General features: G+C 35.2%; 2 protein-coding genes across 2 annotated transcripts; both read right to left on the bottom strand.

Moving 5' to 3' along the window:
• Nucleotides 1-6,732: 6,732 nt before the first annotated feature.
• LOC109505056 (disease resistance protein RPP13-like) lies at nucleotides 6,733-7,164 on the bottom strand. Its single transcript, XM_019846958.1, has one exon. The coding sequence runs from the start codon at nucleotides 7,162-7,164 to the stop codon at nucleotides 6,733-6,735; it is 432 nt and encodes a 143-aa protein (XP_019702517.1).
• A 46,757-nt stretch (nucleotides 7,165-53,921) lies between these two features.
• On the bottom strand, nucleotides 53,922-60,277 carry LOC105034324 (probable ubiquitin-conjugating enzyme E2 16). Its single transcript, XM_019846955.3, has 6 exons — nucleotides 60,122-60,277; nucleotides 59,879-59,982; nucleotides 59,651-59,753; nucleotides 59,509-59,572; nucleotides 54,446-54,534; nucleotides 53,922-54,361 (listed from the first exon to the last, which is right to left on the bottom strand). The coding sequence occupies exons 1-6, from the start codon at nucleotides 60,149-60,151 to the stop codon at nucleotides 54,266-54,268; spliced, it is 486 nt and encodes a 161-aa protein (XP_019702514.1). The 5' UTR covers nucleotides 60,152-60,277; the 3' UTR covers nucleotides 53,922-54,265.
• Between the last annotated feature and the right edge of the window lie 11,812 nt (nucleotides 60,278-72,089).

Genomic DNA, 72,089 nt, shown 5'->3' with positions numbered 1-72,089 from the left:
GTTTAAAATGCTAGCCTTAAGATTCATCTTTTTCTTAGAACCCTTCTTGCCTTTTTTTATGGAGATCTTATCTATAAGAAGAACTTGAGCCTTTTCACCCTTGAAATGGCTCTCTGCTATTTTAAGCATATTCAGCAGTTTAGGTAGGCTAATATTCAGTTTGTTCATATGGAAGTTAATAACAAACTATGAGAAAGAATCGAAGAGTAACTGCAGGATCAAATTCTGACTAAGCTCATCATCCATGGCGAAACTTAATATTCCAGACGAGTGATCAGATCAATCATCTTAAGAACATGAGTTTGCACGGACGTGCTTTCACTTATCCTGGTATGGAACAACTGTTTAGATATCTCATATCTAACAGTTTGATTTTGTTCTCTATATAACTCTTTTAGATTAAGGAGTATAGAAAGAACATCCATGCGTTCATGCTGCCTTTGAAGCTCATTGTTTATGGAGGCAAGCATAATATATTTGATAGTTACATTGTCATCCTTCTATATTTTATATGTAGCTCTTTCCTACTCGAATGCATCTTCTTCGATCATACCAGATGCAGGGGTATCCAGTATATAGGAGACTTTCTTATGTGTGAGAATTATTCTCAAATTTCTCAATCAGTCCACATAATTTGGTCCGATCAATTTATTTGTATCTAATATGCTCGTAGTGATAGTGAGGATACCATTATGCAGTTAATCTATAATAATAAGAATACTGTATAAGCGGACAACTCATGATGATATGAACAACTAGATAAGAACTTTTATCTAATTGTGTCTTCCATTATTTTAACGAATTTCATAGCCCTCAAATATAAAAATGAAAAATATCATCATGTTTCTAAGTGGGGTTGAGATCTCTATTCTTCACAAACACCTTATGGATAGCACAACAAGCATTCATGAGTTCAAGAGTAGGTAACTCTTTATCACTTATACTTCATATAATTTTCAACATTTTTGTTATCTCTAGATCACTCATAGTCTTGTAGATAGCATAACAAACTATAGTGCTTTAGTTAAGTTAACCTTTCATTCCCATATGGTCATACTCAAACAATGCTGCCCTTGTGGATAGTACAATAAGGCAACACTATTCAAATATGTCATAAGCATCAGTATATACTTAATCAACATCATATCAATTTCTATAGTAAACCTTGTGGATAGCATAACAAGCTCACTAAGATCTTGACATACTTTATCGACTAAGCATAAAGAAAAATTTTTATAGTGTCTACATTACTAATCAATCTAAATATGAAACTCAATTAGATCAGATTAGTCAGGTAAGTAGGTGGAAGGCTCCTCGTAACTTTTCTTAGACACCAACATAGTTAGCTAGGCCAGCATACGGACTTAATTAGAAAACTACCTATAACACTTATCTAGACACCAATTGATTAAATAAATTCGATATTTGATTTGTAAGTGAATCTCGACACTACAACTTAATTTAATTTTTTATAGAGGGTCTTAGACTGGTCTCAGCACATCCTAACTTCTACATAATATGTAAGATACATATTACATTTCATGCTATACAACATACTTTTCAAGTTATAATATTATTCATATTATCATCCAAAAAATGATTACTATAATCACAAAGGGTGTACAAATAATTTTGACTTAACATATAACAAGTTCTGTCAACTTACAAAATCCTAATCGAATTAGGCATGTAAATACAATACACCCTTAATCAAAATATTTTAAGCATCAAACAACCATGAACCATTAAATTTCATATTATAGTAATTTTTAAATTTAATAACTAAAATTAAAATTTATGGTTCAAATAAAGTCAAAAATAATTTTTGATTTTAAGATCGAAGCTAGAAATTGATACAACATATTGGCATTATATGAATCAGATCAAATTTATACTATAACTTAGGTACTTGTTTGATCAAATCTAATAAGGATGGCTCTGATACCATTGTTAAGTTTCAGTTACGTAGTGAAATATAAATTTTAAAAAATTTTAACATGCATATTGAAAGCTTTAACAATTAAAACTATCCAACCGAAACTCAAATCCTAGAATCACCTTGTAGATGTCGAATAAATCAAAATCAAGCATGCAAAGAGTTAGAAACTTATGCTTTGTAAAATGAATAATATGGTAAGAAGGTGATCTCTATGAGACTCTAAAGTAAAAGTTTTTCAGTGATGATCCACACAGAAGATAATCAAGGTCCTTCCCAACCGATGTAGCACCATAGCCTTTACTTCACAAGAATACTATCAGCTTCCTTCTCGAGGAATGGTCGCACCAACACCCATTTGCCTTCGATTCCTTCATTAGGACCACGCCAAGAGAATTCTCTCCAAAAATCTCACAAGTTAGGATTTGATTTTGAATTCCAACATATGAAAAAATCAAACCCTAGGACAAGCACACCACACTCGCCTTTTCTCATCTCTCTTCTTTCTATCTTTTTCCACTCAATTTTTTTATCTTTTTTTTCAGATTTTTTCTGACCTTTTTCTCTCTTATCACATGCCTAAATCTCTAATTTTTTTTCAGCCCTTATCCCATAAGGGGCATCTCATTTAAATAGGAAATGAAGAGATGGCAAGGAGTCCCAAGGGGTGCCAACTCTTGGCGCTCCACTTCCTCACATGGAGAATTAATTTTTTGATGAAATAAATGATGTAAAAGAGCCTTCATATAGAAGGACTCCTCCTCTTCTATGCCCATAATTTTCATATTAAATTAGCATGTGATAATTTAAGGAAACTGGTGGAATAAGAAGAGATGGTTAAGAGACTCAAAGAAGAAGGACTCTCCATCTTCTTTAATGCTAAAAAAGGGTGGGCGGCATTTATTTTTTGGCGTGGACAACCTGATGACGTAGAGGAATCCTTCCTCACTTGAAATACTTTCAAGTTAGGTAGAAAACTAATTAATTTAGATCTAATTCATTTAGGTCAAAAGCGACAAGTTTGATTTAGCTCAAACACTTTGAACTTTACTTAATTGAGAACTTGGATTAATACAATGTGCTAGCATATCAAATTAACCTCTAAAATTTATATTAAATTTTAATTAAATCAGATTAAGATCAAATTCTAAAGTATGTGACTCATTGAGTTTCAAATCTAACCAGCAGTGAACTCAGGCTCTTGACCTATCCTAATCTGATTAGATTAGGTCAGCCTAATTGTACCAATTAACTAGGACTCTTTCTAATTAATTTTTAAATTAAAATTTTTTAATTATTATGAGTTCATAAGTTAAGATTGATGTCTAGCAATATGTCTGACTATCCGAAAGAGATAAAATTTGATAAAAATATCAAAAATATCCTTCAGTGATAAGTTACCATGCAATTCAATTTTTCAGTCATACAATACCCCAGATGATCTATGGGCATGAAATTATATCAAGTCTAATTACTTATCTAAATATATTTTAATCAGAAGGTGATGATTCAGTTGATGATACATTAGAAATCTCTTTCTAATTATCATCCTGCTTTGGTCATAGACTTCCAGAATCATCTACCTATGAGATCACATAGGATGTTTGCTTCCTTTATTTGGAGTGACTGATCCCTTATTGACCACTCACAATCTCCATGCACACTTCATCATATCCAGAACATCCCACATAAGGATCGAAGAATCAAGTTAGGAAGTGAACTAAAATACAAATTTATGTACACAAGGTACCATGGTGATCTCAGATCACAAGATCACTTGCATAACTTTCAGTAGAAAAAAATTAGCTGACATATAAATAAGACTCCATCAGATGTTATCTCGTAGGTCAATTTAGTGAACTCATTCTCTAATGAGCACCCATATCTTTGTATTAATGTTGCCACATAAGTGGTTGTGAGATCAACCATCCTCACCGCTGAGCATACATAGGATGTGCCAGCCTTATCGATATCATTGATCTCCAACTCAATGAACCAATGACTAAAAATATTTTAGATCAGAACTATTAAGGATTTAGATCTCCCTGGCATGATCTCATCACAGCCCTAAAACTATTGTCGAGATCTATAAAATTCATTATAATCTTAAATAATAATAAGATGCCGCATATAATAAATTGAAATATCTATTTTATTAATTAACAATATCAAGTACATGAGTTTGAAAGATAAAATACAGAAAAATACCCCATCGCATCCTATATGCGATTGGCTTGTAGGACATAATTCTTTTAGGAATATGCTCGTGCAAAGAGGATTTCTTAGAATAGGAGGAAGCAAAAAAATCCAACTATCATCCACCAAGCATTGGGGATGAGTTGGACAGAATAAAGCTGATACCACCCTAACAATTCGGCAAAGACTTCAAAAATCGAAAGCTATAGGCCAGCCCTGAAAGCCTCCTCATATAAGACTCCTCTATTCTCTTGAGAGGAAGTTATCCTGATAAAGAGGCCGGGTGCTTTGAGAACTATGCTATCTGAGATCTCGATCTCCCTCTAGATCCGCCCAAGGTCATCTTTTTTTAGGATAGACTTAATGGTATCCAGAGTATAAAGAACCTAGATGCCTTTGTGGTGGAATCCTCAAAAGCTTGAGCAGGAGATCCAGATCAATGGGTTCCTATCATATTGATTTTTTTAGAAAAAAAGCTACGGAGATGAATGCAAAAAAGGATCAAGGAAAAGAAAGACAACAAAGAAGACAAATCCACCAAAAATCACAGGCCAAGGAAGGAAGAAGATGACGATGACTACCATAGTGCTCTTCTACTTGGCAAGATCAACTCCATATCTACAAGCAAAAGGCAAGATGAGCGGCGCTTGCCTTTCCTGTGCTATTTATAGCACTACTCAATGATAATGGCAATTCAAATGAATGGACTGATTGGCTTACGCATGTTAGCACCTAGTTGGATACTGAAATGCCATCTGGATCGGCACTATTGAAGCATCCAATCATCGCGCCTGAAAACCCATATGTGACAATGCCCTTTCGGAAAGTGGAGGTGAGCGCACGTCTTTCATAAATGCACCCATTTGACTATCGTTTTGTGGCCCTTTGAGGTATAGCTCAGGCAGTGTATGACATCAAAACTTTCTTTATCATCCAGCACTCCAATCGAAGCATCAAAATCAAACTTGCTACAGTCTAGGATATGCCTCGGCATTGCCTCATTTCTAAGACCCTTATCAGCACCAGCCTTGGAGAGTGAAAGCCCGAAGTCTTAGTGTCTATCTTGGCCACAAATGCTATGGTGAATGCAAGAACTCTCTCTACTTCTTTCGTTCGAACCAAAAAGTTGCCTCAACCTCAAAAGTGGGAGGCAAGTGATGCATCCTAAGATGGACTATCTACTGTGATATCGGAGACCCAATGGTAGCCCAACATGTATCCTTGATAGAAGTGATGGAGCAATTGTCCTGCCTTTACTATCTGATCTTTTATGATCGTGCTGGAAGAGTTCCAAAGTTTTCTATTCATAAGACGACAAGCAGCTTATGTGCTCACTATTCTATTTCCTCCTCCATTAAGTGAGATTCATGATCTCAACAACTCTTGAACATGCAAGCTATTATTTTCTAACAGCCAGAGCATGTCTCTATCACTACTCTCCGACAAATGGTGCATGTCTAGGTATCCACCTTTGTCTATGTAACTCTACTCTCTAGGATCTTCCAATTAAGTAAGCACTTACTTCACATGCCTTCTCCTAGAGACTAATTCCATACAAACTGAAATCTGATTCGTCCATAAAACTCTGAGCTCTTTTTACTCCACCTCTGAGATCTCCATTCTCTACATGGCACCCTCTATTTTTCATTCTCCACCAATTCTTTATACTTCATACTCGACAGAATTTTTAAACTCCATCAAAAGCTCAGGTCTCTTCTGTTTGCTTTCGCAGGAGATTAACTTAGGCATCAGAGGATTCATCAACAAAGAACACCCCAGCATGAGAACTTTCCTATCTTGGATGGTTTTACAAGATCCAATCAAGGGATCAACAAAGAATCTAGCACCAACATCCGACTTGAAAGATCTCAACCAATTATCCTATGACCGTTACTCTCTCCTAGCTCCAGCTCAGTAGCCTAAGCTATCTTGACTCCCTTGAAGCAACAAGAGTTTCCTTAAGCATGCATCATCTAGGTCAAGTACTCTCTGTAGCCTAAGACTCTTTAATAGTGATATTGGAGGTTTTGCTTGTGCCAAACATGAAAAAATGAATGAAATTTTAGCTTACCTCTCTTGCTAACCCAAGTGAAGTTCTACTGAAAGGAGACTCGACGTGCCCTGTTTGGAATCTCCAACTTCTGATCATCACAAACTACAAAAATTTCTCCTTTTTAGAAATGAAGATGGCAAGCTGGTGAAGAAGATCATGAATTTGACATGCTTTCACCCGTTGGCTACTACTCACGATTGAAACTTGAATCATACTTTCTATTGATGAGCTCCATGAGATACTTCTCAGCAACATCTTCCATCCTTTCTCCTCTATCTTTTTTGATGAACCCTTCTGCTGCCCAAAGTCAAATCAACTTATTTCGAGGAATGTCCTCATCGCATGGGAAATAAAGCATAATAGAAAGCAAGACTTGAGGGTGCAAGGCATATCCTTGTAACTTAACAACAAGGCACGCTGAACTCCAGTGTTGTCACAGTTGAAGTCCTTATAGATATGATCAAGAACATGCCTCCACTCGAGTAGTGATTTTTCTTTTCTCGACATCATGCACTCCAACAGTCACAACAACTAAGGGCAATCCATCCTATTTCCTAACAATTTCTTGTGCAACCTCCTTCACCTCTTTCGGACATGGTTCACCTTTGCATTTCCTAACAATTTCTTGTGCAACCTCCTTCACCTCTTTCGGACATGGTTCACCTTCTGTGAAAGCCTTCTTGCAAAACAATGCCCATGACTCCTTGGAGGACAGAAGATGAAGCCAATGAACATAGCTTTTGGCATCAACAACCGAAGAAGCCACCCCATGATTATGGGTAGTAATGACAACTCGATTTCCATGACCATTTCTTGGCAACGTGAGCCTAATTGCATCCCACAAAATTGCATTCCACACGTCATTGAACACACTCAAAAATTTCAATTCCTGGAGGTCGCTCAAGAACATCTCTTGCAGTTGTTTCTCGCTCAGTGAGTTCACTTTGGTGGATGGAATCGTCATCAACCCTTTGGCCATCTCAGAAAATAGATCGCACAATTGGATGGATTGAGATGCATGGAGCCACGCTGAATGATAAAAGCTTATAAATTTTCTTGATGAGTATGGTCTTGCCCACACCCCCTATTTCGACTAAAGATATGACACTGAGACCACATCCTCCAGCCAACACCCACCCGACCAATATCTCCAGGTCTATCTCCATTCCTACTGTATCTCCACCATAAACCAAAGGATGAAGAAACGAGCCGGCCGTATCCATCTATAGCTTGACTCATCAGGATTCAGATTCCCTCATGGGATTATATATTCTAACCTCCTTTGAGAGATGTCGCCAAATTTAGCCCTGATACCTATTATCTTAGAACCAATGTCATGCTGAGATTTTAAATGGAGAATGAAGTAAGCACACGAACATACCCTCCTAGAATTGAAGATCTCGATGATGTCCTCTGCATCATACATCATGTCTCATATCTGATCAACCAACATCATGCTTGCGCAATCCTTGCCGGCCCTTGTATTGGTGTCACGCAGGAATGATTGCATGCTACAAAGCTTATCCCAAAGCCAGTCCATGTTGCGGCCCACCATCGACAGAAATTTGCCTTCGTCTGCAATCAGAGGCTAGATCTTGTAGTATCAGAGACAAGATGGTTTCTGCCATTGATTTCTTCTTCTTCTTCTTCCCCTACTACTACTACTAATGGCTGATATGAAAATTCCCCAAAGCCGCCTCTTAGATGACTGAGGATGGATGTGACGGCCCAACCCATGCCAGAATCCCAGCCAAAGCCCATGTAACAAAGCCCACAAAAAAAAAAAAAAAAAAAAAACAGAGGAGAAGACTCCCGAAAGGAGTCTTCTTCCTCCTCTCGCCGGCTCCTAATCAGAGTCGGAGACGAGCTCCCTCCAGCTCTATTTAAGGAGGAGATCCCTCCTCTCTCCTTTCCACCGAAAATCTTAAGCTCAAACGGCGGCAATCGCCGGAAAAATTCCGCAGAAGACCGTCCCTGTGTCGTCCAATTTTTCATCGAAAAGCTTCGCCGGCGACGGAGGTAAGCCTCCTCTCCTTCTCTCTCCTCTCCCTTCCTTCCCGTGCCGATGTGCACGCTCGCCGGCGACCGAAATCGCCGGATTTTGTTGCGAAAGTAACCTTCATTTTTGCCGTTTCTCTTTGATTCCGACGCAGGTGGTCACCGCCGACCACCGGGTTTGGCCTCCTCTTGCCGTCGGGTCGCCTCTCCTCCTGCCGATGGCCGCCCCATGTGGGTTGCACCGTCGACCGGCCAGCCAATGAGGGGACCTCAAGGTCCCCTGTTTCAGCCCAAAAGAAACCCACGGGAAAGAAGAAAAGAAGAAGAAGAAGAAGGAGGAAAAGAAAAAGAAAAAGAAAAGAAGAAGAAGGAAAAGAAAAGAAAAAGAAGAAAAAGAAAAAAAAAGGAAAAGGAAAAGGAAAAGAAAAAAAAAGAAAGAAGAAAAATAAAATAATAATAATATAATAATAATAAATAGATTTTCTCTCCTCTCTCTTTCGTGAAGAAAAAGGAAAAAAAAAAGAGAAAGAAAGAAAAGAAGAAAGAAAAAATAAAATTAATTAATAAATAATGAGATAAATAATAAAATATGAGAAAGAGATTTTCTCTCTCTTCCCTCTCTCCCTTCAGCCTGAACTAGTATTTTCTCTCTCTAGAATTGAACTTTCTCTCTCTACTTATTCTGCGGACGAAGGAACCAAAGGCACACCAGCGGACGAAGCATATTCTGCGCCGCTACCATCTCATCCGGGAGATCGTGGATCGAGGTGACGTCGATCTTCAGAAGATCGACGGGAAGGAGAACCTGGCCGACCCATTCACTAAAGCCATTGCGGTGAAGGAGTTCAATGACTACAAGTCGAAGATGGGTATTAGATACTGCACCGATAGGCTTTAGGCCAAGTGGGAGATTGTTGGGAATAGTGTCCCAAAGCCAATCGTCAGCCTGTTGATGGTTGTGCTCCTTTTGTATTAGTACATGAATTATAAATAAATAAAAATTATTTTGATATTTTTTCATCACAAATGTTTCATCTTCTAATAAACTCCTGTGTTGTGGTGAAGTCCTTAGGACTATTTAGACTCGACAAAGGAGGATTTGTCGCTTAGTCCTTAAACATGTTCGCGACCAAATGATACGTTGTTACCAAGGACGACAATATTTATCGAGCATAGGTCGTTGTGTGCCATATGGGTTGGTTGTCCTCATAACCAAAGAGTGTGGAGACACTGGTATGGCATACAGGTGAGATGTAATGGTACATCTGCACTGAACGTGACCAACTCCGGAGCTATTTCTGTGTCAAGATTTGCTCCGATGGGATATGGGTATAAATGTCCCTCCGACCTGAGACCGCCACGGTGACTTGCAAGCAACTCACTGCACTTAGGCACTGGACTACCTGAATTTCTAATTCAGTGACGGAAGGTTGCTGGGTGTAGTCAAGTACTTGACTTGTCGGTGCGTGTGTCAAGATGGGATTGACCACTCCAGTTTAGGAGCTGTGTACAGTCGTGTTTCAATTTAGCAAAATCTTGGCCAGGGTAGTCCTAGTGAGGAGTCACAGGACTAATTGAGTTGAGCACGATTCGGATGATATCATCAGGATTGACAGTTTAACTCTGAGTCATCCTAAACACAGGGGTCAAAAGGGATGAATTATACGGTAACCATATTCACGTAGGTTCTGAATGTTGCGATTGCGATTATTCGACCTATCCGTCGTCGGGTATCATTGCTAGATGGTCACTTCGATTAGTACAGAAATTGGTTCCTGTGCTACCGGCTTAGGTTCGAACCTGCGGGGTCACACACATTAGAGGTTCCTTTCTGATCTGATGGCTGATTATGAGTCTTATCTATCTGGGACTCTATGATTGAGAATTAGGATTCTCTAATCATGAGTTCACACATTTTGGGTACCGGGATCAAAATTTTGAATTTCAAATTTTGAATTTGAAATTTGAACTCTTTGATCAGGGTTTCATATCGATGGTCTCTGATGCCTGATTGCCCATCGAATTTGGACTCAATATTTATGAGAGGTTTAATTAGTGATTTAATCACTAATTAACTCAATTTGATTGAGTAATTATTTTTGGATCAAGTCCAATTGAATTGGATTCAGTTTGGATTGACCCGATTAGGTTAAATGTTGACCTAATCGCTAAGGTGGTTTAGTCCCTGATTTGATCAGGGGTTAGATTTAGTTAATTCCTGATTTGATTAGGATTTTATTAAGCCTAATTAAGCCTAATTATGTTGGGTTTAATTTGGTCTAATTGTGCTCAACCTATTTTAAACTAGGTTGGCTCAATTTGAATCAAACCACCTTGTTTTAAATTCCCTGCGTCACCCAACTTCCTTGCACCCATTTGAATTCACGAGAAGAAACTTCTCGTGAAATTTTTCTCACGCAAAACCCTTCCCCACGTCCTCATTTATGCGCCATATGGATGGATAAAATAATTAGTTAGCCATTCAAATTCAAAGCATGTTTGAATTTGAATGGATAACTTATCACTTGCCCTTTCATCCTTATCCATTTTGTGCGCCACATTACTTACACGAGAAAAGTTTCTGTGAAACTTTTTTCACACACAAAGAGCCACGCCCCTTCTCTTCTCACGCCCAAAAGGATAGGGATAAGTTGGTTTTTGTTTGAATTCAAATTTGATTTGAATTCAAATGTGTAACCTCTTGTCTTTATCCTCTCACGCGGATAAGACACGTTCGACGTTGTTTTAAAAAGAGGAGAAAGATGGGACGTGGTAGAAAAATTAGGAGAGAAACTTTGGGGCATAAGGAAGGCTTCTACGCAAGGTGAAGGTCCAAAACCTTCCGAGAGAAAAAGAAAGAAAAGAGAGAAAATTGGGCGCAGGGTTTTTGGTGTGTACCCTAGGGTTTCTACCTAGGGTTCGGGAAGTGAGATTGGTGTGCCACGAGTGTCGTGAGTCCACCAAATTTTAGAGAGAGATCCATCAGCCTCTCAAGCAACTGTGCAAATGATCCAGAGCATCCGAGAAGTCGGCACACATCGATCGAAGGAGTTCGATCAACATCTGCCATCAAAAGGGTGAAATCACGAACTAGCATTCGTGAGGAGCTGATCAGACGGGAGCTTCGTGTGGACGATCCGCAGAGGCCAGACAGTTGGGTGGCTGCGACGTGATGATCAGAGCCCTCCGATGGTGATCAGATTGCGGTGATCGACTACCCGCAAAAGGTGATGTGTTCTGAACACAGTACTGTAAAATGTTTACTGATTCAAATTTGAATTTCAAATTTAAATGCATGCTGTTGTATCATATTTAGATCCTAGTGTAGGTTAATTATATTAATTAATGAGATTAATTAATAATTCCACTGTAAAATAGTAATTTTGAAAAAGTTTTAAAATTACCATTTTGCCTCTGCACTAAATTTTCGCTTCAATTGGTATCAGAGCAGGTTCTAGAATATGATATACATATGCATGCGTAGATTAAGGTGTAATCTATAAGTTTAAATTTGAAATTCAAAATTCAAAATTCAAAATTCAAAAAAATTTGAAATTTGAAATTTGTTAGAAGTTTCAAATTTGAAATTCAAAATTTGAAATTTGAAATTTGGTTGAAATCTCAAATTTGAAATTTGAAATTTAAAATTCGAAATTTGAAATTCAAAATTCAAAATTTGAAATTTGAAATTTGGTTGAAATCTCAAATTTGAAATTTGAAATTCGAAATTTGAAATTTGAAATTCAAAATTCAAAATTTAAAATTCAAAGATTGAAAATTCGAAATTTAAATTTGGTTGAAATCTCAAATTTGAAATTTAAAATTTGAAATTTGAAATTTAAAATTTGAAATTCAAAATTTAAATTTTAAAATTTGTATATTTAGCTATACATGATCCAAGTAGCAAGTAATCTAATTGGGTTGGTTGCCATGGCCGTCCGGTCATAGGAGAAAAGTAGGGTTTAAAGGCCCTCTCTTCCCATTCGATGGGGTCTCCTATGGCGGTAGGGGTGTCGATGCAATTATATCCCATGCCGATGAAGCAGCGAAAGGACTTAATTAAGAAATTTATCATGAATGTGTTAGATTAGATCTAAAAGAAAATTTATGATTTATTTTGAGTTATTTTCTGTTATGAAATGAGCAATAGAATTGCTGTTTATGAAATGTGCTGACCCATTTATGAAATGAGTTAACACATTTGGTGAACAAAAAATAAAATCTTTCAAATTTGAAAATTATTTTCGAAATGCCAAACCCTGACCCATCAGCCCAAGTACTTAATTAAAAGAATTAAGTGTTGTCTAGTAGGTCTAGAATTGTGAATTAAGACCTAAGACAATTGCATAAACTTTTGGGTCAATGGGTTAGATGAATTAGGTCCATAATTGGGTTAGACCTAAGGTTAGTTTAAAAAATGGACGAATTGGAGTAATTGATCAAATCTAATCAAAAGTTGAATTAGATTAGGTCAAGGATACTCTAGACTCAACTTCAATAGTTGTAGTTGAATGGGTCCATGTCTTTAACTAGACCAAGATGGACTTAATTCATGGCTACGCGGTGGAGCTCTATTTACTAAGTTGATCAAAATTAAAACTAATGAACCGGTTGGTGTCTAAGGTAAGTTCGGCAGTTTTGACCAGTGGTTCTTAAGCGGGAGCTACTTGCATTGATTCGATCATTGATGAGTTAATGGCAAGTCCCCACCACTGATCTCACTTACCTGGCCAATCTGGTAAGTTAGATTTTGATTAGATCACTTGGTGATTAGAGCTCACCCATGTCATTAGGTAAATCAGTATGACTGATTTAGGTGCTCCTAATGCCAGCTTTAATTAAATCCTTTTTAATCTGACTTGGTGAAGTCAGTGGGAGGATTGAAATTGGCTGGATGATTTCTTCTCTACTATTCTTTAATAAAATCCTCAAAATTATTAGGTCCCTAAAATGATTAAGTTATAATGATAACTAAGTCATAGCCTCCCATTAAGTGAATGATAATGAGTCCATTAGTTCAATGATCATTGGAGGCCCAAAGGCCTGGTGCTCATTGGCTAATGAAATTATTATTCATAATATGATAATTTGATTGAATCTTTCTGATGGTGGTTACGTTGGCCGGCCAAAGTCGGGCCTGATCATTTATTGGTCCGATTCACTAAATTAAGTCATGTTAATGGTTGGACCTAACCAGATCTTTTCAGTGGAGGCCAAAGCCTACTGATTAGGTTCTGGGGCAAAATAAATTACTAGAAGTTGTTTAGAGAAACAACTGGTTAAGAACCTACCCATAGATGCACATGGGTTGACCAACCAAAGTTGGGCTCGTGTGTAGTCTGTGTGGATTCTAGTACCCATTAAGGAATTAAAGTAATTTCTCGAATTGGAGGATGAGGCTACCAGTTCGTAAAAATATTGGGAAAAACTTTAGACTAAAGTCCAAGTCTTTAGTATTAATTTATGTACTAATAGAGGTCTCATTTTTCTTTAAGCAGCTATGGCCACTACCCTGTCGCTCCGGTCATTATTAGATAATGACAAGCTCATGGGACCCAATTTCGATAGCTGGTATCGAAAATTGAAAATCGTCCTTGAGCATGAACGGATCCTTTATGTAGTAACGGATCCAGCACCTGAGGAGCCAGCTCCGAACGCTAGTAAAGCAATCCGAGACACTTACTTGAAGTGGCTCAATGACCGCACCACCGTTCGATGTATTATGCTGGCAGCAATGAATGACGAGTTCAGCCGAAGGTTTGAGAACGCCCAGCCACAGGAGATGCTTCAAATGTTGAACGACTCTTTTGGCACGCCTGACGACGTTGAAAGGCACAAAACTAGTTGTGCTATTTTCAATGCTCGGATGAGGGATGGGGCCTCAGTCACTGATCATGTACTGTATATGATCAAGATGATTGAGCGCCTAAACAAATTGGGCTTTCCTCTGCACGAGCAGCTCGGTAAGGATGCGATCCTTAATTCCTTGCCCAAGTCCTTCCTCCCATTCCTTACTCATTTTTGAATGACAAAGCTGCAGTAAACTACCACGGATTGTTGGGGTTGCTGCAGAACTTTGAGAAGGATCACCAACTCCATAAGGAGTCGGTGAATGTAGTGGGAGGGTCTTCTTCTCGTCGTCAACCCTTTGGAAAGGGGAAGAAGAACAAGAAGAAGAAAAATAAGAAGGTGCAATCTCATGCTGGGACAGTAGCACGGGGTCAGACCAAGAAGCGCAAGCATGACCAGAGCCAGGCGGAGTGCTTCTTTTGCAAGAAGCACGGGCATTGGAAGAGGAACTGTCCTCAATACATTGCCTCCCTGGACCCGAACAGGCCAAAGAAGAAGCAAGGTAATTATATGATAACTCCTTGCAACTTTTCGATTTGTGATACTACTGCCTGGGTATTGGATACCGGAAGCCCTTATCATATTTGTAATTCGATGCAGGGTCTGCAGGTCAGTAGGAGATTTGATGAAGGCGAGAGGTTCCTGAATGTTGGAGATGGAAGCAAAGTTCCAGTTCTAGCTTTAGGAATCATGAGTCTTGTAATCAATTCTCGTAATGTAATTCTGAGTGAATGTCACTATTGTCCAAGTTTTTTATTAAATATTATTTCTGTAGGCCTTTTGGCCATGTACGGTTATGATTTTTTAATAAAAAAAATATTTGCAATATCATTTTGAATGGTGTTACAATATTTGTTGGACAATTAAATAATGGAATTTACTTACTATCACAGCCTGTTAATGTGGTTCAAAAATTTGGTAAACGCTCTAGAATAGATAATGTGTCAGAAGTCTACCTTTGGCACTGTAGGCTAGGTCATATCAATAAGAACAGGATAAACAGGTTGGCTCAAGAAGGAATTCTTGAAGTTAGTGATTGTGAATCACTTCCAACCTGTGAGTCCTGTCTTCTTGGAAAGATGACCAAGTCACCTTTTACTGGAAAAGGTGAGCGAGCCAGTGAACTCTTAGGTCTGGTACATTCTGATGTATGTGGACCCATGAGCTCAAGTGCAAGAGGTGAATTTTTCTACTTCATAACCTTCACAGACGACCTATCTAGGTATGGGTATGTCTATTTAATGAAGCATAAGTCGGAATCATTTGAAATGTTCAAACTATTCCGAAATGAGGTAGAAAAACAAACTGGAAAGTGTATTAAAACTCTTCGATCTGATCGAGGAGGTGAATACCTTTCCAATGAGTTTCTGACGTATCTAGGGGAGAATGGGATTCTCTCTCAGTGGACTCCTCCTGGAACACCACAGCATAATGGTGTGTCTGAAAGGAGGAATCGGACCCTGTTAGACATGGTTCGATCCATGATGGGGTTTGCTGGTCTGCCGATCTCCCTCTGGGGATATGCGCTCGAATCGGCTTGTTACCTTCTAAATAGAGTTTCGAGTAAGTTTGTAGCCAAAACGCCATATGAGATATGGATAGGACGTAAGCCAGTACTCTCGCACCTTAGGGTTTGGGGGTGTCCGGCTTATGTTAAACGTTTAATTACAGACAAGCTTGGACCTAGGTCTGACAAGTGTAATTTTATAGGGTACCCAAAAGAGACCAAAGGGTATTATTTCTACCTTGCTGATGAGCAAAAGGTGTTTGTCAGCCTTAAGGCAATCTTTTTAGAAAAGGAGTTCCTTAGTGAATGAACTGTTGCCTCTAAAGTCGAACTTGACGAAGTTCGACAGGTGGAAAAACCGACACATGTTACTGAACCTGAACCGGATTTGATTAGATCAGATCCGGAGCCCATTGATTATGCACCCTTAAGGCGGTCTGGTAGAGTACCACATCAACCGGACAGATACTATGGTTTCTTGATCTGGGATGGTGATCCTATCGAACTTGATGAAAATGATGAGGATCTGATCATCTACATGGATGCAATGCAGAGACCTGACTCTGAGAAATGGCTAGAGGCCATGAAATCCGAAATGGAGTCCATGAAGGTCAACGATGTGTGGACATTGGTTGACCCATCCGAAGGAGTAAAACCCATAGGGTGTAAGTGGGTCTTCAAAAGGAAGAGGGGCGCAGACGGAAAGGTGGAGACCTATAAAGCCCGTCTGGTTGCCAAGGGATATCGTCAACGTTATGGTATAGACTATGACGAGACGTTTTCTCCTGTGGCAATGCTCAAATCCATTCGGATTATGCTTGCGATAGCTGCCCATCTGGACTATGAAATCTGGCAGATGGATGTGAAGACAGCTTTCCTAAACGGAGAGCTGGACGAAGAGGTGTATATGATACAACCTGAAGAGTTCACATCCACAGATAGTCTAAGGTGTGCAAGCTACAGAGGTCCATTTATGGACTTAAGCAGGCATCTCGGAGTTGGAACATACGTTTTGATAGGACGATCAAAACGTATGGCTTCGTTAAGAACGGAGAAGAACCCTGCATTTATAAGTGGGCTAATGGTCCAGCAGTAGTATTTCTTGTATTGTATGTGGATGACATTCTCTTAATCGGGAATGATGTCCCTGCATTACAGGGAATAAAGATTTGGCTATCGTCACAGTTCTCCATGAAGGATTTGGGAGAAGCTTCCTACATCCTAGGGATGAGGATCTATAGGGATAGATCCAAAAAGTTGCTTGGCTTATCCCAGTCCACGTACATTGATACTATGCTGAAAAGGTTCAGCATGGAAAATTCCAAGAAAGGCTATCTACCGATAGGCCATGGAATTTCTCTCTCGAAGAGGGATTGTCCGACAACACCTCAAGAGAGAGAGCGTATGGGTAGGATTCCATATGCTTCGGCAGTGGGATCTATCATGTACGCCATGACATGTACACGACCAGATGTGGCATACTCACTAGGGGTAGTGAGTAGATACCAATCTGATCCAGGAGAGAATCACTGGAAGGTTGTTAAAACCATCCTGAAGTATTTGAGAAATACTAAGGACCAGTGGCTTATATATGGTGAATCGGACTTGAGACTTATAGGGTTTACAGACTCTAGTTTCCAGTCTGATCGAGATGATAGCAAGAGTGTGTCAGGATTTATTTTTACCCTTAATGGTGGGGCTGTCTGCTGGAAGAGTTCCAAGCAGCACACTGTGGCTGATTCAGTATGCGAGGCGGAGTATATTGCTGCATCAGATGCTGCCAAAGAAGCGGTGTGGCTGAGAAAATTCATCACCGAGCTCGGAGTAGCACCCTCCCTTGTTGGTCCAGTTCTGCTCTACTGCGACAGCTCTGGAGCCATTGCTCAGGCGAAGGAACCAAAGGCACACCAGCGGACGAAGCATATTCTGCGCCGCTACCATCTCATCCGGGAGATCGTGGATCGAGGTGACGTCGACCTTCAGAAGATCGACGGGAAGGAAAACCTGGCCGACCCATTCACTAAAGCCATTGCGGTGAAGGAGTTCAATGACTACAAGTCGAAGATGGGTATTAGATACTGCACCGATAGGCTTTAGGCCAAGTGGGAGATTGTTGGGAATAGTGTCCCAAAGCCAATCGTCAGCCTGTTGACGGTTGTGCTCCTTTTGTATTAGTACATGAATTATAAATAAATAAAAGTTATTTTGGTATTTTTTCATCACAAATGTTTCATCTTCTAATGAACTCCTGTGTTGTGGTGAAGTCCTTAGGACTATTTAGACTCGACAAAAGAGGATTTGTCGCTTAGTCCTTAAACATGTTCGCGACCAAATGATACGTTGTTACCAAGGACGACAACATTTATCGAGCATAGGTCGTTGTGTGCCATATGGGTTGGTTGTCCTCATAACCAAAGAGTGTGGAGACACTGGTATGGCATACAGGTGAGATGTAATGGTACATCTGCACTGAACGTGACCAACTCCGGAGCTATTTCTGCTGTCAAGATTTGCTCCGATGGGATATGGGTATAAATGTCCCTCTGACTTGAGACCGCCACGGTGACTTGCAAGCAACTCACTGCACTTAGGCACTGGACTACCTGAATTTCTAATTCAGTGACGGAAGGTTGCTGGGTGTAGTCAAGTACTTGACTTGTCGGTGCGTGTGTCAAGATGGGATTGACCACTCCAGTTTAGGAGCTGTGTACAGTCGTGTTTCAATTTAGCAAAACCTTGGCCAGGGTAGTCCTAGTGAGGAGTCACAGGACTAATTGAGTTGAGCACGATTCGGATGATATCATCAGGATTGACAGTTTAACTCTGAGTCATCCTAAACACAGGGGTCAAAAGGGATGAATTATACGGTAACCATATTCACGTAGGTTCTGAATGTTGCGATTGCGATTATTCGACCTATCCGGTCGTCGGGTACCATTGCTAGATGGTCACTTCGATTAGTACAGAAATTGGTTCCTGTGCTACCGGCTTAGGTTCGAACCTGCGGGGTCACACACATTAGAGGTTCCTTTCTGATCTGATGGCTGATTATGAGTCTTATCTATCTGGGACTCTATGATTGAGAATTAGGATTCTCTAATCATGAGTTCCACACATTTTGGGTACCGGGGTCAAAATTTTGAATTTCAAATTTTGAATTTGAAATTTGAACTCTTTGATCAGGGTTTCATATCGATGGTCTCTAATGCCTGATTGCCCATCGAATTTGGACTCAATATTTATGAGAGTTTAATTAGTGATTTAATCACTAATTAACTTAATTTGATTGAGTAATTATTTTTGGATCAAGTCCAATTGAATTGGATTCAGTTTGGATTGACCCGATTAGGTTAAATGTTGACCTAATCGCTAAGGTGGTTTAGTCCCTGATTTGATCAGGGGTTAGATTTAGTTAATTCCTGATTTGATTAGATTTTATTAAGCCTAATTAAGCCTAATTATGTTGGGTTTAATTTGGTCTAATTGTGCTCAACCTATTTTAAACTAGGTTGGCTCAATTTGAATCAAACCACCTTGTTTTAAATTCCCTGCGTCACCCAACTTCCTTGCACCCATTTGAATTCACGAGAAGAAACTTCTCGTGAAATTTTTCTCATGCAAAACCCTTCCCCACGTCCTCATTTGTGCGCCATATGGATGGATAAAATAATTAGTTAGCCATTCAAATTCAAAGCATGTTTGAATTTGAATGGATAACTTATCACTTGCCCTTTCATCCTTATCCATTTTGTGCGCCACATTACTTACACGAGAAAAGGTTTCTTGTGAAACTTTTTCCATGCACAAAGAGCCACCCCCTTCTCTTCTCACGCCCAAAAGGATAGGGATAAGTTGGTTTTGTTTGAATTCAAATTTGATTTGAATTCAAATGTGTAACCTCTTGTCTTTATCCTCTCACGCGGATAAGACACGTTCGACGTTGTTTTAAAAAGAGGAGAAAGGTGGGACGTGCGTAAAAAAATTAGGAGAAAACTTTGGGGCGTGAGGAAGGCTTCTGCGCAAGGTGAAGGTCCAAAACCTTCCGAGAGAAAAAGAAAGAAAAGAGAGAAAATTGGGCGCAGGGTTTTTGGTGTGTACCCTAGGGTTTCTACCTAGGGTTCGGGAAGTGAGATTGGTGTGCCACGAGTGTCGTGAGTCCACCAAATTTCAGAGAGAGATCCATCAGCCTCTCAAGTAACTGTGCAGATGATCTAGAGCATCCGAGAAGTCGACACACATCGATCGAAGGAGTTCGATCAACATCTGCCATCAAAAGGGTGAAATCACGAACTAGCATTCGTGAGGAGCTGATCAGACGGGAGCTTCGTGTGGACGATCCGCAGAGGCCAGACAGTTGGGTGGCTGCGACGTGATGATCAGAGCCCTCCGACGGTGATCAGATTGCGGTGATCGACTACCCGCAAAAGGTGATGTGTTCTGAACACAGTACTGTAAAACGTTTACTGATTCAAATTTGAATTTCAAATTTAAATGCATGCTGTTGTATCATATTTAGATCATAGTGTAGGGTTAATTAGTATTAATTAATGAGATTAATTAATAATTCTGCTGTAAAATAATAATTTTGAAAAAGTTTTAAAATTACATTTTGCCCCTGCACTGAATTTTCGCTTCATTTTCTCTCTCTAGAATTTTCTCTCTCTAAAATATTCTCTCTTGATTGATTCTCTCTGTAAAAAGGTTAGTGAATGAAGAAAATTTATAAAATTATGTGAATTTATTGGAATACGTTCGAGGTAAGTAATGTTTCACTTTTTCTAGATTTATCGGTAAATTATAATATATTTTTCTGACATGATTTGTGAAACGATGAATGAATTGGATGAATAGTATTTTGTTATGAAAATATCTTATTTGAAATATTATGATGAAACATGATTGAACATATTGATTTCATGATGCATTACATTGATTGATTTCGATACTATATGATTATATATTTTATTATCGAAATTAGAATATGAAATATGATTTATGAAGAATTATGATATAAGAAACATTATGAATTGACAACCTGACTATGTAAAGGACCCTGCCAATGGAGGCATATACGTTGGTAATTGTTTGTCCTGAGGGTTTATGTCGTCAGTGAGACCAGCGACATGTCGCCAGAGAGACTAGCGACAAACCGCCAGCGAGACCAGCGGTTCCAAAGGACATGGCTGCCAGATGATTCGCAGCCTACCGCAAGCAGATACGCGGTATTATGACCCTGCCATAGGAAAAATATGGTCATAGCTCATGGTTGACGAAAAGAATTGAAGAACAAAAGAAATTAAAATCTGAAAAGAAACTTGAATTTTCGAAAAAAAAATGAACTTGACATGAATTATATTGCATAATTGAAATTGATTTCGAATTGATGAACTCTATATGCTTATTTTCTATAAATGATTATTTACTTAAATGCCTGATGAAATCTGTTGAGAAGTGATCATTGCTTACTGGGCTGTCTAGCTCATTACCTTCTATTTTACTATTTTTACAGATATTGAGGAATTAAGATGATACAAGATATGAATAGAAGAGTGATCAGAAGCAGAATCCTTATACTTTTATTTAGGTTGAAAGTCTTATTGAATTTGGTGTAAGACCTATGAATCATTGTTGAATTTATTAAGATATTAAAGAAAAAATTTAGATCGTTATATTTTGGATTTAAATTATTGACTAATTATTCCGTTATTGTTTTAGGATAGTATGATAAGATGCCTTGCATGCTTATGGGAAGAGTTTTCTATGAGTATGCGGCGGTTGCCATGACCCTCGATTCAAAATCTCGGGTCGGGGGCGTGACAATTAAAGTAGTATCAGAGCATAAGTGGATGAATTATGAAACATAGAATCAGATATAGAATAGGTGTAAGTGGATAGACACTAGGGACATCATAGTGTAGATCTTTGATGATGGTAGTGGGAGAAATATTTAAAAATTTTGGTTAAACATTGAGATTATGTATGAAAGGATCATAAGAGATTATGACATATAGCATTTGAAATATGATGGATAATCTATTGATCATAATATGATTAGTTAGATCTTGATCGAAAGTAATCACAAAAAGATTGACATAAAATTTTATTGTGCATTGTGGTTATTAATTGATCATTGGTTATTCAAGTGAATCATAAGTTCAAATTCGATGTGAGAATAATACTATGATATTACTTTTAGTTGAAAAGTTGACTATTATTGATAAGATAAAGATTTGACGATAAAATATTGTTTCAGGATGGACTAAGAAAAATCTTTTATGATGCTTGATTGGAATATTTATCAAACTTGAATTTGGTATGTGGATTATATATAAAGTGGCATATTAGGATGAATGCATATTTGGAGATATTGCAAAGAAGCCTATTTCTTATTGATGAAATCGATTATGAGGTTGTAGAATATTCATCGTACTGGAATCTTTAATCATCATCCTTAGATCTATAAAATAGATCTTATTATGTCTCTTGGAGACTACCTGATGTATATGAAATTTCAATTTAAAGATTTCGTATCTAAGTTGATCAAGAGATTTTTTGATATTATTGTTGAAGTTGTTAATGAAAAATTGATATCTTCAGATTAAGATAAAAGATCTGATTTATATTTATTTCAGATTAAGGGATCCATGTGAATTTATAATTTAGAATTTTGAATTTAGGAATTGATATGGAGTTCCTTTACTTTTGTTAACGAGGTCCCTAATTGAATCTACTATTAAATGAAGATTTGACTTTTTTTGAAGCTTGTATGATTATTATGAAAGGATATTTGATAGATATTGAAGATCCTAATGATAGAAAGTTTGGAAAAAAAGATAATGATTTGAAATTCTTATATATTCTGATTATGTCCAAATTTGGTGGAGCATCGAAGGATTTTTTTTTTCTCCATTAATTTGACTTATAAAGATTTTTGATTTAAAAATTTTCAAATTGAATTGATATGAGAATTAAGATTTGATTCATATTGATTATAGTAAATCTATATGATGGTTTAAATATAATATTGGACTCAAGGGTTAATCAAGATTATTGTACGCCAGTAAAAGTATGAATGAGAATCGAAAGTTAATCTTTGACTTCAATTGAAATTTAAAATTTTAGATATTTTCTATTGATAAGGTAAAGAAATAATTTGATCAAAATTTTTTATGGTAAAGCTAAGAAATTTTGATTGTTAGATCAGAGTGCACAGCGGAAGCATGGTAATCTGGATTATTTTGAGTAAGTCAGGAATGTTGACCCTTTGAGTTAAAGAATTATGATAGATGATATGGTTTGATACGAAAAATTTATTGATATTAGAAAAATAATATTAAAAAAATAATACAATAATAATTTGATAATGAATCGATTAATTAAGAGTTGTTAATGTTTAGATAAAAAAATTGATATACTTACTTAGAATAAGACATTGATTTTGATTATAAGAAAAATATAGTTTTGATTTAGATCAATTTTTGAGTTATTGATTTTTATTATGGAATGACTTAATGATAAAATTTGCTTCAAGAATTAGAATATTTAAGAGTTTGAGGGTTTGAGTAAGAAAATTTCGATGACTAAAAATAGTGATATTGATTTCAATCAACAATGGTGATATTGATCTTTATGAAATGACTTAATGATGAAGTTGTTTCGAGAATTAAAATATCAAAAGTTCGAGAATGAGATTGAAATGATAAATCTTCAACTTTTGGAAGTACGAATAAGAGAAAATATATATTTTCGAATTTTGATTGATTAGGATATCATCAAATGATTCATAAAAGTATGTTTTCCTATCTTATGATGAGTTGAAATTAAGAGTGGTTAATATTTTAAAATAAATAAAAAAAATGAATGATGATGATGAATGAAGTTTTTATGCAGAAATAGAGATATTGATTTTTTTCTATTCACAAGAGATAGATTTGATTTTAATCTGAGTCATGAGATATTGAACATTAATTTTTATAGAAAATGAGATAATAATTTCAAAATCTTGAAATATTGAAAATCTTTGAGATGTTGGTCTTGATAAATAAGAAAATAAATGGTTTCATTTCAGATCAATATTTGATGTATTGACTTTTTTCTTATGAAATGATTTAAGAATGAATTTATATCAAGAATTAGAATATTAAAATATTTATGGATGAGATTCAAGTAAGAAACTATGAAGACTCAAGCAAGAAAATTTTAAGGACAAATTTCTTTTAGAGGGGAAGAATGTGACAGCCCAACCCATGCCAGAATCCCAGCCAAAGCCCATGTAACAAAGCCCATAAAAAAAAAAAAGGAAAACAGAGGAGAAGACTCCCGAAGGGAGTCTTCTTCCTCCTCTCGCCGGCTCCTAATCAGAGTCGGAGACGAGCTCCCTCCAGCTCTATTTAAGGAGGAGATCCCTCCTCTCTCCTTTCCACCAAAAATCCTAAGCTCAAACGGCGGCAATCGTCGAAAAAATCCCGCGGAAGATCGTCCCTATGCCGTCCAATTTCTCACCGGAAAAGCTTCGCCGGCGACGGAGGTAAGCCTCCTCCCCTTCCTCTATCTTCCCCCTTCCTTCCCGTGCCGATGTGCACGCTCGCCGGCGACCGAAGTCGCCGGATTTTGTTGCGAAAGTAACCTTCATTTTTGCCGTTTCTCTTTGATTCCGACACCGGTGGTCACCGCCGACCACCGAGTTTGGCCTCCTCTTGTCGTCGGGTCGCCTCTCCTCCTGTCGACGGCCGCCCCACGCGGGTTGCACCGCCGGCCGGCCAGCCAACGAGGGGACCTCAAGGTCCCCTGTTTCAGCCCAAAAGAAACCCACGGGAAAGAAGAAAAGAAGAAGAAGAAGAAGAAGGAAAAGAAAAAGAAAAAGAAAAGAAGAAGAAGGAAAAGAAAATAAAAAGAAAAGAAAAAGAAGAAAAAGAAAAAAAAAGGAAAAGGAAAAGGAAAAAAAAAGAAAGAAGAAAAATAATAAAATAATAATAATATAATAATAAATAGGATTTTCTCTCCTCTCTCTTCCGTGAAGAAAAAGAAAAAAAAGAGAAAGAAAGAAAAGAAGAAAGAGAAAAATAAAATTAATTAATAAATAATGAGATAAATAATAAAATATGAGAAAAAGAATTTCTCTCTCTTTCCTCTCTCCCTTTAGCCTGAACTAGTATTTTTTCTCTCTAGAATTGGATTTTCTCTCTCTACTTTCTCTCTCTAAAATCTTTCCTCTAGATTATTTCTCTCTCCTAAGATTTTTAAAATTTTGAGAAGAATGATGATGAATTTAAATGATCCTCGTGATGGATTTTTGATCTATGATCGTCGGACGGTACACCGACATCCACTTTGATTAGATCAGGTATTTTTAGATTTTATTTCTTATGATTTTATTGAATTGTCCACATGATAATTTCAGCATGATTTGATCCGATTGATCAAATTTGTTGAATCATATTGTCTGAAGAATTCAAGATGAGTTTTCTCTCTCTAGAATTTTTTCTCTCTAAAATATTCTCTCTCTTGATTGATTCTCTCTATAAAAAGATTAGTGAATGAAGAAAATTTATAGAATTATGTGAATTTATTGGAATGCGTTCGAGGTAAGTAATTTTCACTTTTTCTAGATTTATCGACAAATTATAATGTATTTTTCTGACATGATTTGTGAAACGATGTATGAATTGGATGAATGGTATTTTGCTATGAAAATATCTTATTTGAAATGTTATGATGAAGCATGATTAAACATATTGATTTCATGATGCATTACATTGATTGATTTCGATACTATATAATTATATATTTTATTATCGAAATTAGAATATGAAATATCATTTATGAAGAATTATGATATAAGAAACATTATGAATTGACAATCTGACTATATAAAGGACCCTGCCAATGGGGGCATATAGTTGGCAATTATTTGTCCTGAGGGTTTATGTCGCCAGTGAGACCAGCGACATGTCGCCAGAGAGATTAGCGACAAACCGCCAGCGAGACCAGCGGTTTCAAAGGACATGGCTGCCAGATGATTCGCAGCCTACCGCAAGCAGATACGCGGTATTATGACCCTGCCACAGGAAAAATATGGTCATAGCTCATGGTTGATGAAAAGAATTGAAGAACAAAAGAAATTGAAATCTGGAAAGAAACTTGAATTTTCGAAAAAGAAATGAACTTGACATGAATTATATTGCATAATTGAAATTGATTTCGAATTGATGAACTCTATATGCTTATTTTCTATAAATGATTATTTACTTAAATGCCTGATGAAATATGTTGAGAAGTGATCATTGCTTACTGGGCTGTCTAGCTCATTACCTTCTATTTTACTATTTTTACAGATATTGAGGAATTAAGATGATACAAGATATGAATGGAAAAGTGATCAGAAGCAGAATCCTTATACTTTTATTTAGGTTGAAAGTCTTATTGAATTTGGTGTAACACCTATGAATCATTGTTGAATTTATTAAGATATTAAAGAAAAAATTTAGATCGTTATATTTTGGATTTAAATTATTGACTAATTATTCCGCTGTTGTTTTAGGATAGTATGATAAGATGCCTTGCATGCTTATGGGAAGAGTTTTCTATGAGTATGCGGCGGTTGCCATGACCCTCGATTCAAAATCTCGGATCGGGGGCGTGACAATGGAAGTACAAAAATGGCAAACTAGATTAAGTGAACTGGTTGGCTTGGGGGATGTATCTTTGTCCTCATTTACCTAAAACTGTTAATCATCTCTTTATGGATTGTTGCCTTTTTAAGCAGATTTGGAAGATGATTTGTGCCTTTTTAGGTGTGCTGGCCTCCTTTTCCTCCTTTGAAGGACATGTCTTGATTGGAGGTATAAAAATTTTGATAAGAACACTCAGCCTGTCATCCTTATATTGATTGCTGCCAAGACTCGGGCCATTTGGAAAGAGCATAATAATCAGATCTTCTTAAACAAACAGTCCTTAACCGCTTCTATTGCAGCTGCAGGTCTTCTTTTTTTCAATGAATGGTCCATCTTATGCAACTCAAAAACTCTACCTCACCACAGCAAAGTTTGGCATAATCTGAAAGGTTTGGTTCAAAGGTTGGCTAGTGCTTGATTTGATATACTGATTTTCACTGCTGCTCATCTTCTTGCTGTGTTTCTTCTTCTCTCAAGCTCAAGCTCAAGTATTTGCTACCACCAGGCTATTGCATCTTCATCAACCTGTTCTCCTGGATCTTTTTATGGCTGTTAATGTTTCTGTCAATATTGTGGTTATCTTTAATGTTGTGTTTATCTTTTCTTTATTGTTTTGATATTCCCTGGTAAAATCTATTCTAACACTCATTATTTTGAATTTTTTCTTTTTAATTTTGCTTCACTTCTACTAATAAAGATGGTGGCTATCTTTTAGCCTCCTTTTCATCAAAAATAAAGATTAAGGGAATTGATAGTTGGAAAGCAGATAGCAGTGGCAATTTCTCCTCTTCCTCATTGTATCGGTTCCTAAATGCTATGGATGTCTAGTGCAAATTTGCTTCTTTACTTTGGAACATTAGTACCCCTTTGAAGATTAAATGCTTCTGGTCATTATGCTGGAAAAATAAACTCAACACTAGAGAACTACTTGGGAAGAAGACTGGATGTTTCTTGGATGGCTGTGCTACAGTGATCACCTCTTCTTTTCCTACCCCTTCTTCTCTAGCATTTGGAAGGCTCTCTGCTCTGCTTTAAGAGTACTTCATCCATAATCTTCTTTCAAATTTTTGTGTTTGGAGTGGATTAAAAGAAACTTTCCAAAGAAGACACAACTAGTGATCATAATGCTACTTGCAGCAGTGGCCAGGAATTGTTGGAAAGAATGCAATGGAAGACTTTTTCTTCATAAAAATTCATCCATTTATTCAGTGGTTGCTGATGCTCTTAATCATTTCAAAGACTGGTCCTTGCTTTGCAAAAGCTCAATGTTACCAGAATTTATAAAAGGTTGGTCAAAGATTAAAACAATACGTCTAACAAATCTCTTTAATCTCTAATACTCATCCTTTAGTTGGTAGCCTAGCACTTGTTTTGTTTTATCTTTTTTTCTATTGGGTTATATACTGGATCCAGCTCTGAACCTTTCTTTTGTAATTTTCTCATTATTTACAATAAAGGCTGGATAGTTTTACCTTCCTTTCCCTCAAAAAAAAAAAAGGAAAAAAATAGAAGTAGAAGAAGTAGGTGGTTCGCACCTCCCTTTTCTTCAAAAAAAATGAAAAACCAGTGCTGGAAGAGTACCAGAGAAAAGTATTCATGGCTATGAGTTCTCATTTTGATGTGAACATGGCTATCATCCTCAAGAGGCAAAATCCACTTTATCCAAAAAAAAAAACATTCTTGTCTTATCATATATTTGATACAGGAGGATCTAGCTCTAAATTCGATATGAACGATTTTGACCATTATGAATTAAATTGGATCAGATGCAGGAGTAAGATCCACCATATCAAAAAGTCAAATTATACGTCAAACTTCTGAAGGCCATAACTTGATTAGATGACATTCAATTTTGATGAACTTTTTTTTTTGAAATTGGATAATTTTTTGAGATCTATGATGTGATGCCTCATATTGAAGAGATGATGCCTTAGTGATCAGGATGAAATTTATTCATCTAGATTTTGAAATGGGTTGGTCAATCAAAAAAATATTCTTTTAGATAAAATTTTAATCGAGCGTAGCTTCTAATCTAAAAGGAATCTAATGAAGCGACAGGAGATAGAGTTAATATAGAAGTTGAGATCTATCTCCTGAAGAATTTTAGCTTTTGCAAGATTATTTCTATCAAAAAGTTTATTTTAGATAAAAAGACCCTATTAGAACTATAAGAGGAATCCGATATAATTTGTGTTAGGATGGGCCTAGTTATTATAAATAGAGGATATGTACATCATTTTTAATCAATGAAAAAAATAAAGAGAAAGAAAAGGAATTTGAGCCCTAATTAAAAAATTTCTCTACTTCTATTTTTTCTTTGTGAGATTCAAGCCGAGTGAGTTGAAGAAAATCTTCCTTCTCTCTGATCGGATCAAGTTGGTATCAAAATATCAGTTCTCTACATCTGCGAGGATTTTAGTTCATGGTTCAAATGCATGACCAATACAAGTAGTCAGGAGAAGAGCTATCCGTGCTTCGAGTATATCGAAAGACAAAAGAGAATATGGCTAGTAGTTCTTCCTCGATAGATGATATATAAGATAAAGGAACATCTTATATAATTAGAGAAGAAGATTATCTAACTCACTGAGATCGTCTTTAGATTGGTGATACCTTTAACGCAAATATAAGTGCCAACAACTCTGTTTACAAAGCTATCTCCAACATTTGGAGAAGAAGATCCTCCATCCATCGAAAAAGATGAATAACCTAGAGGTATGAAAAATCATTCTTTTTAGCCATTTAAAGTTAAAGCTCGAATCGATATCCCTATGTACAATGGGACTATTGATTTAGAAAAGCTAGATAACTGACTAGATCAGTTAGAGACTTACTTTACTATCTATAGATACTCTAGTATCCCAAATGTAGTTTTTGCTCATCTTAGACTTTCCAACCATGCTCTTGAAGGAACCAGATCTAGGGTTTCAGGGTTAGATCTTGAAACTTTTTCAAGATCATACAGCGGAAGACTAAAATAAATCAAAATTTATTTTCTAAAACCAGAGAATCCCTAGATCTAAGATCCTATTACATGATTATTACATAGAATTAAATCAGAAATTAAAATATATAAATATAGCATGAACTACATGTTGATCATATCAACATGTTTCTATACTACATCTAATGTATGTATTAAACAATAGATCAGATCTATTACCTTGCAAGTTAGACGTTCTAACCTTGCTGATCTGGGCTTGAGGATGATGTTGCAAGCCGCACACGCGTCCGGCCTCTAGGAGTCATCCACACGAGCTCACGAATCTCGATCAGAAGTCCTGCTTCAGGAAATCAGCACAGTATGCTAGTACTGCGCTGATCCTTCTTTGATGGTTGATCAGGTGCCTCCTTCTTCTTGATTTGGACTCTTTCAAAGATGAAAGTAGAAGGAGGAGTTTCAGATCTGAGACACTCTTAGGAAACTCAAGATGGAGGGAGGAAAGATGTGAAAACAAAAACCCAAGAAGAAGACCCTCTTCTTCTTCACGTTTTTCTCTCTAGACACCCAAACTTGTGTCTTTTATATCTTCACGACCCAAAGGTATTTCTCTCTAATTTTTGGATGGCACAAAGGTCTCTCAAATCTATAATTTTTTCTAAAATTTCAAAAAGAAACTCATCTTATATAGAGAGATATGATAGAGTCCTTGTCTAGGTCAAACACCTAGTCAAGGCTTATCCAAACATGGCAAGTTAAGGGACGCCCAACTCTTGAGCACCTCCTTCATATTTTCATGTATAGATCAACAGAAAAGGGTGCACAATATAGCCACAAAAATTTCAAAAAAAATTTGGATAAATTCGATGCAAAATTGAAAGAGTTTTGGATTTCTAAAACTCTATCTCATAGAATTCAAAATCCAAACTTATTCCTTTTAGATTTGATCCAAACCACCTTCCATGTAAGAAAGAAGAGAAGAGACCTTTTGTAAATGTGGGAGAGATCTGGGAGAGGGCTTTTGTCACACAAAATAAGTGGAGATTGGCATTGAATTAAGAGAGAGGGCGTGGAGAAGGCTTATGTGACGCAAGGTGGAATCCTAGTCTTACTAGGATTCTATCTTATGACTTGTTTTAATTTGGTTTCCCAAACCAAATCAAATCAAAATTAGATCAACCCAATTAAAATAGGTCTTAATCCAATTAAGAACCTAATTTAATCAGATTAAATTAGATTTAAATCTGATTTAATTTTTTAATCAAATTAGAAATTAGATTGACCCAAGTCCTAGTTAAACTAGGACTAGTTTTTCCTTGCACTTGGCTTATCCAATAAACCAATTGGACTTGATCCAATCAAGTCCAAAATAAATTTAATTAAATCATATTTAATTAGACTTAATTTTAGCCCATTAGCTTAATCAAATTAAGCCAATTAGCAATCGAATTGCTAATCGATCCTCCTGCAACACTTGCACTGGGTTAAATGTCAATCGTATTGATCATTTAACCCTAGAACGATTCTTAATCGTTGATCAACCATCTGATCGGATCATGAACTCTAATGTGTGTGACCTCATAGGTTCGAACCTAAGCCGGTAGCATAGGAATAAATTTCTATACCAATCGAAGTGACCATCTAGCAATGGTACCCGACGACCGGATAGGTCGAATGTGTAGAACAACATCTTTAGAACCCATGCGGATATAGTTTTCATATAATTCATCCCCTTGACCAAAATGATCATAGGACACCCCAGAGCTCAACTGTCAACTCTGATCAGGTTGTCCACATTGTATTTTAAAATATTAAATCCATCTGATGGATTACCCTGACCAAGATTTTGCTAAATTGAAATACAGTGACTCATTCTTCTCCAACTCTTGGAGTGGTCAATCCCATCTCGATCACACTCTGACTTCGCAAGTACTTGACTATGCCCAGAAGCCTTCCGTCTCTGAATTAGAAATTCAGTTAGTCCAGTACCAAAGCACAGTGAGTTGCTTGCAAGTCACTGAGGCGATCTCAGGTCTAAGGGACACTTATACCTATATCCCATCAGAGATATTCTCGACAGTAGAATATTCTGGAGTTGGTCACGTTCAATGATGATGTACCCTTACATCTCACCTGTATGCCATACCAGTGTCTCCACACTCCTTGGTTAAGAGGACAACCAACCCATATGGCCTACAGCGACCTATTTCGATAGAAGCTGTCGTCCTTATTAACAGCCTATCATTTGGTCGTGAACAATTTTAAGGACTAATCGATAAATCCTCTCTTTATCGAACTTAAATAGTCCTAAGGATTTCATCATAACAACGGAGTTCATTAGAAGATGAAAGCTTATGATGAAAATGTCAAATATATTTTATTTATTAACAAATCAATTACAATACTTGGTTGCTCAACCGTCAACAGCTTGACGATTGACTTTTTGGGACACATTTTCCAACAGCTCTCACATGGTAAAATTTATATATGAGAAACAACAACATTTCTAATCTGACGTGGAGCAAAATCAAGAATCTAATCAAAAGGCAATTTTATTCATTTGATCATGAGGGGGGTCGATGGATCAAATGGCAATACCTATGATAGAAGTATGATCACTTTATCCAGGACTATACCATCAAGTTCCATAAACAAGCAATCTTCCTTGAAATTTTTATCGACGATCGTACAATTTTGTTAATGTACGTTGGAGGTCTCCATAAAAGCATCCAAAAGGAGACGAAGCTCTTCAAAATTAAAGACATCAATGAAGCTAGTGTGAAGGTTGTGAGATTAAGTAGAATAATCATTCTAAGAAAGACAAGAAAGAAAAAAGGTACATCAATAGAACAAAAATATTATTATGCTCACAGTAACTTTCATAGACATACAAAGAAACAATGTTGAAAGCTCCACCCCAAGTTGCATCCCAAGAAAAGGAAGCCAAAGGATAATGATTCCTAGAAAGAAAAGGAGGAAGAAAAGGTCGTTCTCAATGATGTGAAGGTCGAGGAGCTACTTGAACTTGAGCAGGTAGACTCCAAATTGAGCTTGATGGTGAAAAAATCCAAGACAACAACTGAGATAGATCTAGAGATGCATGAGAAACTCTTCTACTTGAAGATTCAGATGAAGCAAAGTACCATCAAGGTTATTCAAGATCTTGAAAATCAAAAAAATTGAATCTCCAAAAATCTCATTTAGAAGTTCGGGTTCTAGACTCACCTACATCCTTGTCCTCTTAGCTGAATTCAAAAGGATATCGAATTGAAGATCACTAAGTAGTGCACCTTCAGGTTCACCATCATTGAGAGGTATATTGTGAAACCTTGGCCTAACCTAGCCAACCCAAGCCACCTCGAGCCCACCTGTTAGGCCATGCCCATCTTTATTTGAAACCGAATAGGAGAAAAATCCCTTGCTCTAGTTAATTCAAACTTAGCCCCTCCCCTCTCCTTTTCCTTCTCTCTCTCATCCTTGTGCACTCTTTCTTCCCTCCCATTGCTTTCCTCCCTTCCCATCTTCTTTTTTCATTCGAGTGTGCTTTCTCTCTCTCTCCTCCCTTTCCATCGCTCCCTTTTCCTCATCGTGGTCTTTCTCTCTCACTCTCTTTTTCTTTTCTTCTTTTTCCTTCTACTCTTCTTTTTTTTCTCTTTTTTTGTGCAGCTGTTGGATGTATGTCCTAGAAATCAATATGACAGACACATTGTAATAACTCTAGAACATAATTTTGTACATAAAAGATTGATTTGATCAATAAAAGGATACATTTTATTTTTATTCAAATGTAATGTGTCTTTGAATCATCCATAGAATTAATACTTACGATACATATTCTCAAGATGTTGAGAATTAGAGGCATATATAATTAATTCTTAAATTACTCCCGATCATAGTATCATCATGAGGATGATGATCGATCCAGATAAATTGACATACAGATTACTTTTTTCAGGATAGATGAGTCTCTGATCTACAATGTAGAGATACTAAGTGACAAGTGTAGATAGTTGTTAGAAAATAATCAGTACTAAGTGTGACCATACAAGAGATCATATGGATTTCTACTTCATTGTCAGTAATTATCTTGATACTGTAGTTGTGTGAATGATTTTTTGACCTGTGATAACATGGTTGCTCACAGTAAGACTGCTGGAGTTTGACTGACACATAAACATAGATGTTTTGAGCCTTTGTACTGGATGTTGATGACAGTTGGTCTACTGTAAGAATAGGATGCATATCTAGATGGAGTATATCGATCTTGATAGAAAAAAATAGTTTTATAAAATTTGAGAGGTCAAGTCTGAAAGTTTGTGATCACAGCAGTATGATTGATAGAAAAAATTTTCATGAGAATCACAATTGAACTTGAGCTAATCGAATCTACCATATATTTGATGATGAGATTTGATGATTTATCTATGACCCATCATCTAGTTGAGACTCACGATAGAAGGACTGAATCACACAAAAACTATATCTTAAGGTTCATTATTCAGTTCTACTGGATTGCCACTATATACAGCTATATATCACTGATAAATTATCAGAGCTCACTATGATTATTCAGGATCGACGATCCTTATTGAGTTAGAGTGAAATCATTTCGATCCATTGAAAAAAAATTCAATGATATCATGATAGAGATCATGGTATATCTCACTATCAGATAGAATTGAACCTATGGGGTCACACAAATAAGAAAACTAATTTGGATTGATCAATTAGACTTGAGAAGTCCTAATTAGATTAGAATTTAGAGAAATCTTATTGGGTTTAAGAAAGTCTTGCTAGCACATGATTAAATTCAATTCTTCTTCAAACTAGGATTCTTTATTTGATAAGGATTAAATCAAGTTAAGTTACATATATTAAACTTAATTCAAATTGGATTTGGAATTACATTTATGGAGCTCAATTATTGGGTGCCAACATGCTTTGGATCAAGCCTTTATTATGCCATTTGATTTGATCAAATTGGGTGCATTATATGAGGTGTAATTAGAGGGACCACACCTCCTTAAATCTAATTGGGGCGTGGGGCTATGGGATAGTATGGATGGGGTGCAACTGCATCTCCTTGTGGCGTGAGGACATGATGTGGGCACCAATAGTTGGCACCCCTCCCCTTTCCTTATGAGACAAGGATTAATTAATAAGTCTTAAGACATTAAAAGAAGGAGTCCTAATGAGATTGAGAATCCTCTTTAAATAAAGATTTGAAGTTTGATTAGGACTCAAATCAAAAGCCTATATAAGGGGTTCACCCCTTGACCTTTAGAAGCAATCAAGCTCCAAGCAATCAACCCACAAGGAGTTTCTGTGATAGCCCAAAACCTAGACCCAAGACCAAAACGAAAAAAAAAAAAAACAGAGCAAACCGGGAAGAAGACTCCCGGTAGGAGTCTTCTTCTCCGACGAAACCCATGGAAATTAGGACTCCTAGGACCCCTCGGAGTCCTAGGGTGCTCTATAAGAAGACCCCTTCCCCTTGAGACCGATCATCGGCCTCTTCTCCCTCTCCTTCCCTCTGATTTTTCCGAAATAAAGCTGCGGTCACCGTTTTGATTTCTCGCCGTGATCGCCGCTGACGAGGTCTCCGGAGGTTGAGGTAAGTTTCCCACTTCTTCCCCTCTTTCTTCTCCTTCCTCCCCGTGCATTGTGCGCGGCTGCCGGCAATGAAAGTCACCGATTTCCGATCGGAAAAGAAATCTTGTTTTTGGGCCTTTTTCTTGGATTTTTCCGGCGCCGGCGATCGGAATTGATCGCCGGCCACCGCTCCTCCGTGATCGGGGGAGTGGCCCCCGTCGGTCGCCGGCCTCCGCCGCGGCAGCCGTGGCCTGAACGGCCCGGCAAAATAGGGAACGCCGGTCCCCTGTTCCGGTGTGGGAAGAACCGAGAAGAAGAAGAAAAAGAAAAAGAAAAGAAAAGAAAAAGAAAAGAAAAGAAGAAAAAGAAGAAAAAGGAAAGAAAAAGAAGAAAAAAAGAAGAAAAAGAAAAAGAAGAAAAAGAAAAGAAAAAAAAAGGAAAAGAAAAGAAAAGAAAATAATAATAATAATAATAATAAAATATATATATATATATATATATATATTATATATATATATATATGAACAAATAAGTAATTAAGTAAATAAATAAATAAATAAATAAAAAGAAAAATTAAAATTGATGAGAGAGAGAGTTTCTCTCTCTTATCTCTCTTCTTTTTAGTCTGAACCCTGACTTTCTCTCTCTGAAATTGAACTTTCTCTCTCTACTTTCTCTCTCTAGAATTTTCTCTCTCTAGGATATTTCTCTCTCTTGATGGATTCCTCTCTCTCTAAAGTTATTCCTCTAGGATTAGCGTAGTGGGAGGTCTCATCTGATGATTTTGATCGAGTTTAGGAAAGAGTCGATTTTAAGTGAGGTTTTGAGTTGGAATTTGTTTAGATTTAATTTTGAATTAAAATTAATGTAAAAATATAATTTTGGATAATAAGCACGGAAGAATCTCCTAGAAGTTAGTCGATCCGTTCATTCAGTGCTCCGTGAAAGGTAAGTAATGAATCATCTTCTCGAGATATTTCATATTTATTCTGAAAATAAATAATTATTCTCTGAAATTATGCATGATTTATGGAATTAGGTTTTGAAAGAAAAGTGCTTTTGAAATGTTATGATATATCGATTTATGCACATGTTTAGTGAAAGATTTTGATATATATTGTGGTACTAAGTGTTTTGATATAGATCGGATTTATGCTCTCAGCCTAACTATGTTTCAGTGGGCCCCGCCAATGGAGATTATACGTTGGTACTTTGTGGACCCTACCAGTGGGGGTTGTGCACTGGTATTTGTGGATCCTGCCAGTGGGGGTTGTGCGCTGGTATTTCTGGACCCTGCCAGTGGGGGTTGTGCGCTGGTATTATGTGGACCCCGCCAATGGGGGTTAAACGTTGGTCATAGTCGAGGCTGTTGAGTTACGAGTGTTTTGAATCGAATCGGATTTATGATTATATTATGTGTGAATATTGAAAATATTGGATTTGCATTAAATCAGCATGAAATATATTTTTATGTTATTTGCAGCATTATTCTTGAAAATTATATAATATCTGAAATATCTGATAGAGATGCTTGTTACTTACTGGGCTGTCTAGCTCATTACCTTTCTTTCTATTTTTCAGATTCAGATAATTAATTTCGAACGTGGGAAGAAATATTGGGACAGAGTTTTTAGAGGCGAGATTTAGCGTTGTTAACTTCCTTGAACTTAGATCTATTGTCTTTATTGTTTTAGTAAAAATTTTATTGGATGTAAGATATTTGATTTAATTACTTGACATTACAGTTGAATAATAATTATTTAAATTTATTCCGCTGCGATGCATTGATATCGTGATGAGATGCCTTGCATGCTTATGGAGAGAGTTCTTCATGAGTATGCGGCGGTTGCCGCGACCCTCGATTCACAAATCTCGGGTCGGGGGCGTGACAATTAATATGGTATCAGAGCATAAGTGGATAAATTATGACACATAGAATTTGACATAGTATGAGTGTAGGTGGGTAAACATTAGGAATATTGGGACGTTAGAGTATGAACACCATAATAAACCCATCCTAACAAATAGATAAATGAATCTAATAAGGTTTTACTACTACAAGGTTACCATGCCTCCCCGTGAATGACAAGAACTACTCAAGGAATTGCAAGAGAGACATCACAACCACGGGATGGTAGCACTCCCCATCTGACCAGTGGCACCCCTCAGGAGAAGGGAGTCGTAGATCCTAATGGGAGTGCTTCGAGAGCACGTCAAGAACTAGATATGGCTCAGTTAATGCAGACCCTAATCAGGATGGTACAAGCGCAACAACAAATGCAGCAGCAAATGTTTGAACAAAAACAGATACAACGAGATACACAACAACATCAGCATCCACCACCACAACATGGAGAGCAACCAGTACAACGGAACAATATTTCAGAATTTAAAAAGCTTGCTCCTCCAGCTTTCAAGGGGACTACTGAACCTTTGGAGGCTGACAACTGGATAATGGAGATGGAGAAGGCTTTCGCTGTCCAAGAGTGTCTTGATGAAGAAAAGATTCGATATGCAGCTTATTTACTACAAGGAGAAGCATACAACTGGTGTCAGCGACTACAGCGCAAGCATGAACAAGACGGCGAAATACTTACCTGGGAAAGATTTCGGATTGCATTCTATGATCAGTATTTTCTCGGAGTATAAGGATCCAGAAAGAGCAAGAGTTTATTTATTTGAAGCAAAAGGGTATGAGTGTGACTGAATATGAAGCAAAATTTACAGAGTTAGCAAAATTTGCTCCGAGATTAGTGGATGGTGAGCAAGAACGTGTTCACAAGTTTGAGATGGGACTGAGAACTGAGATTCGAAAATAAGTGGTTCCATATGAATTGACAACTTATGCAGATGTGGTAAACAAATCACTGATAATTGAAAGGGAAGTCAATGAAGAACGCATGGAAAGGGAAAGAAAGCAAAGAAAGAGAGCACAATCAAATGATACACAAGGGCAGAATAATAAAAACATCAAAAGATCAGCCAAGGGAACAGTAGACAATAAGACTCAACAGATTGATGGTGAGCCGTGCTCCAGATGTGGCAAAAAATCATGCAGACAAGGATTGCTATTGGAATACCGGTGCTTGTTTCAAATGTGGTCAGAAAAATCATAAAATTGCTAGCTGCCCGCTAAATACTGAAAATCAAGTTGGCCAAAGAACTCATGAAGGACAACATAAGGGTGGCGGACAGATTTCTAAAACCCAGGGAAGAGTCTATGCGCTTACTCAACAGAATCCACAGGTTTTCAATACAATGGTGACAGGTATAAAAACAAAAATTTCGAGGACGAAATTTCTTTTTAGGGGTGAAGAATGTGATAGCCCAAAACCTAGACCCAAGACCAAAATGAAAAAAAAAAAAAAAAAAACAGAGCAAACCGGGAAGAAGACTCCCGGTAGGAGTCTTCTTCTCCGGCGAAACCCATGAAAATTAGGACTCCTAGGACCCCTCGGAGTCCTAGGGTGCTCTATAAGAAGACCCCTTCCCCTTGAGACCGATCATCGGCCTCTTCTCCCTCTCCTTCCCTCTGATTTTCCCGAAATAAAGCCGCGGTCACCGTTTTGATTTCTCGCGTGATCGCCGCCGACGAGGTCTCCGGAGGTTGAGGTAAGTTTCCACTTCTTCCCCTCTTTCTTCTCCTTCCTCCCCGTGCATTGTGCGCGGCTGCCGGCAATGAAAGTCACCGATTTCGATCGGAAAAGAAATCCTGTTTTTGGGCCTTTTTCTTGGATTTTTCCGGCGCCGGCGATCGGAATTGATCGCCGGCCACCGCTCCTCCGTGATCGGGGGAGTGGCCCCCGTCGGTCGCCGGCCTCCACCGCGGCAGCCGTGGCCTGAACGGCCCGGCAAAAGAGGGAACGCCGGTCCCCTGTTCCGGTGCGGGAAGAACCGAGAAGAAGAAGAAAAAGAAAAAGAAAAGAAAAGAAAAAGAAAAGAAAAGAAGAAAAAGAAGAAAAAGGAAAGAAAAAGAAGAAAAAAGAAAAAGAAAAAGAAAAAAAAAAAGAAAAAAAAAAGGAAAAGAAAAGAAAAGAAAATAATAATAATAATAATAATAAAAAATATATATATATATATTTATATATATATATATGAACAAATAAGTAATTAAGTAAATAAATAAATAAATAAATAAAAAGAAAAATTGAAATTGATGAGAGAGAAGTTTCTCTCTCTTCTTTTTTAGTCTGAACCCTGACTTTCTCTCTCTGAAATTGGACTTTCTCTCTCTACTTTCTCTCTCTAAAATTTTCTCTCTCTAGGATATTTCTCTCTCTTGATGGATTCCTCTCTCTCTAAAGTTATTCCTCTAGGATTAGCATAGTGGGAGGTCTCATCTGATGATTTTGATCGAGTTTAGGAAAGAGTCGATTTTAAGTGAGGTTTTGAGTTGGGATTTGTTTAGATTTAATTTTGAATTAAAATTAATGTAAAAATATAATTTTGGATAATAGGCACAGAAGAATCTCCTAGAAGTTAGTCGATCCGTTCATTCAGTGCTCCGTGAAAGGTAAGTAATGAATCATCTTCTCGAGATATTCCATATTTATTCTGAAAATAAATAATTATTCTCTGAAATTATGCATGATTTATGGAATTAGGTTTTGAAAGAAAAGTGCTTTTGAAATGTTATGATATATCGATTTATGCACATGTTTAGTGAAAGATTTTGATATATATTGTGGTACTAAGTGTTTTGATATAGATCGGATTTATCTCTCAGCCTAACTATGTTTCAGTGGGCCCCGCCAATGGAGATTATACGTTGGTACTTTGTGGACCCTGCCAGTGGGGGTTGTGCGCTGGTATTTGTGGACCCTGCCAGTGGGGGTTGTGCGCTGGTATTTCTGGATCCTGCCAGTGGGGGTTGTGCGCTGGTATTATGTGGACCCCGTCAATGGGGGTTAAACGTTGGTCATAGTCGAGGCTGTTGAGTTACGAGTGTTTTGAATCGAATCGGATTTATGATTATATTATGTGTGAATATTGAAAATATTGAATTTGCATTAAATCAGCATGAAATATATTTTTATGTTATTTGCAGCATTATTCTTGAAAATTATATAATATCTGAAATATCTGGTAGAGATGCTTGTTACTTACTGGGCTGTCTAGCTCATTACCTTTCTTTCTATTTTTCAGATTCAGATAATTAATTTCGAGCGTGGGAAGAAATATTGGGACAGAGTTTTTAGAGGCGAGATTTAGCGTTGTTAACTTCCTTGAACTTAGATCTATTGTCTTTATTGTTTTAGTAAAAATTTTATTGGATGTAAGACATTTGATTTAATTACTTGACATTACAGTTGAATAATAATTATTTAAATTTATTCCGCTGCGATGCATTGATATCGTGATGAGATGCCTTGCATGCTTATGGAGAGAGTTCTTCATGAGTATGCGGCGGTTGCCGCGACCCTCGATTCACAAATCTCGGATCGGGGGCGTGACAATTTCCATTTCTCCACTCTCTCCCTCTCTTTCTCCAATGCCCAAAGCTTGGGCGTCCAAGCTTCTATACGCCCAAATCTGGTTGGGCATCCCCTCCTTCCTCCTTTTGGTTGGTGGCTGAAATACATCAAAAAAGATTCAAGAAAGGAGCAAAGGCTGATCAAGGAGTTGATCATGAGTTCCAAAGGCTATTCAAGAGTTGATCAATTGTATGTGAAGAAATCAAGAGGATCAATCCATCTTATTTTTGCATGGATATCCATGGAGGTTGGGTATTTGTGCAGCTAAAGTTGAATCTATTCTTCTTCTAGATTCAAGGTTGAAGAAAGAAAAAATGAAACAGGTATGTGATCTGATTACATGATTTTATTTTTTGATTAAAATCAGCATGTTCATTTTCAACATATGCACTAGATCTTTAGGTGCTTTGATTACATGTATACATGCTTAGATAAAAATTTTTTTGATCTATTATTCCATTACATTCTTATTCAAAAGTATTTTGAAATATACATACATCAGCACTATACCGAATTCTAACAGTAGTATCAGAGTCACATGTTCATATGTATGAAAATAACATATAATTTTTTAAAAAGATTTTCAAAATTTGATTTCTATGGATACATGAGATGTATGGATGCTTGATTAAGATCTAAAATTTGATTAAGATCTGATTTATAAATAGTATATGTGATATATGATGGCATGCTTAAGGTTAAAATTTATTTTTTATATGATCTTTAACTTATGTATGACATATATGAATGCATGCATAAATCTAAAATTTATCAGGTCTAAATTTTATTTCATATATGAGATATATGATGGTATATCAAGATCTAGAGTTTAATTAGATCTGAATTTAATTTATGTATGAGATATATGATGGTATGTCAAAATATGAAATTTAGACCAAAATCAGAATTTTGATTTATATATGTGATATATGATTGTATGTTGAGATCTAAAAATAGTTTTGAAATCAAAAAGTATAATTTTCATGCAAAGAATTAAGATCTAAAATTTAATTTTAAGATATGAAATTTGTGTTGTGCATGAGGGATTGGTCATGGATAAATCAAATTAGGTCATGTGATTGGATTACATTTAAGATTTTGATTTGATCATAATGGATCTAAATCGATTTAGTAATTGATCAAACTAAGTCAAGTGTTGATTAAGACTAGGTCAATTGAGTTTTAGATCATACAATTATTGTTGATCAAATCGATTAAATCTCATGTATAGAATCGATTAACCTAAGGACCTAATTCGGCTCAATGACTTGAGCCTGATTTATTTGAGCTAACCTATTTGGACCAATTGATCAATTAGTATCTAAAGTAAATAATTGAAAGGTGGTTATTTAATTGATTTCATTCACTGAGCTGATCAATTTATTGGTGTCTAAAAAAAGCAATAGGAGACCCCCATCAATCTTCACTTATCTGACTAATTTGAAAGATTGAGTCTTAAATATGGTTGCTTGATGGTTTGGTTTATGACATACCAATTAGATCAGTCATATGATGACTGATTAGATGACACCTAAATCTAAATCTTTTCATAAATATTAAATCTAAAGATCTTTCATCATTGTAGATGTGCGGACATACTACTAATGTTGATTGTTTGCGGCTAGTCACAGTGGTTCAGCTGCATTGAGAACACGCAACCACTCTATTAGCAAAGAATTGCTTTAGGGCAAATATGGGATTGGGCCTAATATCTATCAGATGAAGGATCCAATGATGGCCCTACACTTACTTGTGAACGGTAGGTCCAGCTTAACTAAGGATGTGGTTAATATCTGTCAAGTGAGCCCACATGACTTAGAGACCAAGTAGCTGCAACATGCTTAGAGAAGCATCTGGGCAAATGGTTGTCCATGCATCGATGTATGTGTTACCAATATCTGTTAGGTGAGGTACATGACATCAGTGGGACCACGGCATCTCCTAGAAATTCAGTTGTCTTGTTAGGATTTTCGCTTTTCCACCCAAGAAGTGTAGGGATTTGAAAAAATAGTGAAAGTTTTTGTTTGCTTTTTAAAAGTCTCTAGAGTAAATATAAAATTTAAAAGTACAAAAATATAACTTGAATCTCTACTTTTGCAGTTAAACCATATCAGCTCCAAATCTTCTAGTTTGCATCTTTGAATCTAATTATTTGACTGGAACCAACTTTAAAGACTGGCTAAGAAACCTAAAGATTGTCTTGATTTCTAAAAAATTAGAACATATACTTAACCAGCATTCTTCAGTATTACCAAACCATCCTAGTGCTGAGTAGAGAACAGTATTTGATAAATAGATGGATGAAAAAGTCGGATTAAGTGCTGTGTGCTGACTTTCATATCAAATGAGTTGCAAAGTCAGCATGAGTATATGCCTACTATCAGGACTACGATCACTCACCTACAAGAGTTGTATGGTAAGCAAAGCCACATTGTGTGCTTTAAAGTGTCTAAGAGACTTCAATATGAAAATACACGAAGGACAGTTAGTCTATGAGCACTGCATGATAGTGATCCAGGATCTTTAGTAGCTTGAGAAGCTCGAATTTAATATGTAAAGAAAATTGTAAGTAGATTTGATCTTTCAATCTCTTACGAGTTTAAATAGTCAATTTATTATAAATTTTTATATGAACAAACTTGACTGCACCATACCCGAACTGATCAATATATTGGTCACTGTCGAGGAAACCTTAAAAAGTTCAAGGGACACTATTTTTGCTGTGGAGCGGTCTTCTTCATCCAAGAGAAAGTTTGATTGAAAGAAAAAGAGTAAATTCATGAAGAAGTAGAAGAAAGAAAGCAAGCCAAAGAAGAATATTTCGAAGAAGGCTGCAGCAAAAGAAAAGTATTTTCAATGTGATGTTGATGGCCATTGGAGGAGAAATTATCCACTTTACCTGAAAAGCTTGAAGATCAAGAAGGACGACACACCTTCGAAAGATATGTCAAGTATGCTCGTAATTGAATCTAACCTAATGGTTTCTTCTACTTCTAGTTGGGTAATGGACTTTGGTTCTAGTGCTCATATATGTACAGAGTCTTATAGAAAATAAAAAATTGAGAAAAGATGATATGATCCTTCGGATTGATAATAGAGCAAAAATTACTGCAGAAGCTGTTGGTACTTATCCTCTTCGATTACCATCAGGATTTAAATTAGATTTGAAAGACTGTTATTTTATACCTATAGCTAATCGAAATTTAATTTTCATATCTATGCTAGCACAGGATGGTTTTGATTTCAATCAAGACTTCTATTTCATTTATTTATGAAATAAATTGGTTGCACATGGTCTTTTGATTGACAGTCTTTATCACTTGTATGTTGATGCAAATGTGAATATAAACGAGCAAGTAATGAATACCGTAGATCAAAAGAGATCTAGAGATGAAATTAATCAGAAGTACTTGTGGCATTATAGACTAGGCCATATTGGAGAGGATAGGATAAACAAACTAAAAAAAGATGGGATCCTTGACTCTTATGGTTTCAAGTTGTACCCATCTTATGAATCTTATCTTCAAAAAAAATAGTCAAATTACCCTTTATAGGACACAGGGAAAGGACCACTGAGCTACTTGCCCTGGTACATACTGCTGTGTGTGGGTCATCTGATGTGCAGGTCAGAGATGGTTATAGCTACTTCATTATCTTTATCGATGATCTGTCATGGTATGGATATATATTTCTGATGAGACATAAATCTGAAGTCTTTAAAAAATTTAAAGAATTCAGAAATGAAGTAAAGAAATAAATAGACAAACCCATTAAGGTTCTTTGATCTGATCGTAGAGGTGAATACTTTAGTCAAAAATTTTTAGGATATCTTAAGAACAACGGCATAGTCTCTCAATAGACTCCTCTTGGAATGCCTCAGCTCAACGAAATATCCGAAAGGAGGAATAGATCTTATTAGATATGGTCAGATCCATGATGAGTTTTACTGATTTATCCTTATATTTTTAGGGACATACCTTATTAACTGTAATATATCTATTGAATAGGATTCTATCAAAATCCATTCCTACCACACTATATGAGATATGGCACGGTAAGAAGTCAAGTTTAGGTTATCTAAAGACTTGGAGATATCTAGTCTATGTTAGAAAATAGATCGCTGACAAATTAGAAGATAGATATGTTATAGCTCATTTTATAGGATATCCGAAAGAAATTGTAGAATACTACTTTTACCTTCCACAAGATCACAATGTGATTGTGAGTCGTCATGCCAAATTTTTAGAAAATTAGTTTATCAAGGAAGGAGGCAGTAGGAGATCAATTGAGCTTGAAGAGAAGGTCTCTGAAGAGCAAAGAGCTATAGATCCTTAGGAACCCATTATTCATGAGCTAGTAGTTGATGTTCTTCCACCACCTCATAGATCTAGTAGGATCTTCCGTCCTCCTAAAAAGTACATGGGTATACTTATGGAGGATGTAGAGGAAATATTTCTTATGGAAGATAAAGGTCATGGAGATGATCTGAATACCTTTGACGAGATGATGTCTGACATCAATTCTGAGAAATAGTTAGATGTAATGAAGTTAAAAATTGACTCAATACACTCAAACTAAGTATGGACCTTAGTGAATACATCTGAGGGTATAGTACCTATTGGCTGTAAATGAATCTGTAAAAGAAAAATAGATGCAGATGGTCAGGTAGAGACTTATAAAGCTAGACTCGTAGCAAAAGATTATAATCAGTATAAAGGCATTGACTATCAGAAAATCTTCTTACCCGTAGCCATTCTAAAATCCATCCATACTCTACTTGCTGTTGCAGCCTACTATGATTATGAGATCCGACAGATGGATGTAAAAATTACTTTCCTAAATGGATATCTTGAGGAAGATATCTATATGGAACAGCCTTTGAATTTCACATCCGGTGATGGTGATCATCGAGTTTGCAAGCTGCAAAGATCCATATATAAACTAAAGTAAGCTTATCAGAGTTGGAATTTTTATTTTGATGATGCAATCAAATCATTTGATTTCATCAGAAACGAGAAAGAATCCTGTATATACAAAAGCATCAGTAGGAGCATAATAATATTTTTTGTATTATATGTGGATAATATTTTTCTTATTGAGAATGATATTTTCATGCTGATCTCGGTCAAAAGATAGTTGTCTAAAGAATTCTCCATAAAAGATCTAGGAGAAGCATCCTATATTCTCAGAATAAAGGTTTATAGAGATAGATCTAAAAGGATGTTAGGTCTATCACAAAAGCTGTATATAAAGAAAGTACTGAAAAAGTTAAGCATGAAAAATTTAAAAGAGAACTTCTACCTCTTAGGCATGGTATTTATCTTTTCAAGATGATGTGTCTGACCAAATCTGAAAAAATTCAATGCATGAGTAGAATTTCTTATGCCTCGATCGTAGGAAGTCTCATATATATCATGCTGTGTACTTGATCTGATATTATCTTTACTGTGAGTGTCACGAGCAGGCATTAGTCGATCAAGATGAGGAGTATTGGATAGCTGTGAAGAACATCCTTAAGTACTTGAGAAGAACTAAAAATTTATTTTTAATTTTTGAAAGAGGGTCTGAGTTGCGAGTTGAGGGATACACTGAATCAGACTTCATGTTTGATCTTGATGATAGAAGATCTATATCAAGATATATGTTCGTATGCAATGATGGTGCAGTCAGCTGAAAAAATTTTAAGTAACCCATCATAGCAGATTCGACCATAGAAGCTGAGTATGTTGCTGCTTCAGATACTGCAAAGGAAGGCTTCTGGTTCAACAAATTCATCGCAGAGCTTGGGGTAATGACATTGGATGCCATACCACTATATTGCAATAGCAATAGAGCCATAGTACTCGCTAAAAAGTTGAGATCTCATTAGAAATCGAAACACATTGTATGATGATTCCATATCATATGCGACTACCTCAAAAAGAAATATGTTAAGGGGCAAAAAGTAGACTTTGCGAACAATGTGGCAGATTTACTGATAAAGCAATTGAGCCAGCCAAAGATAGAAGTCTACCTTGAGAAGATAGGACTTAGATTAGTAGTCAATTAGCTTTAGTCCAAGTGGAAGATTGTTGGATGTATGTCTTAGAAATCAATATGGTAGATACATTGTAATGACTCTATGATATAATTTTGTACATAAAAGATTGATTTGATCAATAAAAAGATAAGTTTTATTTTTATTCAAATATGATATATCTTTGAATCGTTCATGAAATTAATACTTACGATACATATTCTCAAGGTATTGAGAATTACAGACATGTATAATTAATTCTTAAATTACTTTCGATCATAGTATCATCATAAAGATGGTGATCGATCTGAATAGATCGATGTACGGATCATTTTCTTCAGGATAGATGAGTCTCTGATCTATAGTATAGAGACACTGAGTAACAAATGCGGATAGTTGTTAGAGAACAACCAGTACTGAGCGTGATCATACGAGAGATCATATGGATTTCTACTCGATCATCAATGATCGTCTCGATGCTGTAGTTATGTGAATGATTCTTTGACCTACGATAGTACGATTTTTACAATGAGGCTGCTGGAGTTTGACTGATACATAAATATGGACTCTTTGATTCCTTATAATGGATGTTGGTGATAGTTGATCTATTGTAGGAGTAGGATGCATATCTAAATGGAATCTATCGATCTTGATATAAAGAAGTAATCCTATGGATTTGAGAGGCTAAGTCTGAAAGTCTATGGCCATAGTAGTATGATTGATGGAAAAAAAATTTCATAAGAATTAGAATTGGACTTGAGCTAATCGAATCTATCATATAACTGATGATGAGGTTTGATGATTTATTCATGATCTATCATCTAGTCGAAACTCACAATAGAGAGACTAAATCACATGCAAACTACACCTTGAGATTCATTATTTAGTTCTGTTAGATTGCCACTACATACTGCTAGATGTCACTGGTGAATTGTGAGAGCTCACTAGGATTGTTCTGCATCGACGATCCTTGTTGAGTTAGAGTAAAACCGTTCTGATCCATTAAAATTTTTTTTAATGATATCATGATAGAGATTATGATATATCTAACTACCAGACAGAATTAAATCTATAGGGTCACATAAATAAGAGAGCTAATATGGATTAACCAATTAGATTTGAGAAGTTCTAATTGGATTAGGATTTAGAGAAATCCTATTAGATTTAAGAAAGCCTTGCTAGTATATGGTTAAATTCAATTTCTCTTTGAACTTGGATTCCTTATTTGATAAGGATTAAATCAAGTTAAGTTACATGCATTAAACCTAATTCAAATTGAATTTATGGAGCTCAATTGTTGGGTGCCAACATGCTTTGAATCAAGCCTTTATTGTGCCATTTGATTTGATCAAATTGGGTGCATTATATGGGGTGTAATTAGAGGGACCATGCCCCCTTAAATCTGATTGGGGCGTGGGGCTATGGGATAGCATGGATGAGGCGCAACCCCATCTCCTTGTGGCATGAGGACATGATGTGGGCACCAACCTCTCCTTTTCTTATAAGATAAGGATTAATTAATAAGTCTTAAGACATTAAAAGGAGTCCTAATGAGATTGGGAATCCTCTTTAAATAAAGATTTGAAGTTTAATTAGGACTCAAATCAAAAGCCTATATAAGGGGGTCACCCCTTGACCTTTAGAAATAATTAAGCCCCAAGCAATCAGCCCACAAGGAGTCTCCACACCTCCCCCCTCTCTCTCTCTCTCTTTCTCCAACACCCAAAGCTTGGGCGTCCAAAGCTTCTACATGCCCAAGTCTGATTGGGCATCCCTCCTACTTCCTCCTTTTGGTTGGTGGTTGAAATATATCAAAGAAGATTCAAGGAAGGAGCAAAAGGCTGATCAAGGAGTTGATCAAGAGGTCCAAAGGCTGATCAAGAGTTGATCAATTGCACATAAAGAAATCAAGAAGATCAATCCATCTTGTTCTCACATGGATACTTGTAGAGGTCAGACGTTTGTGCGGCTAAAATTAAATTTATTCTTCTTCTAGATCGAAGGTTGAAGAAAGAAAAAGTGAAACAGATATGTGATCCGATCACATGATTTTATTGTCAGATTAAAATCAACATATTTATTTTCAGCATATGTACTAGATCTTTAGGTGCTTTGATTATATGTATGCATGCTTAGATAAAAGAAGTTTTGATCTATTATTCTGCTGCATTCTTATTTAAAAGTATTTTGAAATATGCATACATCAGCACCATACCAAATTTTAATAGCTTGCTGCCCTTGTTGTCTCCCTCCCCAACTTGGCTAAGACCTAAACCTCTCTTTGCATTTATTTGATTTAAATTTAAGATTTAATCATTAGATGGTTTAGGGTATAAGTGAGGTAATGGCTGAAATCTTGAAAATATGGGATAGAGAGGAATTTGAGGAAAAGAATATTAGGAGAAATTGATATTAATATTGGGATGGATTGATCCTACCCTGTGACAATCCAAGATTTTTAGCTCTCTAACAACCAAGAAGTTTAATCTAAAAGTTTAACTGAAGGTTGTTAGCTCATTGGCCAATTCAACTAATTTTTGGATATTATTTGTTTGGATAAAAAAATTATGGAATGGTGCTATTGTGCAGGGAAGGGTAATTAGCCAGAATTTGAGATTTTAGAGTTTCAAAGAATTTTATAGATTATTATAAGGAACAATATGACACTAATTTCAAATTTATGCAACATTTTGAATTATCATATTTAGAGGAATCAGAGTGAAGCATTGGATAAGTTGTTGTGGTTAATTGTAAGATAAGTAACATTTACATTTTATACTAATTAATCAAAATTAAATAGAAATTATCTCATCTTTTTGTAATGATACAAATTGTTGTGATTAATTTCGATTTAATCATGCATGAGTTCCTATGGATATAGATAATTGATCAGTGACTTGATTTCTGTGGATCAAATTGGATAATGATACTTGCTATGTTGGATCATGCATATAAGTTTTTGAATATTGCCTATTTGATTATATATTTCGAAATGGTATCATAAAAGATAAAAGAAAAGAAACACTTAACTTATATATATATATATATATATATATATATATATTATATTTATATTTAACTATATATATCATTTGACTCTCAGTCTGATTGTATATATAGGTCCAGATTTATTTACTTTGAGATCTCCGCCATGGGATGATTGTGGTGATACCCAGCCATCGGGATATAGTGTGGCAACCCTACAATGAGAGTGATCGTGGTGATCCCTATCATGGGAAATATTGTAGTGACCCTACCATGGAGGTAATCATGGTGATATCTGAGCCGTAGGGATATAAGTGCACTGCAGTCAGGATGGTAGAGCTAAAAGAATTGGATATCCTAATTTAAATATATTATTATGATATTGGATATATAATAGATCATGATATGATATATATATTGATTCTTTATGTTGATGTTATAGAAAAGTTGCCATGTAGTTTTCATAGTTGATTATATGGTTACAATACTGGATATGTGTATATATCATATGTAATTTGATTAAATTATATTATTAATATGGTTTAACCAATTTTATAAAGTATACTTGTTACTTATTGAGTTGTGAAGCTCATAGCCATCTCCTATTATTTCAAATCTAGGGTCCAAAGGTTAATTCGACCAGTGTTTTGGAAAAATAGTGAGGGGCAAGACCGTTCTTATAAATAGTAGAACTAGTTTGCTTGAGTGTATATATATTATGGTATTTTCTAGATTGTACAAATAATTTAAATATTAGAAGTTTTGGATTGTAAAAATTTAGAAGAAAAATCCTATGGTGTGACTTATGGTGGTGTTGGCAACCTATATAATTGATATTTATTGTCTAATGTATATGAATTGTATAATTTTTTGATTATATTGATTCATTGATAGATAGATGCCTTGCATGGACAATTCTTTATAGGCATACAGTGGCTGCTCACATCTTCGATACTTAAACCTGGAGTCAAAGGCATGACATATATTGATAAGGTAACTTATGAAGTAGTTCCTTTGGATGTTTACCAGATTATCCTAGGGAGCTCATATCTTTGGGATTGAGATGCAGTCTTCTTCAAATGGCAGAGGAAGTAACATCTTATCAAGGATGAAAAAGAATTCATGATCAACACTTCCAAGTTATAAGAAAATATGGACCTTACAATTGCTGCTCAGGTAAAGCATCTTGTTAATGGTTGTAGCAAGCTTGTGATCATCGTTTGAGAAGCCGGTACTACTCACTATCAGCTATGCTCTCATCTTGTGATTCTATCAGCCAATCAAACGAGATTGAGATTGAAAAGGAGTTGTCGTAGATATCGTCGACAGCAAGGAAAGACAGCAAGAAGTATCCCTGCCTCAACGTCAAGATGTGGGAGCAAACCAATTGGTTCACCGAGATCTGAGAGCAAAGAAGATCAAGGTTAGAAACCATCTTCGAGCAAAGTCAAGTGGTACAATCATGAGATGAGGAAGCAAACACTTCTCCATCTTCAGCTTTGATTTAGCAGGAGCTAAATCTCCTAAACAGGGAGAGCCCTGATCTAGAAAAATTTTTAAACTCGATGTAGATCACTTTGTCCACTACGAATAAGACTAGACAGGATTCAGAAGCAAGATCTGCCACATTGGAAAGCCAAGTCGCAAGATAAACTTCTGGAGATGGGATGGCAATGGGTTGATATGGGTTAAGTCAACCCATATCTGTACCCATCCTGTAACAAAAAAATTCATACCCATATCCATCCTGTATCTACAGTCTGGTCGGATAAAATAGACATAGAAGGATAGGTCAGGTATACCCAAAATCCTTCTCTTTTGATCAAAAATCTCCTGAGCCCCTCTGATCTCCAATCAAAAAGGAAGCAAAAGCAAAAAAAAAAAAAAAAAGATCAATCAATGTGGGAAAAGTTCTTACCTTTTAATTTTTTTCCATCTTTCCATTGATTTGTTCGTAGGAGTCTCAATCGGATGGGAGACTTGGAGCGGCTAAATAAGGAAGCTTAGATGATGGCTAGGGATTTGTCAGAGCCATGGACAACACCCTCCTCCCCTTCTCATCCGTCGCTCAGCTAGCAGTCCTTCAGGCCCTAGACCCACATCACCTCATCGGAGCCCCCAGACCCCTACCAACTCACGACCCTCCTGGCCTTCGGCCATGGCTCCCACATTGCCACCGTCGCATGTGTCTCTACTCTCATCACCTGCCTCTACTCCACTAGCTCTGCTTGTCGTGCTCACCATCTCCACCTCCACTGGCCGAATGGGAAAGACGATGGCTAGGGTTCAGGATCTCATTGGGTAGAAGGCTTGGAGTGACTGAATAGGTAAGCTTAGATGATGGCTAGGGCTTTGTGTTAGAAATTTATATTTAAGAGTTATCGGGTCGGATTTGGGGTAGGGCATACTATTATCCATATCCAATCCGAATCCGCTTCAATTTTTTTTTTTAAAAAAATAACTGTCCCATGTTTTAAGCAGGTCAGATTAGGTACCTAGTAGATTGAAAAAAATTGCCACTCTTATTCCAGATGCCATAACTTGATCATATAATGTCCGATTTCAATGATCTTTTTTTGAAGTTGGATAATTTTTCAACATTTATGATGTGATGCCATCCCATTGATAGGACAGTGCCCCTAACAATTAGGACAAAATTCTTTTATCTAGGCCCGAAAATAGATCAATCAATCCAAAATTTTTTTTTTCAAATAAGACTTTAACCGAGCATAGTTTCCAATCCAAGAAGAATCCGAAGAAGTGACAGAAGACAGAGTTGATATAGAAGTTGAGATTGATCTTTTGAAGAGTTTTAGCTTTTCTAGATTATTTTTACTAGATATGTCTATTTTAGATAAAAGAGTCCCATTAGAATTGTTATGGGCCTTCACTTGGCCTCAGCAGACTTGATCTTTGTTTTGGCTGAGGGATCTAAGGGTTGGCTATGGCCGACCTGATGTTATCCGAGGAGCATAGTCTCAATTTGGCAAATCAGCCCAAGTTGGCAAATCGGCTATTAAAGGAGGCAATCCACCTCACAATTATAGGAAAGTTAGATGAGGAAACTATAATTATCAGAATTTGATCACCTCCCAGATCGACAACTACTATCTGGCTTTGCATTGCACATATGGAGTGCAATCTCTCTACTAGGGCAATTCGTGTGCACTTTTGAAAAATAGCCAATACCCTTGGAGAATATCACCCTTGCTCACCCTCAAAAATAGAGGAGAACATAGGGACCCCAGGTAAGTCTTTCGATAGTCTTAAGATGCTCCATCACATCATTCTCTCTTTCTATTGTTTAATTTCTAACTGACTTGAGTATTGGAGGGTTCCCATCGAAAAACCTTCCAGTCAAGAATTTTTTACAGATTCAACTCCAGTGCCCCAGAGGCACCATCTTTATAGCCACCTCATCTTCCACCAAAGATCCCTCTCCACCTCATCTTCTGGGGAGAGCAGTCTAATCTCATTGGTATTTTGACAGTAATAAATTGACACTAGAGGAAAGGCTGCCTCTTACCATCGAAAGCCCATTTGAGAGAGAGGACATTTCGCTATGAAGCCATGAAGAAGAGATTCAAATGCCTCCCGTCGCTCAAACAACATACAATCCAATAGTGTTCAACAGAGAGTCATAGCACTTGAACCGGTCCAAATACCACCACCTCTTCCCCAATCCAAATACCACCACCTCCTCAGCCTGCACCAATTGCCTCTAACAACCAATTTAATAGCTTTGTCCTGCAAATGCAAGCCTTGATCGATGTAGTGCAAGAAACACAACAAGTCACTGCAACTCAGCCTATGTCAGATGCACTACACTAAGACTGAGCTCGATTGGCAAGTCAGCAATCACCTCCTCATAATCCGAGATAGGGGCATGGTCGATATAACCGACTCAAGAGCTCTGATCGAGGATAATATAGGTACTCATCAACCCTACGGTCAGAAAAAACTCCACCATGGGCAACTTCTCTCATCAACACCAGAATCACTACGCCGCTTGAGATTCAATGTGGAGAGGAGATTTCAGAAGATGCAACAACAGATTGAAGCACTGCAACACCAAACTCACAGCATAGTATGGAGCATGACTTTAATGTCAACCCCTAATTATAACGGAACTATGGAACCCATCGACTATCTGAGAAACTTTAAAGCTCTGATGATTCTCCATTAAGCAACTAATGGAATATATTGTCAGACATTCCCGTCCATTTTATAAAAAGCATCCTGATATTGATGCTCGAGTTTTCAATCTGGCTCGATTAGTTTTTTTGAACAGGTCAACCGACTATTCATGACTTACTTCATCGGTGGCCATCGACGGCACCGTGGTTTGGACTCGATGACAGCCCTACCTAAGAAATAACTTTTTAAGAAACAGAAATTTCTCTCTCTCTGCATGCTGTGCTAGTCAAAATAATCCTTTGCCCACTATTTCCAAAATCATCGAAAGAACCACATGCCGCACCAACAAAAATCTATTTTAGCAGACTGCAGATCTAGGAATCAAATCTCCAGAGGTCGCATCTCTCCACAATCATCTGATTGGCAACTCAAAAAAGGGGGGGAAAAATCTACTGGTCTTGTTTTACATTTTCTCTAACTTAATGACAGGTCTTGCGCATGCTATCACAATACGCTAGCCACACAAGCACTTTTTTGGACCGGAAGGAACCTCCATGAAATGATTTGCGCAATAACACCTTGTAATTACATTTTCTTTTTTTTTTAAAAAAAAAGTGATAAAAGACGAGAAGTAATTTAACAGAGGTGGAGGTCCAACAATGCCTCAACAACCTTTCCACTGGAAAAGCTGACGAGTGTTTCTCGCACCGCTTTCTTCACGGTCTTATCGGTCCTCGATATATTTTGAAATTCATAACCTTTACAAATATCTAAGCATGCAAACTTACAGCAGTTCAGGAATCCTTGATTTGAATCACCTAAAACTCCTGTGTTACAGGGAAATGGAGCACGCTACTCTTTGTGAGATAGGTGGTCACTGCTTTACTGAAGACGGAGCCCACCAGTATCAAACTTTGTCATCATGGAACCACCATCTTGTCTCCTTCGGAGACCTGCCGTTCCTGCAGTTCTTCACATAGCGGTCGTTGTCAGCAGGGAGTTGCTGCGACCACAAAAAGATTGCCAATAAACAACCATGATACGTAGCATAAGACATGGCATTAATGTAAAGGAAAGGCATAGGAACCTTTGCAGTTGAGCTCGACAACATGGATAAAATGCTAATACACATAGAACTCACGGTCATCGCTGGTGACCAGGAATCATACAATATATCTGCGGAGCCAATTAAATAAAATGTTAGGCAGACCTTCCAAAAAATGTTATATTAACATAAGCATGCCCTCAATTCTAGTATATTGCATTCAACTTCATGCTAGGTGTTTCATCAGAACTCCCCAAGTCAAGTCAGCGTTTTGAGAAGAAACATCATCTAGGGACTGTTTGATTGATATATTTTACTAAACAAGCTTTATAAAAATTTAAAACAAATGAGTTTTACAAAAATGGTTGTCTGGTAGTTCCCCATAAACTGTTTTGCCAAAACTTGTAAGTTATAAAACATGATAAATGGATTTTATGGAAAAAAACCAAAGGTCCCCCACTGTTTTTCAAAAAACACAATTTTCAGAAATCATGTTTTACAGTTATCTATTTTAGAAAAAGTTGTAGACAACGAAACGGTCTTTTAATTATATGTAATGTCCAATGAGAAAGTAGAAAGCTATACATACATATATATATATATATATATATATATATATATATATAAAATACTGTTTTTACTCATATCTCTGTATTCCAGCTAGAACATCAAAAACTCAGCTGGCTGATCCAGTAAATGACGTAGGCATTACATGATCGACTGTCAAGTCATCCAGAACAAACATAATTCCATGCACACTATTTTAGAAAAAGTTGTAGACAACGAAACGGTCTTTTAATTATATGTAATGTCCAATGAGAAAGTAGAAAGCTATATATATATATATATATATATATATATATATATATATAATACTGTTTTTACTCATATCTCTGTATTCCAGCTAGAACATCAAAAACTCAGCTGGCTGATCCAGTAAATGACGTAGGCATTACATGATCGACTGTCAAGTCATCCAGAACAAACATAATTCCATGCACACCAGTTGGACTTAATGTGGTCATGTCCATTACGTCAGAAGGAGCATGGGTTTCATTTATACCAAGTCTCAAGAAATTATGTTTGGTCGATTGAGATGGATCAAGAAATCTTTCTTCTTTGCAGCTTACCACTCTATAGGAAGCTTCCGTTTTTAAGTCAATACAATGCATTGCATTGATTTCTCATCCATGTTTGATGCTTAGATCCTTTCATGCAGAATAGTTCTAGTCAAGGTTTTGTATTTTACAGCTGCTATCAAGATGAAAGTCTATTAATCAACTTGTTTCACCCCAAGAAAACTCTCATTTTTACTACATCAGCTATACAGTTTGGATATAGACTACATGGGATATCAACAAATGATAGCATATACAAAACACCATGGAAAATGGAAACTAGAAACTTTGACCAGCATCAGAAAACTATTAGTAAGAAGATTTTCAACTTACATAGACTTAACATGTAGGACATAGAGCAATAAATTTATGGCCACTACATGATATTTTCATATGTAGGAACCATTGTGAACAGCCATCTGATGGAGAGTAACTAGTTATTAAAATTAAACATAACCGGCATCATGGATAAGAAACCTTATAAACTTTATGAAAAGCATTGTGGTATAAAACATATGAAATCCATAAGATGTATATCAGTAACCAACAAGCCTTATAACAACAATGTAGGTTTACTTCAGGAATTCTTCACCTGGTCTTTTTATGAAGGGCTACATGTTCTCCCAAGATAACCTTTTACAAAACCTCTTTTGTACTTTGGAGTTCTACCATCCTCTTTCTTTACCTCAATGAACAAATCCAAAGCATCTTAGTAGAGGGGCCCGACCAACTCTTTCACTGATATCCAAAAGCAAGTTATCCATCAATTTATCTTCTATGAAACCTCAGCTTCCTCCCGTGCACTCCATTCCTTTAGTTTTATTGAAAATCAACCTCACTGTCATCCATTGTCCTTTGTGCTTGGACTCTCTATGATGCTTGAAAGTTGTACCGATTAGTTAGTATTGGCCTTGGGTTTTGTTTTTCTTTTTTATTTTTCCTTCATTTCTCTTTGTTACCCTTTTCAGGTGGTCAAGGTCCAATGCTTCTTGCACTCATTATTAATGATAAATCATTGGCATAATGCATGAGTGTAGTCATTTCTATTCGGGGCCAGCCTTTATGAATTATGAGTTATGTTTCCTTACCAGTTAACCTGCCAAATTTACAAATCCTAAGGTTACATGTTAGTTTTGTAAGTTCTTTTTTTTTTTTGGCGAGATTTCTGTGTTACATTAGCATATCTCTTTGCAAGTTGTTATTACATCTAAACTGCCTAACAACAGAGAATTAAATGATGGAGAGGTTTTACTGATTCATTGAGTTACTGTTTAACAGCATCGGACAATTTTTAATGATATGTCATGCAGAAATGTCCTAACCAGCTAAACTTCAGTCTATAAGCAAAAGCATACTGATATTAAGTCATGATCGTGATATGGATTCTCCGTATATAGGGCCCACCATAGATGTATTTTAACCTAGCACCATCCATTTAGGACCATTTGACACATGATGTACTTGCAATGACAGGATATAGGCTCAAATCCTTCTGATTGAATTGTAGTTCAACTTTATATGTTCCCATATGCCTTTCTCTACAAGTAGGTTTTCTCCCATTCATATAACGTATATGGTCCTACCCAATATTTCAAAAGGTGAAAACACAAGGCAAAATATAACCCTTCAAGACATAAGGATTAAGCATCATATTTCATGAAAATTTTTATATAGAAAAGATTCATAACTTATGAGAAATTATGTGAAACAAAAATAATGAGAAACTGCATGAAAAAGGAAAAAGAATGAATGCAAGTATGGGGACTAGACATGATTATTTTACCAAACCTTGGCTTGCATGCGACTACCATACATACTACAGCTAGGCACAAACATTAAGCAAATACACCAAACTATGGCATGCCTTGGTTCAATATCATTGGGCAACCCATATGGTCATAATAAGTGCTGCATTTAGTTTCACTAACAACATCATCCAAGAATAAACAAAACACATGTATTCCTTCCCTTAATCAGAAAAAGAAATAATTAAAAACCTAAAACTTTGCCTTCAATAAAAGGCATAAATAAGGCACAAGGTGCGCACCTCAAATTAGTCTTCCATGTGATGCATGTCCCTTACTTTGCAAAGCTCCACCCACAATCCTCAAGGCGTATCTAAAGAGCCTCTCCTTGAGGTGCAAGGCAAGCCAAGTATCAAATTAAGCCTTTTAACCACCATCCATATTCTGCTTAACAAATGTCTCAACTTCTCCCTTAACCTCGAAAGTATCTAATAGGTACAAAACACTCCAAAAGCATGCATTTACTTCAACAACCCAATGACTATACCCAAAATATTTTCATCTTTATTCTTTTTGGAACCAACTATAATGTCAGGATTGCATGGAGAGGAAGAGGGATAACAAAGAATTATCCAAAATCCCTATAATGAGGACAAGAGCAAAGAAAGAATCAAGTGAGAATGTCAATGAAAAATAGGAGTATGGAAAGGCCCGTAAAGATATCAAATTCTAATTGACAAAATGATCTCTTCACGCTAAAGCAATGCTGAATATATTGTTTGTTCTAAACACCTTCACTCTTTGCTTTCAAAACTCTTTTGATCTTTGCTTTTCTCACGTTCCCACTGCATGACATATGGGAACATGTTCCATGAGTACATATTCTGTATCATTTCAAATAAACTAGACCCAAAAGGTTTCATAAGTAAAACATAATAGTCCACCAGATAACTAATTCAAATCAATTACCTTTTCAGCAACTTTATCACAAGAATCTTTCCAATGACAAGCTTCCATAAATAGCTTTAATATTGCTTGGTGCAGATAGGTTTCAAACTTCTTAACCTGATCACGAAATCCCAAAAGGTAAGAAGGCCTCACAGCTTCTCTTCTCAAATTACTGCCTTATTAGCACAGAAATATGGATCAGACCGTTCTAGAAATATTGTGGTCCACATTAGGGTATATCTTGGTTATGATGTGGAATTGTAAACATATCCAACTTTTCTTTCATCTCTAAGGTATTTAATCTTTGTAATCTGAATTTGGGAACATATTATTGTTTCCCAACAAACTTTAAAAAGTCCAACACTTTCCCGAGATATTTAATGCCAACACTGTCAATATAAATATATAGACATGCAAATACATGCTTATGTATGTAAGCATTCAAGGTTGAGCTTCCTTGAATAAAGTTGATTATCAGAGATCAACTGCCACTTACCACTTGTGTTTATGTATGAAAATCATAATGAGCTATGATATGCAGGCTTTGATGCGCCAATCACTAAGCCAAATGCTAGCCATCATGTACCCATGGTGCGGCATTACATACATTATGACAGTTTAATTCAAAAATAGTTAACAGAATTTCACCACAATCCTCATATACCAATATCAAAAAACATTGATATAGAAGTATTTTCAATGTTCTTGATATCATATTCAATGGGCTAGTCTACCTTCAAAAAAAAAAAAGGTTTTCTAATAATTTACAGACTGAAATCTCATTTGTTCCTGGCACCTCTTGTACTGAATCCATATCAAAGAACTAGTGTTTATTGCTATCAGAACTGTCATATTCATGCATGTTGTCACATGATTTCAGTAATAGAATTACAGTACACATGAAAAGGAAAGCTGGCAATTTATTGACATCATTAAATGAACAAAATTCGTACCTTAACTTGATATTCCATATGGGAGCCCTGAACAGCACTTAAAAAGACAGAAAGGAATGCAATGCAAACAGAGAATCTAACAGAATAAGACATGTGTACAGACCCCATCACATGTCATGATTCTTAATACCAGCAATGTAAGTCCTCAAATATCGCTGCCAGCAACATTAATACAAAGATACCTTACTTCTTACGCATATATGTGATTAGAATCAAAGCTTAACCATGGCTTCAGAATGAATAAAGCTGAAAAGTGTCTGATATATAAAATACAATAATTTTAATTTTGAATATCGAATAGATGAAAATCCATTTCTTATTTTTAAGAAAATATAAATTACCTAAACAGATATGCCCGTTGCTGTATATGTGCGGATGAAGTGGTGCAGGATGAAGAAAAATGACCTGATCAAAACTCCATATCAGAACTAATCTTCCAAAACCAAAGTGCAAAATTTACGGAGAACATCAAGAATTCGTCACCTGTGGAGCTTCCATTGGGTAATGCTCGGGGAAATCGACCTGAAGCTGGTGCTTCTCGCTCTCATAAAGCGTTCCCGGTGCCCCAACGACTTCGATAATCCACCTTGGAATCAAACGAACATATAATCGAACAAATACATGAGGAAACAATCACAATCACAAGAAAAAATAGGAATCGGATCAAAATAAGGGAAAAGAGAGGGACAAAACCCTAGCCCATATAAAAACCTTTGGAGATTATCTGCGACCTTGTGCTTGAAGCCCGCCGGAGGGTTGACCTCCCACTCTACGAGTTCCTTCTGGAGCCTACTGCATGCGATCTTGCTCAGAGCCTGCGATGAACCGGACCAGATGAGGAAATTTTTGAAGATATAGGAAGGCCGCAAGGAGAAGAAGAAAGAAGGGGAATTGGGGCATCGAGAGGAGATTGTAACGAAGGGGAGAACGAGGGAGGAGAGGGTGAAGAAGTACCTTGCGAGAAGGGGCGGAGGAGCTGGTCATTCTCCGGCGGCGAGCAGCGGAGGAGGGGGAGGAGATGGGATGGAGGTGAGAAGAAGAGGAGGCCGACTTTGGCTTCCACTGCTGGTTTTATTCCGCTCCTCGGCGGAGTGGTGCTGTTATGGACGAGATTGCCCATTACACATCTTTTTGCAATCAAACACCTAAACATAAATAAATAACAAAAACACTCCCTCAAATTTGGAGTGCTTTACCTAATTAATTTTTAAAAAAAATATTTACAAAAATAACTTAATTTTTAACTTATTTATCAAATTAATACAAAAAAGATAAAACATCATTTTGAATGGTATTTTATCATTACCATGTCACCCCTCATTCTCTATGTAGACGACGCCAAAAAAAAAATAAAATCGTCAAAATAAATGACATTTTTTAAAACGCCATTTAAAATAGCATTTTTAAAAATGCCATTCCAAATAGTATTTTTAAAAGTGTCATTTGTTTTGGTGATTTTATCTTTTTTTCAAAAAAATAATAAAATATAAAAATAAAAATAAAAATTTTAAATTTATAAAAAAATAAAAATTATAATTTCAAATTAGTATCTCTATTTCAAATTATCTTTATAAAAAAATATCTGAAAAAAATTATTGTAAAAAAAATTAAAAATACTAAAAAGAATTGAAAAGAAATAGAAATTATAATTCTAAATTTTAAGAAAATAAAAATTTTAATTTTAATTCAAATAAAAATTATCATTTCAAATTACAATCTCCTTTTCAAATTAATTTTTTTAAAAAAATATCATAAAAGAAGAAAAAATAAAAAAAATAAATATTATAAATTTAAATAAATTTTAAAAAAAATTAATTTTAATTCAAATAAAAAAAATTATCTTAAATTATTTTGTATATTTAAAATTAATTTTTTTTAAAAAAATATCTCAAAAAGAAATCTTAAAAAATTAAAAAATTAAAAAAATATCATAAAAAATAAGAAAAAAATAAAAATTATAAATTTAAATTTAAATTTAAAAAAATAAAAAATTTTAATTTTAATTAAAATAAAAAACATCATTTCAAATTACTTTCCCCATTTCAAATTAAATTTTTTAAAAGAATATGTCAAAAAAATAAAAAATTAAAAAAAATATCATAAAAAAGCAAAAAATTATAAAAATTATAAAATTATAAAAATTATAAAATTATATTTTTAATTTAAAAAATAATATTTTAATTTTAATTAAAATAAAAATTATTATTTTAAATTACTTTCCCATTTCAAATTATTTTTTTAAAAAATATTCCAAACAAAGAAGAAAAATGAGAAAAAAATAAAAATTATAATTTTAAATTTAAATTTTGAAAAATAAAAATTTTAATTTTAATTCAAATAAAAAAGATAATTTCAAATTATTTTCTCCATTTAAAATTAATTATTTTAAAAAAAATATACTAAAGAAAATCTTAAAAATTAAAAAAATAAAATATACCATAAAAAAAGAAAAAAATGAGAAAGAAATGAGAAAAAAATAAAATTTATAATTTTGAATTTAAGAAAAATAGAAATTTTAATTTTAATTCAAATAAAAAACATCATTTCAAATTACTTTCTCCATTTAAAATTAATTTTTTTAAAAAAATATGTCAAAAAAAATTAAAAAAAATGCCATAAAGAAGCAAAAAATTTTAAAAATAAAAAAATAATAAAAATTATAATTTTAAATTTAGAAGAAATAAAATTTTTAATTTTAATTAAAATTAAAAATTTTATTTCAAATTACTTTCTCCATTTTAAATTATTATTTTTTTAAATATTCCAAAAAAAGAAGAAAAAAATGAGAAAAAATTAAAAATTATAATTTTAAATTTTGAAAAATAAAAATTTAAATGTTAATTTAAATAAAAAATATAATTTCAAATTATTTTTTCCATTTAAAATTATTTTTTTAAAAAAATATCCCAAAAAAATCTTAAAAAATTAAAAATATAAAAAATATCATTAAAAAAATAGAAATTATAATTTTAAATTTAAAAAAATAAAAATTTTAATTTTAATTCAAATAAGAAACATCAATTCAAATTATTTTTTCTATTTTAAATTAATTATTTTTTTTTCATACCGCACTGTACGTAGCTGTTCGTGCCCATACCAGATCGAGATGTACCAGTGCGATCTGATTCACCTCATAATTAAATTATCCGATATATTATTATTATTTACGTTATAATTTCTATAGCTTTTTTAGCATAACTTTTTCTCTCCTAATGTTCTGAGACATATTAGAGTATGTGTATCCATATCCACAAAGCATAATATCCGATCACTTGAAATTAAATAATATAAAATATAATTAATAATTAATAATATTAAATAAAATAAAAATATCAAGCATACAAAAAATAGTACAATAAAAGTTTCAAAAATACTAAGTATAAATCTAAAAAAGACTAAGTCCCACAGGGACGTCGTGGTGCTCGTGGTCGCTTGGACCTTCTCAGAAATGTCCTCAACGGTTGCTCCTACTCCTGCTGTGATGGCTCCTCCCCTATATCAGTAGAAGAAGTCTGCTGGTCATGCTGCTCAGGAATAACTGATGTTGTCGGATCATCTACGGATTGAGTGACCCGCTCAACCCTCTTATCTGGATACATGACGTCACCGACGGGCCAAAGAAAAAAAAGGAGAGAGAGAGAGAGGAAGAGAAAGAGAAGAGGAAGAGAGAGAGGAAGAGAAAAGAGAGAGGAAGGAGCTCACCATCGTGCCGTCAGAGAGGAGAAAATGCCGGAGAAATGCAGGAGAAGAGGGAGAAGAGGGAAAGAGGAGTTTTTTTTTTGGGTTTTATGCTTCAAAAATGCCAAAAAAAATGGCATTTTCAAAAATGCCATTCCCTTTGGTATTTTCTTTCAATTTTTTTTTATGATATTTTTAATTTTTTTTAATTTTCTTTAGTTATTTTTATGTAATTTTTTAATAAATAAAATTAATTTAAAATGAGGATAGTAATTTGAAATGATAATTTTTTATTTGAATTCAAGTTAATTTTTTTGAAATTTATAATTATAATTTTTATTTTTTTATCATTTTTTTCCCTTTTATTTGCTTTTTTTATGGTATTTTTTATTTTTTGGAATTCAAATTAAAATTTTTATAATTTAAAATTACAATTTTAATTTTCTCTCATTTTTACACTTTTTGGCATTTTTTAGGTATTTTTTTCCTTTGTTTGGAATTTTTTTAAAAAAATTAAATTTAAATTAATTTAGTTATTTAAAATGATGTTTTTTATTTGAATTATAATTAGAATTTTTATTTTTTTAAATTCAAAATTATAATTTTTATTTTTGAATTAGAATTAGAATTTTATTTTTTTTCAATTCAATTATTTTCCCTTTTTTCTTTTTTTATGGTGTTTTTTATTTTTTTACACCAATTTTTTTCTTTTTTTAGATATTTTTTTAAAAAAATAATTTGAAATGGTAAAGTAATTTGAAATGATATTTTTTATTTGAATTAAAGTTAAAATTTTTATTAGGTATTTTTTTCATTTGTTTGGAATATTTTTTAAAAAATTAATTTGAAATGGATAAAGTAATTTGAAATGATGTTTTTTATTTTAATTAAAATTATATATTTTATTTATTTTAAATTAAAAATTATAATTTTTATTTTTTTATTTTTTAAATTTTTGACTTTTTGATGGCATTTTTATTTTTTTAATTTTTTATTTTTTGGACATCTTTTTTTTTTAATTATTTGAAATAGAGAAAGTAATTTGAAATGATATTTTTTATTTAAATTAAAATTAAAATTTTTATTTTTTAAATTTAAAATTATAATTTTTATTTTTTTCTCATTTCTTTCACATTTTTATTATATTTTTTATTTTTAAATTTTTAATATTTTTTAGATATTTTTTAAAAATTTTAATTTTAAATAGAAAAAATAATTTAAAATTATCTTTTTTATTTGAATTAAAATTAGAATTTTTATTTTTTAAAATTCATTCAAAATTATAATTTTTATTTTTTTCTCATCTTTTTCTCATTTTTTTCTTCTTTTATAATATTTTTTAAAAAAAATAATTTGAAAAGGAGATTGTAATTTGAAATGATGATTTTTATTTGAATTAAAATTAAATTTTTTATTTTCTTAAAATTTAAAATTATATTTTTTATTTTTTTTCAATTCTTTTTTTGGTATTTTTAATTTTTTTTACAATAATTTTTTTAGATATTTTTTAAAAAGATAATTTGAAATGAAGATACTAATTTGAAATAATAATTTTTATTTTTATCAAAATTATAATTTTTATTTTTTATAAATTTAAAATTATAATTTTTATTTTTTTATTTTTTTATTTTTTCTCTTTTTTTTGGGAGAAAAATTAAAATCACCAAATAATATGGTATTTTTAAAAATGTCATTTGATTTGGCGATTTTAATTTTTTTTTTTTTGGCATCGTCTACGTGAAAAATGGAAAAAAAGGTAGGTGACGTGACGATGATAAAACGTCATTCAAAATGACGTTTTATCCTTTTTGCATCAATCCGGTAAATAAGTTATAAAAATTAGATTATTTTTGTAAATAATTTTTTTAAATTAATTAGGTAAAGCACTCTTCAAATTTGGGTTAGTTGTACTTATATCTTTATACTTTAAAAAATTTTAAATAGCTCCCTAAAGTTATCAAAATATTTCAATAAAATTATGTCAGTCACTTAACAGCTGGCGGCGTCCGCTTGCCATTTCAATGGACAAAAGTACTCCTCTATCGTGGGGATTGTTTGAAATGGGTTTTGACCACGCCCCTCCTAATTTCAAGGATTTTTTATTTACATCCCATCCTTCCGTCATCCTCTCTTTGATGATTTTCAGGCGACTCAACTGCCATCCCACTATTCACACACTTCAACAGTCTCTTCTTTCTCGTACGTGATCTTGGTAGTATTCGAAGTTTTCAATTTTCTTCATTGTTGATCGATAATTCTTTCTTCTTTTTTTCTTCATTTTGGGGTTGATTAATGTTGATTAACTGTATTATGATGCTTGTTTACTAGAATACTTTAAATTTTGGTATGCCTTTGATTGTTGACTTGATTTCATTTGTTAAATGCATATAGAATAGAGATTGCAACCAGAGGTCTGTTATGGTTCCACTTGTATTGCATGTGAGCATAAAAATGGCCTTTTGTGATCACATTTGTGTTGCTTTAACTTATCTTTGGACTATTATTGTGGTCCTTATAAGTGTATTTTCTATTTTCTGAACATCTACCCCTTTATCATAGTCTTACTGTGGATTTTCTGAATATGTAGCCTTTTAGCATGTGCCACTTTATTCTATTATGTGCCATTTGTTTGAAAGCATTTAAAAATTCTTGGCTCCGCTCCTATCGAAGTTCAATTGAATATTGATATTGCTTTAAGACTTCTTAAATATATAGTGCACAGTGAAGTCAATTTTTTTAGTTGTTGTTAAGACTTCTTAAATGGATTGATGTTTCACTTTTAAAGTACTATTTAAGTTTGTTAATATTTAATAACTATTTTTTCATGTGTCACTTCTTTCTTATTATAGGGATGGATAATATTTTTTTTACAGTACAAATTCACTATCATGGGTCTATCAAGTATCATCCTAATTATCACTATAGTGGCGGCTATTCTAAATTTTTTTATAACTGTGATCCAGATAAATTTAGCATCACAGAGCCACAAGACATGCTGGATTAGTTAGGATATACCAATGGGGCCCATTTTTACTACCTTATGTTAGGTCATACTTTTGAAAATGGATTAAGAAAACTTAGAGCTGATGTTGATATTTTAGATATGCTTGCTTGCACAAAAGAGACTGATATAGTCCAAGTATACGTGGATCATCCACAAGTTTAAACTAATACTACTGCCACTCAGGAAGCTGTTCAGGAGATGCCCCCTTCTACTACCACGATGCCTACTCAGGAAACAATTGCCTCCACCCAAAATTTAGAATTAAAAAATTAGTTGTAAAAAGGATTAGTGGAAGAAGACCACAAACATTTGAAAAGTCTAAAGTTGATAATAAACAAAAAAGAGTTGTAGATATACAGAAAATGGCTACATCTTTGGAAGAGCCTTCACCTGACAGTTCAAGCAGTACTAATGGATCACTTAGTCCGTTAAGTGATTCAGAAGATAATGATGATGTTCTATTTGATGAGTATGTGGATAGGGATGTTATTGATGAGGAATTGAGATCTTGGATATAGCACTCTGGTCTATATGAAGATGTAGAATTTTTTGAAAATGAGCAACCTACTAGGGTGGAAGTAGAGAGTAGTGATAGCTCTCATCTCCATAATTTGGATAGTCACACATATTCAGATGACGGGATCTCTGGTCTACATTATTTCGAATATAATGATCCTACAGATATGAAACAGACTATCAAACTTTCTATTGGAATGAAATTTAGTAATACCGCACAGTTTAGGAAGGTGCTGCGGCTTTACAGTATACAGGAGGGCTCTGATTTTGTCTATAAGAAGAATGAGACAAGTCGGGTTATGGCTATTTATAAGCAAGGTTGTGGATGGAGGATTCATGCTTCACTGGTACAGAGGGAGGATAGTTTTCAAATCAAGACCTTCCAGTCAGTGTATCAATGTGAGAGGCAATTCGAAAATCATAACGTCACATCCAAGTTTCTAGCAGAGAAGTATCGTGAGGAGATTAGATCAGACACAAAATGGAGTATCAAAGGTTTCAAAGAGCATATTAGGAGGGATGTGAAGGTTTTTGTTTCGAAGTTATAATGCTACAGAGCCAAAAAGAAAGCACTAGAGATGGTGCAGGGGAGCCACAAGGACCAGTATGCCCATCTATGGAGTATTGCCAGATAATTAGGCAAACTAATCTTGAAAGCACAATGTTGATAGATGTCTGTAGACTAGATGAATCCAGTTAGCCTATCTTCAGGAGGCTATACTATTGTCTTGTAGCATGTAAGCATGGCTTTGTCAATGACTACAGACCTATCATTGGACTAGATGAATGCTATTTGAAAGGCTCATTTAGAGAACAGCTTTTAGCTACAATTGAAAAAGATGGTAATGAAAATATTTTTCCCATCGCATGGGCTATGATCGAGACAGAGACAATGGAGCTGGTTTTTGACATGTTTATTGGATGACATTGGATCCTTAGAAGAGTATGGTTGGACCTTTATGTCAGATAGACAAAAGGTAAGTTTTTATTCAAAAATACTTACTTTCAGTTCAAAGTTAGTCTAGTATTGTACTTAGGTATTCTTAACTTGTTCATTTTTTAAACATTTGTGTAGAGTCTTGTTGAGACATTTCAAACCATGCTTCATACCGTCAATTATAGATTCTGTGTGGGGCATTTACATGCTAATTTTAAAAGTATCAGATTTAAGGACAAGAATTATAGAGATGCCCTTTGAAAATGTGCCAGGGCAACCATACCTAATGACTTTCATCTATCATGGATGAGCTGCATCAATTGGATGAAACGACATGACAGTGGCTGACACAGCATCCATCTGAGTTGTGGTCAAGGCATGTATTCTCTCTAAAAAGCAAATCTACTATGTTGTTGAACAATATTTGTGAGTCACTCAATAAGTATATAGCTGATGCTCGAGACAAGCCTATTATCACTTTGTTTGGGACTATTAGAAGGCTCTTGATGCAGCGATTCCAAGCAAAAAGAGAAGGTTTAGATAAAATTACAGAGCCTATTTGTCTAAAGATTTAGAAGAAGTTGAAGAGAAATAAGTTAGAGGCTATGGGTTGCAATTACATATGAGAAGATGGGTATAGATTTGAAGTAAAACATCATAGTGACAGAGTTGTTGTCAATTTAGAGGAGAGTACACGTGGCTATATGATATGAGATTTAACTGTCATCTCATGCTGTGGCAGCTATTACGTATGCTAGAAAGGATGTGCACCACTTTGTCAATGCATGGTATACCAAAGTAGCTTTTTTTAAGGCTTATGAGAAGATCATTGAGTCGGTTCCTAGCATGAAAGTCTGGTCAAGGATAGAGTACCCCACTGTATGTCCCCCTCCTCTAAGGGCCCCTCCAGTTAGATCCAAAAAGACAAGAAGAAAAGAAGCAGATGAGCCAAAGAATTCTTCTAGAATCAAAAGAAGGGGTGGTTCTTTAAGATACGGGAATTATAAAAAATGGGGCCATAATTCAAGGACTTACAAGGAAGCTAAAAAGGAAAAGCCAAAGCAAAAAGAACAGAATATTGGTTGCAGTCAGAGTGGGAGCAGAATTAGTAGGAAAAGGGATAGATCACAGGTTTGAAATGCTCATTTATTATTCTCGATATATATTTAACTAGATTTTTATTATGTTTCAATACTTACTTTTAGTACCTATTTTCATAAAGATGGTTACTCCATCACAAACATCAGCAGGAGCCAGTAGCCAATATACTTTAGCCTCCTAGGATACATCCTCCCATCCAACTGCCTCTCTGCCTGCCTCCTCCAACCAGCCTCCCAGCCAATACAAGCCTCTTAGCCAGCCTCCCAACCAGTAGCTCCTTCCCATCCAGAAGCTTCCCTCCAGCCAAGGATATGATGTTCAACTTGAGACTGGCAGAGTGTGATATAGGTTGGCTTTTGCATTATATATAATTCTGGACATTATCACTCTGTATCTGTATCATTTTATGGTAATATATCATATTGTATCAATCTGATACAACTGATGTTTTTACAGGTAATGCAGGGTGACTTTACTATCCAGCAACTTCCTCCCATCCAGCACAAAGTCTCCCTACCAGCAGAAGCCTCCCAGCTAGTAGAATTATGTTTTTAGAAATATTAGGGTTTTTAGTTTTGATTTGTTTTGTTTAGATCAGATATTGTATTTGATGTTTAACTTCAGACTAGGAGAATGTCAAATGTATTGATACGTATCATGGATTGAGAAACAAAGTTTGGATTGTGATACAGAATTATATCTTTAGATGAATTTACACGTACAGATTCTATTTTTAGGCATTTTGTGGTAATGTATAGTGTGATACAGGTTGGATGGGAATGTATGGATTCTATTTATCTTATTTTGTAGCAATGTATCATATTACATCTTATAATATAGGAAGGATTCTAATTGGTCTGTGATTCTATTGGGTATTTTCATGAATTTTGGATGGCAACTTTCATTTGATTTGTTTTATTATATTTTGTACTAGGTTCTACAACCATCTGCCAAGGTATCTCTGTTCATCTTTTTTTAAAAAAGAGGGGGTGCCACTGTCACAAATGTAAACTACAGGGGGTGTAAGTGTAACAAATATAAATTGAAGGGGGTGTGAGTGTTATAATTTCAAAGTGTAGGGACATCTGCACAACATCGTAATCTTTGGAAAACGATCCTTTTACTAAGCCACTAGTTCTTACTTCAAGAACATGTGTTCCATTTTGATCATTTTATAATAACATCTAATTTGGAACGATATACACCTATATAATTAATAGTTTAAAATCTCAATGAACGCATATCTATTTCAAGTGGAATGGCTTCTTATTACATAATTTCTTAAACATTACAAATTAGACTTCAAATATCCCAACAGGATAACATCAATTTGTGGGACGAAGCTCAAACATTCAAGTCCATGCAAAACTAGCTTACTAAGAATATCTAAAATATAGATGCCTTAGCATACAAACACATAAACCCAGCATGCTAGCATAAAGAAAACAGCCCATTTCATCTTTCTTCTATAACTTAAAATTTGGATCTCAAGCTTCTTGTTCTGCTGCAATAGTTGATTGATAATATCCCTATCCTTTGGATTTGAAGGAGAATCATGCCAATGGAAGCAACCATGCCCCCCCATTTAACTGGAACATTAATTTGGATTTGAAGATTAAAGCCAAAAATAGAATAAACCATCAAAAATGAGCAAATATGGATATACCGCATACATGCCACATCCAAAGAAATGTTGGTCAAGATTTGTAGTGGTCTACAAGGTCCTCAATGGTGATCTGATTCCACAATAGCAAAAATTAATCTCACGGGAGGATATATTCCTAGAAGAACTTGATTCGGAAGTCTCCATGATCTCTTTCTCCCTTTAAATCACTCCCTTTCCTCTCCGCTTGATTGAAATTTCCTTTTCTCCTCCTTTGCTTGATTAGAGTTTTTTTGATGCAAAAACCAAGTTTCCAATGACCTAAAAAGTAATAGGTCAAATTTTTGGTGCCATAAGTCACATCCCATCGATAACAGGCGTTAAGGGCACTTTTATCATTTGCTAAAGTAAGATATCATATAATGGTCACACGATATCTTTTCATTAATGGAGATGGACGTCGGGATCTTATTAGAATATTTTGATAACTTTAGGGATCTATTTGAAGCTTTTTAAAGTACAGGGGGTGTATGTGCTACTAACCCAAACTTGAGGAGATGTTACTGTAATTTACCCAAAAAAAATTGGCAAGTGGTTGATCTTTTCCTGCAACTACCCCACTTTGGAAATTGGAATGTATAGAAAAGGTAACTCTATTTTTTCTTGTTTGCTGATTGAGAAGTTTTTGCTATCAAGTGTGAAAATAGGAGAAATTATTGCATGCACAAAGTGTAAGTGAATAGGGCAAATCTTGAAGCATATGTATGGTGGATAGTGCGCAATCAAAAATTCATGAAATACAAAGGTAGTGTTTGAATTCTCAAATTTTATTTCTGAAATAGGAATATAAATTCTTGAAGAATAGCTATTCACCCAGTGGCAAAGCTACATATATCTCAGGGGGTGCACATGCATCCCCTGACTTAAAAATTATTTTCATATACATCTTGTTAGTTCACGTAAGAATGACCCCCCTATTTGTCTGGTAGTGCTCATCGTGACCCAATAAAAAAGGAAGACTAAATGAGTGGGCCCCTTTCTATTATATGTTGTAGTTATGGCCTCCTAGGCAATTTGCATTCATTTATAGTGGATTATATATATATATATCTAAAAGAAAAAGTCAAACAATAATAAATAGATAAGAAGACAAGAAGACAGCTTTGTATATTTAAAAAATAAGATATGAAAAAACTTCTGGGAGAAGATAAATTCAAAATAAAAAGTGATCTCATTTTCAAAAAGCAAACACAAAAGCCTACCAGCCACCCCTCTACTCTTCAATTCGACATCTTCATCTTCGATGCTTCGTCGTTCACCATTGAGGTATTGAGGACTCAGGACAACAATAAGTAAAATTGTAAAAGGTAATAAGGATTAAAGTGAAGGAAACCACAACAAAGGAACAAAATAGGAGGTAAATCAATTTTTTAATATATCTCTACTCTATTTTGTTTATTTATACTTTTACTCTTACAGAATATTTGATCTATTTGTTTATATTCTTTTGTTTTGATTTTCCATTCTTGTACAATAAAAATAGTAATTGCTTGTTATGGTTTATTTTTTTCACTTAAACTTGAATAATTTTTATTTAAAAAATCTAAAAAATATGATTTGCCTAGATTATTAGTTTAATTTTAATTATTTATTTTCTATTATGATAGGGTATGAAAAAAATTTTTATCAAAAGAAAGTCAATTTCTGAACAACAGACTTCTTCATAGTCTAATAAAATTAGTCTTCATGTTGATGCACCAAATTGCTCAAAGCAACATTGAGTCAAAATTAGCTTAGAAGATCTTCCATTAGATCCTGGGTTACGCCCTAAACTTTCACATTATCATCCTAATGATCGGGATAGGATACGAAGATACTACTTGCAAAAGGGATCTTGCCAACCTCGTCACCATGATTTTTTCAAGAGAAAATTTGGAGATAAGTTTTGATGATTTTTTCTCTCTTGGTTTAATAAATTTGACAATTGATTGGAATATAACATAACAAAAGATGCTGCATATTGCTTGTGTTGTTATCTTTTTAAGCCTGATGTTGGAAAGCAATCAAGTGGAGACATATTTGT

The sequence above is a fragment of the Elaeis guineensis genome, chromosome 6 (genome assembly GCF_000442705.2).
Source record: "Elaeis guineensis isolate ETL-2024a chromosome 6, EG11, whole genome shotgun sequence".
NCBI lineage: Eukaryota > Viridiplantae > Streptophyta > Magnoliopsida > Arecales > Arecaceae > Elaeis > Elaeis guineensis.
This window is presented reverse-complemented; position numbering and strand designations above follow the sequence as displayed.

Coding starts and splice junctions, on each gene's coding strand:
- LOC109505056 (XM_019846958.1), bottom strand. CDS start 7,164: ATGGCCAAAGGGTTGATGACGATTCCATCCACCAAAGTGAACTCACTG.
- LOC105034324 (XM_019846955.3), bottom strand. CDS start 60,151: ATGACCAGCTCCTCCGCCCCTTCTCGCAAG. Junction 54,535..59,508: donor CAACGGGCATATCTGTTTAG/GTAATTTATATT, acceptor TTGGCTCCGCAG/ATATATTGTATGATTCCTGG. Junction 54,362..54,445: donor TGTCGAGCTCAACTGCAAAG/GTTCCTATGCCT, acceptor TTGTGGTCGCAG/CAACTCCCTGCTGACAACGA.